The 71,647-nt window shown below is 38.0% G+C and overlaps 4 protein-coding genes, 1 long non-coding RNA gene and 1 pseudogene across 7 annotated transcripts; 1 reads left to right on the forward strand and 5 right to left on the reverse strand.

Moving 5' to 3' along the window:
* Positions 1 to 8,645: 8,645 nt before the first annotated feature.
* LOC147282987 (uncharacterized) lies at positions 8,646 to 9,173 on the reverse strand. The gene is made up of 2 exons (XR_015123042.1): positions 9,128 to 9,173; positions 8,646 to 9,035 (listed from the first exon to the last, which is right to left on the reverse strand). It is a non-coding gene; the product is annotated as an uncharacterized LOC147282987 (long non-coding RNA).
* A 6,118-nt stretch (positions 9,174 to 15,291) lies between these two features.
* On the reverse strand, positions 15,292 to 23,960 carry APK3 (adenosine-5'-phosphosulfate (APS) kinase 3). 2 transcript variants are annotated; one of them, XM_086246876.1, is made up of 7 exons: positions 23,740 to 23,960; positions 22,690 to 22,837; positions 18,571 to 18,720; positions 17,165 to 17,283; positions 16,989 to 17,073; positions 16,026 to 16,072; positions 15,292 to 15,855 (listed from the first exon to the last, which is right to left on the reverse strand). In XM_086246876.1, exons 2-7 carry the CDS (start codon positions 22,811 to 22,813, stop codon positions 15,754 to 15,756), a joined length of 627 nt encoding a protein of 208 aa, XP_086103002.1. In that variant the 5' UTR covers positions 22,814 to 22,837; positions 23,740 to 23,960; the 3' UTR covers positions 15,292 to 15,753. The 2 variants fall into 2 exon arrangements, with proteins under 2 accessions (XP_086103002.1, XP_086103001.1); XM_086246875.1 differs by having other exon boundaries at positions 15,296 to 15,855; positions 22,690 to 22,840.
* Positions 23,961 to 34,076: 10,116 nt separating this feature from the next.
* Positions 34,077 to 37,543, reverse strand: LOC147282989 (uncharacterized). Its single transcript, XM_086249145.1, has 5 exons — positions 36,756 to 37,543; positions 35,987 to 36,058; positions 35,671 to 35,747; positions 35,100 to 35,253; positions 34,077 to 34,394 (listed from the first exon to the last, which is right to left on the reverse strand). Exons 1-5 carry the CDS (start codon positions 36,846 to 36,848, stop codon positions 34,266 to 34,268), a joined length of 525 nt encoding a protein of 174 aa, XP_086105271.1. The 5' UTR covers positions 36,849 to 37,543; the 3' UTR covers positions 34,077 to 34,265.
* Positions 37,544 to 37,595: 52 nt separating this feature from the next.
* LOC147282990 (uncharacterized) lies at positions 37,596 to 39,138 on the reverse strand (annotated as a pseudogene). Its single transcript, XR_015123071.1, has 2 exons — positions 38,313 to 39,138; positions 37,596 to 37,923 (listed from the first exon to the last, which is right to left on the reverse strand). The product of XR_015123071.1 is annotated as an uncharacterized LOC147282990 (transcript).
* Positions 39,139 to 50,846: 11,708 nt separating this feature from the next.
* On the forward strand, positions 50,847 to 51,296 carry LOC147282991 (uncharacterized). Its single transcript, XM_086248322.1, has one exon. The coding sequence runs from the start codon at positions 50,847 to 50,849 to the stop codon at positions 51,294 to 51,296; it is 450 nt and encodes a 149-aa protein (XP_086104448.1).
* A 1,678-nt stretch (positions 51,297 to 52,974) lies between these two features.
* On the reverse strand, positions 52,975 to 58,408 carry LOC147282992 (uncharacterized). Its single transcript, XM_086248323.1, has 11 exons — positions 58,036 to 58,408; positions 57,625 to 57,682; positions 55,847 to 56,720; positions 54,904 to 55,810; positions 54,559 to 54,807; positions 54,410 to 54,480; positions 54,192 to 54,320; positions 53,945 to 54,109; positions 53,775 to 53,861; positions 53,595 to 53,660; positions 52,975 to 53,503 (listed from the first exon to the last, which is right to left on the reverse strand). The coding sequence occupies exons 3-4, from the start codon at positions 56,225 to 56,227 to the stop codon at positions 55,343 to 55,345; spliced, it is 849 nt and encodes a 282-aa protein (XP_086104449.1). The 5' UTR covers positions 56,228 to 56,720; positions 57,625 to 57,682; positions 58,036 to 58,408; the 3' UTR covers positions 52,975 to 53,503; positions 53,595 to 53,660; positions 53,775 to 53,861; positions 53,945 to 54,109; positions 54,192 to 54,320; positions 54,410 to 54,480; positions 54,559 to 54,807; positions 54,904 to 55,342.
* Positions 58,409 to 71,647: the final 13,239 nt, after the last annotated feature.

Below are 71,647 nucleotides of genomic sequence, written 5' to 3' on the forward strand. Positions count from 1 at the left end.
GGTTGGGTATACTCGAGGATCTCAATCTTAGTGTAGATTGGTTATCGGAATTATAAATCGAGTTGCGAAGGATAGGGAATGCAAGGAAGGCATAATTTTTATCCGTCTAAATTTGGAATATTTATGTTGTATGAGTGGATAGACGCGATTAGATTAGGCCTAGGTTAATGGGTTTTTAGTATTGAGGAATTCATCTTTGGGCACTTTCGCTACTACAATTTCCTTTTGGAGTATGCCTAAAAGATTATATATAATTATCTTTCGAACCTTAAAACGCGTGGTCTGTTTTTGTTAGGTTGATGAAGCTTCATCTTTCGTTGATAGTGAGTGGACTTTATTTTTGCAAATATTTTTCTAAATTCATGAATTATTCGTGTGGTTATTGAATTTGTTTGAGAGATAATAGAAGTTGAATTGGATTTTTGATTTGGAAGTGTTTTCTTAAATTATGATTTTATTTTTTTGGTTATCATGAGTTTTGAATTAGAAATATTGATTTGAGTTACGAATTTTATGAAGTTACACGAGCAGTTTTAAATCGTCATACTAGTACCCCCCTTCAGCACAGGTATATAATTGCTCTGCACTCGCCTAGAGATGACTCGGCGGTGTATGACCAGTACAGGTACATAATTGCTCTGCACTCGCCTAGAGATGACTCGGCGGTGTATGACCAGCACAGGTGTATAATTGCTCTGCACTCGCCTAGAGATGACTCGGCGGTGTATGACCAGCACAGGTGTATAATTGCTCTGCACTCGCCTAGAGATGACTCGGCGGTGTATGACCAGCACAGGTGTATAATTGCTCTGCACTTGCCTAGAGATGACTCGGCGGTGTATGACCAGCACAGGTACATAATTGCTCTGCACTTGCCTAGAGATGACTCGGCGGTGTATGACCAGCACAGGTGTATAATTGCTCTGCACTGGCCTAGAGATAACTCGGCGGTGTATGACCAGCACAGGTGTATAATTGCTCTGCACTCGCCTAGAGATGACTCGGCGGTGTATGACCAGCACAGGTGTATATTTGCTCTGCACTTGCCTAGAGGTGACTCGGCAGTGTATGACCAGCAGTTTCCCGGGTACTAGTGTGGCGTGAGTTTTCAGTTGGGAAGTATTTTGAGAAAATATATTACACCAGTAAACGTTTTAAACGACAGTTTCATTAAGGCAATGTATTTTATTTTAGATATTTTAATAATTTTACAGCTTGAGAGTATAAATTGTTTTTCAGAGTTTGATTTACAGTTTTGAGATGGTTTAGAAAGGGATTTATGAAAATGTTTTAAAACTGGGGAATTCTAAAGGAAAAATCAAATTTAGAGTTTACGAAAAATTTACATGCTATTAAAACTTCTATGTCCACTCACTGAGATTTTTCTCTCACGTCTTATTTATTTTAAAAAAATTTCCCAGGTACGAGCGGTCGAGCCAAACACGTCGAGGCAGTTGCAATCATCTCCTTAGTCGGACCCGGTAGGCGCCATTTAATTTTTGTAAAAATTCCATGTAATAGAATAGCAGCTCTGATAACCACCCTACAAATTTTAAGTTGGATTTCTGTGAGATTGTTGGGTTTGAGACCCTATTTGGTTGTGGTAGAGGTGGTTGCTGTATAGAAGTGCTTTTTAACAGGTTTGAATTTCTGGGTTAGTCCATTTTCAGGGGAGGTTCTGCCGAATTTTCGGTAGGATTTTCCTTGAATTTGGATTCCCGCAGGACCTCTCCAGGTTTCAGGGTGGAATCCGGGGGCGGTCCTGTCATTTTGACTAGTGGCAGTGAACATAATTTCTTGTAATAAGTATGTCCTCTTTTGTATTATCTGTAATTTGGTTTATTACATTTTAGTCAATGTTAACTATAATCAAGGAGTAAAATTTCGACAAAAATTAGATAAAAACGACGAAAATTACTATCAAAATAAAGAAATTTTGAATGAAACTTTACCATATGTTTATTTAGCATATTATCTACTACATTGATAAAAAAACATTGAATAAACCAAATTATATAATAAGTTTCATGTGATATAAGATGAATATAATACGCACTAGAGACAAATACTGTTAAATAAAAATAAGTCACTAATTAATAATTACATAATATTTTATTATTTCATATATTACATAAAATTAGACAGGGTATTTTTTGGACTTAAAATATAAAAAAAACAACGGTAGAAAGCTTGCCTAAAAAAATACTTCCGTAAGAATCGAATATAGTTCAAAAAAGGAAGCCTCCAACGCCTTGACCATTAGGCCTTCCACTATGCACCGGTTTTTGTGACCCAAAAGCCCAAAATGGGTCACATTTGCTGAACAATCACTCACAGCGGGCCGGAAAAAGTGAGCCAAAATGAGGTGTAACCCAAATTGAAACCCACTTTTGGGTCACAGCTGTGAGCCAAAAATTGTGAGAGCCAAATGCTGGCTGGCCCACCCACGTGAAGGAAAGCTAGCTTTCTAGCTGCCTGCAGCTATACTGACACAAATACATTATCTGTCTGGGATAGTTATATACCAGGCGTTCTTGGAAATTGAGATGTACCAACGGTCCAAATGGCTTGACCGTTGGTGATGAGTGGCTAGCAAGAAACGGCCGTTGGGCCCTTTTTTTTTTTTTTTAACCCAAACCAAATTGCAGGGCCTAGATTAAAGGACCGTTAATTATCAACGGTCCAAAATGGTAGCCAATTAGTTTTGTTTAAACAAATAATTTAAAAATAAAAAAAAACACTCGAAATTTTTTTAAAAAATTTCAAAAAAATGTTTAAATTGTCCAAACCCTCCAACAGCTATATTCTCAAATGGGTGTATATATATCATACAAAACTCATAGTTTTTCATCACAAACTACAACTTTTTTTACCAAATTTGCACAAATTTTTTTTTCTTCGTCATGGCTCCTAGAGGAAATGCTTAGGGGGTAGCTGAAGATGAAGCCCTAGTGATGGCATACCTAGAGAGGTCTCCCGACGGTTGTCTTGGTGCCCAAAATAGAGCCGATGTGCTTTGGGAACAAATTTATCAAATTTTCAAGCGTAACATGGGGGGTGAAACCATTCGTAAGGTTGGCGGCGTTAAAGCACGATTCAAAGATATTGCGCATGATTGCAACAAATTTTATGCTTGTGTATTGGAGGCCGAGCGAATGCGCGCAAGCGGTGCAAATGATGCCAATGTGGTAAGTTTTTATGCATTTATATATTTGTATGATTATTTTTTGTTTTATCAAATTATCAAGCATGTATATATATTTGTATGATTATTATATGTTTTGTTTATAAATGAAGCATATTTATATAATGGTATTATTATTTTTTGTTTTGTTTATGTATTAAACATATTTATCTATTTGTATGATTATTTTTTGTTTTGTTTATAAATGTAGCATATTTATATAATGATATTATTATTTTTTGTTTTGTTTATCTATCAAGCATATTTATATATTTGTATGATATTTTTTTTGTTATGTTTATAAATGTAGCTATTTATATAATGGTTTTATTATTTATTATTTTGTTTATTTATCAAGCATATTTATATATTTTTATTTTATTATTGTAGTTTACGCAAGCACTTGAAGGTTTTTGAAACAAGACTGGATTCAAGTTTCCATGGGTGCACATTTGGGAACAAATAAAGGAAAGTGCAAAGTACGCTGCGGTTCATGCTCTTGTCCGGTTTAGTGATTCAGAGACCCCCGCCACCGACGATGCCAACACTCCCGCCGATGATGATCCTGAGGAGGCCGATCCAGTCATACCACTTGGCGAGGACGAAAACCCACCACCATTCCAACCAATAGGTTCATCGCGGCCAAGGCCACCAGGGAGAAACCATGCAAAACGGGCCAAGGCAGCCGAGCCCGTCCAAACTCATATGGTTGAGGCAGTAGATCATTATAATGAAAATTCAAGGGTTTTCATACAAACGAGACTTGACAGGGAGCGTGCAAGGAGTGAAAGAGACGCCGCAAGAGAAGCAAGAGAAAAGGTGAGGATCGAGAGGCAGTTAGAATGGGAAGAACAAAATATTATGGGCCAAGACCTCTCCAAAATGAATGAAGGGCAACGGATGTATTGGGAGCAAAAGATGGCTGAAGTCATTGCAAAGAGGCAAATGCGTGCTAACCACAGTTCGGATTACACTCCATCTGGATACTACCCGGATCTTTTCAACCTCAATCGGTCAAACCAGGGGTACCCGCCTAATAATTAGAATGAGACCTTGTATTATGTTTGCTTTTTAATTGTGTTTTTTATTTTGAATGTTAATCTTGTTTTAAATTATGTTTGCTATTTAATTGTATCCTTTAATTTGAATGTCAATCTTGTTTTAAGTCATGTTTGCTATTTATTTAAGTCATGTTTGCATTTCCACCCAACATTGGATTCTAACTTATTATGGTACAACTCCAATGGATGCATGCATACTCTACAGTAGATAAGACTAATGCATGTTATCATTACTGCATAACAGGCATACTGTTGAAAATGACTACTCAATCAAAGTACATCAAATGACTACACCATCATAAAGCAAATGAATGTGGACCATTCAATCCTGATCTTACATGCATGTGGTTTTAATATAAATACCACATAATCAACATGTTACACTCAATCTTATTTCAGGATCATTTTTCATTCCATAAACACTAAGATGAATCCTTTGTATGTGTATTCATCCTCCTCCTCGTCTTCGGACTCTGATGCTGAATGAGATAGGGAAGAGGATGGAAGGGAGATGGTGGGTCAGTTGATCATGTCAATGGGTCATACTGTCGTCGCCGGACGTCCAAGGCATGGCGGTACTTCTTCAAGTAGCCGGTACACACACCGGAATCGAGAAGCCTCCCACGAACGTCTCATGGACAACTACTTCATCCCTTCGCCAATCGAGGACACCGTGACTTTCCGCAGGCGATACCGCATGCACCAACCGCTATTCAATAGGATTCTCGAAGCGATTTGCCTCCAGGATGAGTATTTCCGTCTAAAAGTTGACGCTCTCGGTAGAGCGGGTTGAACACCTCACCAAAAGGTGACTGCGGCACTGCGGGTGATGGCATATGGCATATGGCATTCCGTATGATTTGGTCTCAGAGTCAATGACCATTAGCCAAACCACTATACGACGGTCATTCTTGAAGTTCGTGAGAGCCATCACTGACGTCTTCGGACCGGAGTATCTCCGGAGGCCTACCCCGACCGATTTGAGAAAACTTTTGCGAAATGGGAGCCGTAGAGGATTTCCAGGTATGATTGGTAGCTTGGATTGCATGCACTGGGTATGGCAAAATTGCCCAATGGCCGAGCAAGCTGTTTACCGTGGGCATTATCGTGTCCCAACAGTTATCCTTAAAGCCGTTACAGGGTACGACACGTGGATATGGCATGCAAATTTTGGTATACCTGGGTCGAATAATGATATCAATGTGCTGGACTGTTCGCATCTCTTTGATGATATGATTTCCGGCTGGAACCACATGGTGAAATTCACTGTGAATGGGATAGACTACACCATTCCATACTATCTTGCAGATGGGATCTACCCTCAATGGTCTACTCTTATTACTCCATTGCACAGTCCCGTTCTTCCCCACCACAAGTTGTTTGCCGCTCGACATGAGAGATACAGGAAGGATGTGGAGAGGGCATTTGGAATTTTAAAAGCCAGGTGGCAGATTATAAAACGACCTGCTCGTTATTGGCGTCCGATTAAGCTTGGGTATATCATGAAGGCGTGCATAATATTGCACAATATGATCGTGGAGGATGAGCACCCTGAGGATGACTGTAGGGATGACCCAATAGACCCAGAAGCAAGCACTAGAAGGGCAGAAGCTGAATATGAAGATGTAGAACCATGTCCGACCGGTGCCGCTCCATCATCATTACCTGAGATGAATATTTGTCGAAATTTGCTTAGGGACCGAAATGTCAACGAATCCCTAAAAACCAATTTGATTGAGCACATATGGATTCGAGAGGGGAACCCACCACTTGCCCCAACCCATTGAAATCGGAATCATGGTTCATCAATGTTGTTCTCATTATCGTATGTTAGGTTAATCTTCGTTGTTGATCCTGAAGTTTGTTATTTGTCTTTGTATTTGCCGTTTAAGTGTGTTTGTGTTTGTCGGTTGCAGTTTGTGAAATGAAATAAAGGCATTAATTTCTCTTAGCTGACATGACATGACACAACCATCACATGCTTGCAAAATAATTCACTGAACCAATGACAAGACTATACACTGACTCCACACTTCATCCCATGCACAACACTGTTGCTTCACATGTGAGATTCGAGTATCTGTGAATCCATCAGGGAATCCAATGGGCAAGTTATCATGCTTTTTTCCCTATAAATACCAAGGTTTAACTATAAGGCCAACACATCCACATAACTATCGTTTAGAAATGGCTTCCTCTTCCAAGCAAAGTGTCGGTGAGAGCTCCAAGCAAGGCGTCGGTGAGAGCTCCAAGCAAGGTGCCGGTGAGAGCTCCAAACAACAGTGCGATCAAAGCTTGTGTAAGTGCCTCCCTAACTGTGCTGCACCATTTTGCGATTATTGTTTAATGATGGAGCGTGCAAAAGAACCAGACTGGAGGTTCTGCAAGTGTTCGGATGATATTTTGGTCCCTTTGTATGAATTTTGCATGAGATTGGAGCTCAAGGATCTAGCCAACCACCCAAATCTTCGCCACCAATGGTTGAACCACCTGCCAGAGCCTAAACCACCCGTGCCATGCACCTGCGGGAAGAACCCTCCGGTTCAACCATGTGATGAGTGTGAAACCGAACAAAAGATCTCAGATTGGTATAATTACGGAGGTGTCAATTCTTCGTCATCGGACTCCGAATAAGAAGTTCGCTTCATTTTCTGTCATGTCGGATGCAGTTGTTGTTGTTGTTTTTTTTTTTCTTTAAATCATCGTATTGTTCTTGTTTTTTCTTTTAGTGATCGTGTTGTTCTTGTTTTTCCTTTAAATCATCGTGTTGTTTTTATTGTTTGTGGTTGTTGAAGTCCCGATGTTGTAAGGCTTATGTTGTCTAATTTATGAAATTTTCTTATTTTAAATATATTCAATATTGATCTTATTTTAAAGGTCTCATTAAAATAAGACCAATAGATTAGTTTTTATTATAATTTAAATTTTAAATTTTAAATTAAATATAAAATAATTAATATTAGTCATATTTTAAATATGTATAAAACACTGTGACCCAAAATGGATCACAGCACCACAGTGAGAATTGAGTCACAGCACTATTTGTGACCCAAAATGAGTTTTGGGTCACAAAAAATGGGTCTTACCATAGTGGAAGGCCTTAGATCAGTAATTGTTTTTGAAAGTGAGGTCCCAATAAATATATTTATAATAATACTAGTTAATAAACTGACATGAATACATTTATATTACATGATTATTATAATATTATTAAATAAAATTTTAAAACCCTAATATTCATAAGATGATCTCCCCTGGTTTTTTTTTTTTTCCTCTCTCTCTCTCTATCCCTCTCTTTCTCTCATCTCTCTTTCTCGGATCTGTCTCCGTCGCAATCTCTTCGGGGTCTCCTTTGCAATTTTCCAGAAAGCAGGCCGAATTTCTTCTCCTCTCTTGCCAAATTTCTTTTCAGGCGAAATTTTCAGAAATTTTCAAAAAATTTCTGTTGAAATTTGCAAAACTTTGTCCAAGATCAGTGCATATTGAGCTCGAAATTTCCACTCAAAATTTAACGAAAATTAATTGGTTTAGTGTTAAAATTTCAAAAAAAAAAAACAAACAAAATTTTCGGGAAATTTTACTCCTTCATTAGTCTATATTAGTATTTTAAAATAATTCATTGACCTATTTATAGTATAAAAATTTTTTATTGACTTATTTGTAAATACCATAAAAATAACACACAAGAAATTCCACAAGCTTTCCCTTCAACCTGCTACCAATCAAGAATCAAAATTTTGTAGTTTTAACATCCCAACAAAAAATTACTGCAACAATCTCCCGCAATAAAGCAAAAAAATTATTGCTACCCAGAAAATAAAGAAAGAGGGACAATCTATACTGAACTTTTTTCTTTCATGAAGCTGATACATATAATATGATAAATAATTCAAAATAAAGAAAATGGGTCTTTTCAAAAATCATATCTTATCTCCAGAAAACGCAAAAACACATCACAGAAATGGTGCTGCAGCGGCCAAGCATCGGTGCCGTACAGACCGTACCTCCACCTGAAGACCTCCCGCGACCCACCAGGAAGATCCGGCCCATGAAGCTATCGACCCACTTGGAGAAGCCTGTACCGCTGAGGCCGCCGGCGGTGAAGAGAGGAGAGAATAGAAGCTGGGTTGGGCTTCCAAATCTGATCTAGATCTTGAAATCAATTATGGGTGAGAGAGAGAGAGAGAGAGAGAGGGAGAGAGTTGGGGTGAGATGGAGATGAACAAAAACTCCTCCAATGGGTAGTAGCTAGGTTTAGTCTTCAGTTCAGTGTTGAGACACACCCAATCAACAAAAACAAAGTGGGGGGTTTTGCAGGAAAAAAAAAACAAAAAAGTTTGCAAAAAGACCACAAAAACATATCTGAGATCCCAGATTCTCAAGTCTCAACCAGCCCAAAGTAACAATCTTCAATTCATTAATTGCAAAACCATAATAGACAACATCTTAGTATCCAAGATCGAATTACAGCACAAACACAGATTCAATCGGAGTGTGAATTGGAGGTGTAGGTGGAGAAATCGGAGACATCAGTTTCTGGGTCGTCATCGTCATCGTCATCTTCAGAAGAGGAGGAGAGATAAGGAAGGCAGAGGAAGGAGAGGAAGCGACGGAGTTGAAGGAAGGGGAAGCAGAAGAGGAGATGCAAAGCTTGGTGACTGGTCAGTCTCTCAGGATTGCAGGCTATGTATTGGCATAGATTTGCTGAAAGATTTGCTACTCTCACCACCACATGGCTGTTCAACACCATCTCTCTCTTGATTTCTTTGTTTTTGTTTTTGGAATGGGATCTGAGAAATGAGAATATTAGAAAAACAATTTGTTTGTTTTGTTTCTCTATAATTAATACCTGGATTCTCTTGCCCAAAAAAAAAAAAAAAACCTGGATTCTCGAACGGTCAACGATTGGTTTTTTTTTTTTTTTTTTTTTTTTTTTTTTTTTTTTTTTTTTTTTTTCAATTATGATAAGTTGATAATCCTCATACAAGATAAGACCGAGCCGTGAAATGGGATTTGCCTAGTTGGTCGAAGACAATAATTATTGGAATTGACCTAGTTAGCCGAGGACAATAAACACACCCGAGTTTGAACTATTTCCCCTCCCTTGTAATAAAAAAATAAATAAGACCAAACCAAGAAGGACTAGAATCCACATCTAACAATTGGGTGTTAAAATATTGAGTGTTTGTTTTGTTTTCAAATGTCATCGCAATTTGCAGCTTAAATCATTTAAGTTTTCATCAACAACAACAACAACAAAACCCATTTTAATTAACAATTGGGAGTGATATTTCTACTCCAATTTTTTTTGAAATTTCTATCAAATGTCTCCTTTTATTCAATGTTATAGTATTTTAATCCTAAAACATATATTATTATTTGGGTTTTGTTGAACAAAAATTGTAAATAAATAATAATATTATTACCTAACATAATTTCACCCAAATTCATTTAAAGAATAAGGGTTTTATTATTTTGGGTACGACCCATTCAAGATGGAGTATATCTCTTAATTACAATCCTTTGACTTAAGGGAATACCCTTTGATTCCAATTGCAATGAAACCAACGGATCACTTTGTGAGTATTTGAATTTTTAATAGGTGAAAGACCTATTGAAACGGAATTTATTTGCGGCTGCGGTTGTACCCATATTTTAGGTTGCCTACGTACCCATTGCAGGATCAAACCACACGTAGTTCCAAGGTTTTGGGATTTAAATGAGTGAATGACTCATTTAAAAAATATGAGTAATTTGGGTAGGGTTTAGAGCCCTTGGATTTGATTTGAGAAATTAATTCAAGGATTTTTATGTGTAGAACTAATTTCTGAAGGATTTGGGCGGATTTGATTTGGTAATGATTGCACCTAAATTTTAGTATGTTGCCTACATACCCAAATGGGATCAAACCGAATGTAGTTCATTAAAGAATTTGACTTGATTGGCTTTGTGCCTTTTTGGAGTTGAATTTAGGATTTAGATTTGAGAAATTTGGTTTTGTACCAATTTAAGAGTTTGAATTTGGGATTTGGAGGAAAATGTGCCCATTAATATTTTTGTATAATTTATTTGTTAAATGACACATTTTTTATAATGGGCTAACATTAATTTGGCTATGTGCCTACTAATATCTTTGTATCAATTACTTATTAATTGACACACTCTTTATTTATTAATGGGCAAAAAGAATTTGAGAGAGATCCATTAGACTTTGTACCAACTAAATGTTAATTGGTAATTATTTATTAATGGGCATTGTAATTTTGGAGACAAGCCCAATTAACTTTAATTTGAATTCACACCAATAAAAGATTTGTCAATTGGTGGTTTATTTTGTTGATGGGCTGTTTCGGATAGACACATGGCTATTGAACTTTGATTGAAGACATTTGTCTTCCTACTGGGCTTTCTTTAGTAGGAACTGCTCTTGAGAAATGAGATTTCTTTGTGACTCATTTTGCCTTGAGAGTCCTAGGCAGCAAGTTTTTTGTTTGCTTCTTCCAAAAGAATAGTAATCCATTTGCATGGGTTCTATACTGTGACTTTGAAACCATACATTCTTCACAAAGAGAACAAGTGGCTGATTTTCTTTCTCCACCCAAAGGTAACGAGCCTTCCTTGTATGATTGCCTTCTCTTATTGTTTAATCATGTTCAATGGCAACCCAATGGCTTTCCTCAATCTTCCCTTCCGTCTTTTTGTGGGCTTGCCTTTCAATTCTTTTTTTTGTTGCCTCCGTTGAAGACCTTGCCTTCTCTTGGTCTCTAACTTGCAGCAATCTCAAATAGCAATCTTGTGTCCACGGGCCCGCAAAGTGAGATATTTTTTGTTTACTTTGCTCTTGTTGCTGGAAGTCTCCATTCATTTCTGTTTGACGTACAGAGAGCAAGAAGGCCAGTCATTGCTTTTTGCTTGGCTTTCTTGGCTTTATGCCGCTACAAAGATGACAAATGCCATTTATATTTTCCCTTGGCTTTATGTCATTTCTTTGTTTTCCTTGTCTAATGCAAAGGAAATATATCTCAGCCATGAGACTTGATTTCTTTGTTGACTGATGGTAGAAAAGGTGATTTTTCTTTGTGGGGTTCAGCATAGAATCATCAACTTGGAAAATTAATTTTGTGGGGTTCAAACCAGAACCCCCATCTCTTGAGAGATAATAGATTTATGGGGGGTTCTGTCTCTGAACCCCCATCTCTTGAGAGAGGATAGATTTATGGGGGGGGTTCTGACCTGAACCCCCATCTTAAAAGAAAGAATATTGCCAAGGGCCACTACCTTGAATTTGAACAGCAACGGTCTTGCAGTAATTCTCTCTTCTCTCTGCACTTTCTCCTTCAGCCTTTCGGTCTTCCCCCTCTTTTTTTCTCCTCCTTTTCTGAATCCCTTATGCTCTATTTATAGAGTCCATGAGAAGTCCAAGTGATGAGATCACATGGAGATGAGATAACTCTCTCCATTTAAATTTAAATTCATCAGATAAGAGATAATTAAGCTTTCAGATAAATCCACATTATCTCACTTTTCAATTTGTTTTCATTTGAAATTAATGTGGCACATGGTATATGGGGATCTTATCTCAACCTCAACCTTTGTATTTTTTTGAATTTTTTTTTACGGTTCAACAGGTTTATTTCATATTTAGTACCTAAATTTTGACCCTTGTTTTAATGTGGTACCTAAACTTTTATTTGTCCCAATTGAGTACCTAAACTTTTATTTTGTATCTAATAGGTATCAAAATAAATTTCTGTTAAAATTGTCAACAAAAGTTAGGGGCAATATAGTTAAAGTATATTTTAATTATTTTCTTTATATGTTTAAAATTATTATAAAAAAAACACAACAACCAAAAAAAATAAAAAATTATAATTAAAATATAAATTTTTTGAAGTGACTATATTGCCCCTAACTTTTGTTGACAATTTTAACAGAAATTTATTTTGGTACCTATTAGACACAAAATAAAAGTTTAGGTACTCAATTGGGACAAATAAAAATTTAGGTATCACATTAAGACAATGATCAAAGTTTAGGTACTACATATGAAAAAAACCCTTATTATTTTTCTAATATATTTTATATATGAAATGACTAAAATATCTAGAAAAATGAACATGTCGAGATTATAATAGAAAATAGGTCGTGGAGAATTTCTCGAAACTAAATAGATCGAGAGTAAAGAGGAGTGCAATTATGGCCTCCCTAAAAATTTGTTTTTAAGTTTATTTTTGTTTGTTCACTAAAATTTTCGTTTTGATTTTTGTTAATTAAGGAGATAAAAGAAAGCATGAGAAATTGTGAAACTTCTTTTTTGTTTGTTTGTATTTTTTTTTTGTCCGAAAGATGTAGAATGATTCATAAATTGAAAATTAAAAGGGTTTTTTTCATTTTTAGTACCTAAACTTTGATCATTGTCTCAATGTGGTACCTGAACTTTTATTTGTCCTAATTGAGTACTCAAATTTTTATTTTGTATCTAATAGGTACCCAAGTAAATTTCTGTTAAAATTGTTAACAGAAGTTTGGGATAATATAGTCATTTTAAAAAAGTTATATTTTAATTATTTTCTTTTATATATTTAAAAGTAAAAAAAAATTACAAAATTACAAAAAAAAAAAAAAAACAATGTAGCTTCTGCTACTACCACCCGCCCACCACTCTCCCTTCCATCTCTCCTCCATCGCCCTCCCCCCTGCTTTCTCTGCAAATTGTGGAAAAGTGAAAAAACAAAATCAAACCTCTCTCCTCCTTGGACAACCCAGCCTCCCCAACCTCTCTCCACCATCGGCAACCTCTCTCAACCTTCCCACCTTCCCTCTCACCACCATTTGCACTGGCCGGACGCCTTATCTTCCCACTCCCTTTTTTTTCTTTCTATCCTTCTATTTCTCTCCCCCTCTCATTCTGGATTTGCACCAGCCTCCCACCCCCCCCCTCTGCATCGGCTAACTCCGACACCATCAACGGCAACAACCCCCTCTTCCCCCTTTCTCTCTTCCCTCTTCGCCCTCTCTCTTTCCCCTTCTCCTTTCAAATCTGCAAATCCGATTCAAAAACAAAAAATCTAAACAAAAACCCCACAATCAGCAAACCAAAATAAAAAATAGAGAAGGGGAGGGGCAATGAAGGAGAAAGGAAAGGGAGACTGGTGGGTAGAAATGGCAGAGCCCTTAATTTATTTTGTAGCCATGCGGAATATGGCCACTACATCTTACATTCTTGCCGGAGGAGAGCACCTCTGCCGACACCACTACATGGAGTATATGGGGCCTCCCAACCTAAATGTGTGTGACAGACTGATAGCTTGGCAAAGAAATAGAACCCAACCCAAATGTGGTTAATGTCAAATTGTCAACAACAACAAATGCCAACCCAGCTGGTGGGCGGGTGGTAGCAGAAGGTGAGAAGGTGGAGAGAGATTAAATTTTTTTTTTTTTTTTTTAGGCTTAATTATCGATTTACCACCCAAAATTGTAACTCATTCTCACTTTACCACCTGAAAGTTTTTTTGTCTCAGATTACCACCTGTAACTTACATCCGTGTCCCATTTTACCTTGTTTCGTCAACAATTTTTTTTCCGTTAATGCTGACGTAGCGCGCTGGATGTGCGCCACGTGTCACATCTTTTTTGTATTTTTTGATTTTTTTTTTATTTTTCTATTTTTATAAACTTTGAAAATTAATTAAAAATAGCTCCGAACTTAGAAAAATACACGGAAAATTCCTACCGACTTGTCTTAACTAGTACTAATTTACTATGGGATCAAAATGCCAATTTTCCCTCTAAAAATTTCCAAAAAATTTGGAAAGTCCAAATTTATTTCTAGAAAATTAAAATACTCTAGACTCTTTGAAAATTCATAGAATAATCTCCCGAACTCCAAAAAATATGAGGTCTGCACCGTTAGTCTTCTAAAAACTAACAATACCTTTCTCGTGAACACTTGCTACCCAAAAGACCTCTCGATCTTAGAGAAAAATAAAATTCTCTATAAAATAAATTCTAGAAAAATTCTAAAATTTCTGTAAAGTCTCGAAATAATTCTCTAAAACAAGCTTTTGGTAATTTTTCAAAATATTTTTGAGAATTTGTTCAAGAGTTTACGAAAATTCTAGAATTTTTTCTAGAATTTATTTAATAGAGGAAAGTTTATTTTAATTTTTTAGAAATAAATTTGGACTTTCTAATTTTTTTGAAAATTTTTAGAGGGCAAATTGGTAATTTAACCTTATAGTAAATTAGTGCTAGTCAAGACGAGTCCGTAGGAATTTTTTTTGTATTTTTCTGAGTTCGGAGCTATTTTTAATTAATTTTCAAAGTTTATAAAAATAAAAAAATAAAAAAATGCGAAAAAAAAAAGATGTGACACGTGGCGCACATCTAGCGTGCCACGTCAGCATTAACGGCCAGATCGTCAGCATTAACGGAATTGTTGACGGAACAAGGTAAAATGGGACACGGATGTAAGTTACAGGTGGTAATCTAGGACAAAAAAACTTTCAGGTGGTAAAGTGGGAATGAGTTACAGTTTTGGGTGGTAAATCGATAATTAAGCTTTTTTTTTACTTTTAAACATATAAAAGAAAATAATTAAAATATAATTTTTTTGAAATGACTATATTGTCCCTAACTTCTGTTAACCATTTTAACAGAAATTTACTTGGGTATCTATTAGACACAAAATAAAAATTTAGGTACTCAATTAGGACAAATAAAAGTTCAGGTACCACATTGAGACAATGGTCAAAGTTTAGGTACTAAAAATGAAAAAAACCCAAATTAAAAACTACAAGTCATACACAATTTTAAATAGTTTTTTTTTTCCTATTTTTCTTTTAGGGCAAATAGGTCTGTAAAAATGGCACATACCCGATGGTCCGACCCTATTTTTAGATCTGTGGGCCAGCCCATCTGAGATCTCGTTCTGAATTCAAATACCCATCCCATACATAAAACCTTCAAAAAAATGCAAGCAGTAGCTGAAAGAATTCGCTTCATAGCTCAACATTAATGATTGACATCTAAACACATTGAAGATTGATCAAAAACCAAATCCAGAAACTTGGCAAGGGAAATTAATTCTGAATTCAGGTACAAAAGATGCCTATAAAACATGTCAGAAAAATTTCTAACATATAACTGTTTTTTTTTTTTTTTTTTTTTTTTTTTTTTTTTTTTTTTTCAAATTGAAAGAGTTTGTTTATAAGAAAAAAAAAAATTATAAGAATTAGCCACATAATGTTTTGCTAATTCAAAACTGTGGAACTCACAATCTTGACCCTATTGAACGTAAACAAAATATATATTTTTTGTTGCCACTAAACAAAATATATATTAACAAAAAATATGTACTCATTCCTAGCAATTAGTACCCCTAACCCACCAAAAGATTGCTAGGTGGTCTTAAAGCAGGGTTGATCCAACCAATCGTGTTTTGAGTGGAATCATTTAATTCGAAAGTATTGCATTGACAGAGATCAAGGGTAAGTTGAAGAATGTCAATCACTGAACTTGAAGAAATCCTTTCTCCTCCAGGTAGGACACTACTCGGCCTGCCATGGCTGCTGGCATGGGGCAAACTCCATCTGTCTGTTCTATTTCTATCTGACAAAATAAGGGAAATTGTTCAGTTTGATATGCATAAATAAGTTACACTAATGATTTTATGATGACTCAAAATTAAACAAATGTGTAATAGAAGATCCAGGCTGACATGGCCAGTACTCCATGCTGACATGGCTGGTACTAGTTTCTATATTCCACCAAATACATACCTCACAGTTCAACGGTCGTTCATATGGATCATCTATTCCAGTAAAACCTGCAATTAGATACAGCTACTTGAAAATTAGCCACAAAAAAAAAAAAAAAAAAAAAAAAAAAAAAATCACAACGGTTGCTAGAAAAGAACCAAAGAATGATAGATGGGAAGAATAAGAAAGTAGGAAATAACCTGGGAGACTAGGTTTATGGTTTTAACTTGGAATCATGCATTATGCATCAAAAAAATTTATGCTTTGTAATTATTTTGTACTAAAAGTAGGCTGAAACTTTAAGATGCCACTAAATTCAAAAGAGCTGCAAGTTCATATGATACAAGACCAATGAGCTAAACTATCTTCAGAAACCACAGATTTAAAAACCTGGGTGCTCATGAGACAAGTACACTAGATGAAGGTGCTATTGAGAAAGAATCAGCTGCATGTACATGTATTAATGCTCATTAAAACAATCAAGATTGACCATGATACAGCTTTTGTATCAAACAGGACAGGGAGTATAATAAGATGACATTGCATGCTCTAATTAAGGGCACAATCTTTACAAATTGTATTGGACTAGTTGGACGGCCAGATGAAAATAAGGCACAGTAACATTATAAGATCAGAAGTCAGAACTCACTCTAACCTTCCTGGACAATCATTTAAGTATTCTAAAGTTCCCTTTGCATGCACAATGCACAGCAGGAAAAACTAATCAATGAGAGCAAATGTTGCCCTCCTTGTAAGGAACCTGAGGATGGCCCTTCTTCTATTTCAACCTAGATTTTGAGACCTTCTCTTAGGTGATTTTCATGCAATAATTTGTACTGCAGTCACATGATACAATCCATACTTTGGGCTTCTTAATTTATCTTTTTTTCTTTTCAAATCTCTTTCCTTTCTGAAGTGGAGTATAGAAGAGTCAATCCATGTCAATGTAGAATGCTAGGAGTCAAAAATGTTTCAAAAGCATACCTTTAATCTTTCCAGAACGTGCAAGCTTGTAAAGGCCTTTTGCATCCCTTGACTCACATAATTCTAGGGGCATGTTCATGAAAACCTGTTAGCATGCAGGTACGATGAAAATCGATCTTCATAAATTACCCAATTTACCAGATTATAACAATAAGAACCACATTAAGGAGTCTTGCCTCAATAAAATTTGCATCTTGTAACATTGCACGGCAAGCATCCCGATCTTTCCTATAAGGAGATATCAGACTAGCAATACAGATCAATCCTGCATCTGCAAACAGTTTTGCTACCTCTCCTACATTAAAAACATAATAGCATTAACAGATTGCTGAGTAATGGAGACCTAACACTATGGTAAAGTTGAACATAGGTCAGCCTTCTAACTCTGATGACTTCCGTACATCCAAACTCACTCCATTATGATGATATAAACATTTACATTTTTAACTTAAACATTATATAATATTTGTTAATTGCATCAACAGTGGAGCAGAATCTTTCAAGGTCTTATTCTTCTTGCTTAAAACACACTGTTACAGTTGTAAGATCATGCATCTTGATCATTCTATAATTTATCTACATATTTGTAAAATTTGGGCAGCTACCAACAAGTCTAAGTTCAGAACTTGCTTCATAATGCCATATTTAGTAAACTTCTGCTTTCTTTATAGAATTCACCGATCTCCCATTTCTAATAAGCACTTGTTTTTAAAATTTGAGCAGCTACCTACAAGTATAAGTCCAGGACTTGCTTCAGAATGCCAGATTTAGTAATAAACTTCTGCTTTCTTATAGAATTCACTGATGTCTGATTTCTTATAATAAACACCTTTTGTTTACTTAAATTATTGGCAATATAAGAAAATAGAAGCCATATTCAATTCTGAGTCTTCTGACCACTATTTTTAACTCAAATTCTTCTTACATTTTACCAATACCCACCACGCAGCAGTTATTCTTGTAACTTTTTATGGATCCGCACAAAAAATCTTAAACAAAAAAGGAAAAGCTATGAAAATCTAATCCAAACTCATGGTGATCAAATTTATTGGTTCATCAGGACTCTGTCCAAAATAACAGTCAATATAAATGACAGACCAAATGAAAAAACACTCGACATAAATGAAAGCCACTAAACAAGAAGATCCAACTTCCATCATTTGGGTGAGTCATAAAACTCCCTTTAGCAATACATTCAAACACATATGAAAGTGTACTCATGCACACCACACACACCAAGCCACACACATACCACTTGTTCGCGCACACACAGACACAAAAACTGAAACCCCGATTCAATGAATTACGCATTGTTCGCGCACACACAGACTTAAAAACTGAAACCCTGATTCAATGAAATTACGCATGCCAGAATAGGCTTGGCCCACCAGAAAATAATGAAATAAAAAAAAAAAAAAACCTTAAGTTACATAAAATAAACATGCTCAAGGTGGACTACATCCGATGCAAGTTTAGATGTGTCTTCTAAAAAAATGCCAGTTTACATGTCTTATGCCTTATTTGAGATGGATTTTAATCTACGTTTCCATATCAAAAAAGTTTGTTATCAAGAGGCACATACCAACTCTGCGTATATTTTCAGCCCGGTCTTCTGGTTTGAAACTGAGATCCTTGTTTAGACCATGCCGAAGGTTATCCCCATCCAGGATATATGACAGCTTTCCCCTGGAGTGTAGTTCTCTACTTAGTGAGCATGCCAGTGTACTTTTCCCTGATTCCAATAAAGTGTTCAGAAAGGCATTTCGTAAATACATAGACTGGACCACATTTTGAATAATGCATATGTCTGTGTTAAAAACATTTTGGACATGGGGGCACCCCACTCATAGACGTTGTCTGTGCTTCAGAGTGTATAGTATAGCGGATCCTATGTCCATTTTAGTCACTGGATAAGTGTCCCCAGCTGGACTGGGAAGTGGGATCCTGCTAATGAGCCAACCCAGTTCATGCTGTAGACCAGAACTGCAATTACAATAGTCAATCTCAGAGAGAAGCCAACCACATAACAGTTAATCAGCTGAACCCAGACTTAGACTGGCTAGTCTCACACAATTTGGTTGGACTAGTAGACTCTCCAATGACTAGAATATAACTTTTGTTAAAATTTCTTTACTCTAGGGCATGTTTGGTCACATTTTTCTTTCCTGTTTCCTCTTTTTCAAAATATGAGAGACAGAATAGATGTGAGATGAAAGGTGAAGGAGAGAATAAAATGATTTTAAACTATAAATAATTTTAAATAATTTTTAGTTGTAATTTTATCTATCCTACTTTTTTTCTCCACTCTCATGTATCTCGTGCAGAAGTCAAGTTCAAAGGATGATAAATAAGCCTATCTGAGTACCAAGCAGTACATGACTGAATCTTTGTACTTTTCATGTAATTAATGCAATTTACACATGTATTTTAGGGATATCATTTGGACTCTCAAATTCATTGTCTTTGAGTTTCTCCATGTCACATGATAAATGTCTGAGGTTCATAAATTTGGTCTTTTAAATTTTCTCAAAATTAATTTAGGTCTTTCAATGATTCATGTACCATTGTTTCTTATAAACAAATGATTCATGTGCCAATGGCCCCTTTACAAATAGCTATTTTTTGAAGCATCAATAGTTAGTGAGCAATGAAAGAAATTAAAGCTCTTCTGATTTACCACTAGCGTGTGAAGCATAATTGTCTTGGAGTGAGTCCAAGACACCTTTGGTGTGATGCCAAAGGGTGGTGTGATGCCAGAAATTTCCAAAGCTCTCTCTTGGATGGGTCCAAGACACATTTGGTGTGATTCCAAAGTCCAGAGTGAGTGTGGATCTCTCTTCTCTTTGATTTTCTTAAATGAAAAAATAAACAAAACCATGACTGTGAAAGCCATTACTTGATTCTTAAAAGGGCTTCGAAATAAAAGGAAGATCGTGGGATCAAAGTGGACGTTCCCGATTTCCATAGTTACTCTTAATCCTACCAAGAGACATGTCAGATCCAGGGCATCCCACTCGCTCAAGTATCATTGCATCCACCAACTTTAGAGTGTATTTCAAGTTGGTCCACGTACAAAAAGATAATTCAAATTCATACATTAACTAACGAAAACTTACAATATAGCACATCCATCAAAATTTGTGTCCAAAAAAAGGTTAAATGCCATGTTGGACATAGTTAACGTGGCATTTTTAATGATACAGTGAGTGAATGGTGAGTGGGTAGGGGATCTGCGGGGTGTTCTCAAAGTTTTTGGTTTTTCTGTTTTATTTCTATTATTTATTTTAAGTTTTAATATATTTTTTATTGTTTTTGGCTACATGGCATAAATTTCTTGTTTATGTCATTAAAAATGTCACGTCAGCTATGGCTAGCATGTCATTTAACTTTTTTTTGGACAGAAATCTTAACAAATGTGCTATATTGTAATTTTTCGTTAGTTAATGTATGAATTTGAATTTTGTTCGTGGACCAACTTGAAATACCCTTTATAGTTGGTGGATGTATTTGTACTTGAACCTAAAATTTTTATTCCATCGGATTTTCACTGGCTGGTCATTTCTTTCAGCATCAAGATTATAGGTATGCTCATTCTATATACTTATGCATTTAGATGTTCAATCATTACAAAGCATATTGGTCTACTGGTCATACTACATAGTTCTAGTTTTGTACAAACTTTGAACTACACCTAAAAGACCATTTTCCACTTCATGTATCCTAGAAAAAATGCCCCCACTTCAGTCACTCCTTATGGATTAATCAATCCAAAATAACCAACAAAATTAAATGAACATTCCAAGACAATTTGATTTCTTATGTTGCCTCATTGTTGTCCTGTTACTTCTGTACTAAAATTCCATATATTCTTAATTTTAAATCTCTCAAAACCCTTTTTTTCTTTTACCATAAAGAATCCACCATGTTACTTTAAAAGTGTTGGTAATATAGGCTGTTTACAGCTTGTTAGATATAATTCAAGTGTTAGATTGGTTTAATTCAAGAGTGGTTGTGTTAGCTTAATTTTTGTGTGTTAGCATGCCTCCAAGCTGATTTCTACAGAATATTACTAAGAGAATTAATGCGTTGTTCTATAAACACCTATGTACTCTATTCAAGAGCTATGAAATACAATGATCTTTCTATTATTCTCTAAGCTTTAAGTTCGTCATGGTATCAGACCGTTGTGTTCATGAGACCCAAAAGGTGCCACCGTAACCCATAAACCCTCGCTCAAACATCTCTATCTCATCAGTTCAGCATCGTCCCTCTAACCTACCATTGCACCAGCTCATCACCTCCTCTGCAACATCGTTGTCCTCCATTTCTTCTCATGGGCCTAAACCAAAGAGATGCCACAACTCCACTGCCATCAGCCTTGTCACAGAAGCACCCACGAACAACTGTATGTTTATCCTTGTTGCACTAGCCCTATTGCACTGGTACCCAGCCATGCTACCCACTCTCGGTCTCAACTCTCTGTTCCCCTAAGTTAGTTATTTTTGTTTCCCGCAACCATATGTGTTTTACATTTTGTTCTTTTCTTGTTGTCTGTTGCTTTTCTAACTGGGTTTCTTATTTGTCCGACCTTTTTCTTTTTATTTGTCTTCTTAGTTATATTTTTCCAATGCATCTTTCATATGCTGTGTAATGTTTTAATTGTAGTGATGTGGTTCTATTATTCAAAATAAATAAATAAATAATGGCAAGCAGCTTCTATCAGGCTTTTATGATGCAGGTTCAAATGGAATCTTAGTTCTCATCTCGGGTTTCATCTCGATACTCGGTTTGATTTACTTCTGTCTGCTTTAAACTCTATTTGCAGCAAGCTAGGAGTGGTTGATATCAACTCTCCAGAATGAAGGGTAGGTTTGGTGACATAGGTTGTTTACAGCTTGTAAGATTGGCATAATTGAAGTGTCAAAGTGGCTAAATTCAAGGCTGATTGTATTATCTACTTCTGGTCTGTCAGCATGATTCAAACTGACTTCTAGAACATAATTCTAAGAGAACCTATGTCGTCATTTATGAGCATCTTCCTCTTATTCTCTAAACTTTATTTTCAAAAGAAAAGAATGCTGACTATCAGAACCATAGAGAATCTTCTCAAAGAACACCAAACACATGCACTTAAGCAATGAAGGACAACAGCAGCATATTGTTTTTTGACCACTGAGGCTTAATCCACGTTACTTAAAAGGAATACTTTGACTTTCAGCGACATGGTGGAGCATCTTTAGAGAAATCTCACAATACTTTAATTCCAAAATTATGTAAATAAAATCCATCTTATCACCATACTCTGGTACCATTGATGTAAGACATTACCAGGTGTTAATCCTGCCACCAAAGGGTCCGAAGATGGAGGTTTAAATATGATCTAAACTCCAGCATTTACAGAAGTTCTGTTCACACATGTTAAACCCACACACTTCCACTTAATAACGCGAAAGTATTTTACTATCATACCAAACAATGGCTTCATATCATATTAGCAAATTGCCACGCCAGGCAAAAAAGCAAAAAAAATCCAGCTACTTAACTGTGATGTTCTACAGATCTCTTAACAAAAAAGAAACGATAAGGTAGAAAGACAAGTAAGCTAACAAAAGAAACATTGATTCTCATGTGTAAGTGTAATTACTTCATACTGGTTCTATAACAAAAAGAAGTGATATGCAAGTCAGTTACAAAAGAGAACCTGATCCGCTGAGACCCGTAATCCATACAACACATCCCTTTTGGTTGAGTAGTTTCTGCCTTTCAACCTTCCCAACCGGGCATTCATGCCAAAATATATTTGTTGAATTGTTCAGAGTAGACATCAGATAATATTTTTCTGTTCCGTTCTACTGAAAATAATAAAATCATTGAAAAAAGAAAACAAGAAATGTACTAGTACATTCATTATTTACAACCAGGAAAAAAGAAAAAAGAAAATATCACTTACACATGTTTAAATTACAACTAAAAGAACCAAAAAAAAAAAAAAACAAAAAAACAAAAACAGGGGAAACTGGTCCTTGTAAATATTGGATGTAGTAATTATTCAGAAATTTTTTTTCTATTTTCAAAAGAAACTTGATGTAAGGAATGTCATAGTTCTTTGTTGGGTTGCTGCTTGCTACATAGTGAGTTTTGTGTTGTTTTTTATTTTTTATTTTTTATTTTTTTGTAAGAAACAAAATTTATTAATAGAGAATACAAAGTTGTGGACAAGTTGTCAACTACATACAACACAAAAGGCTTTTAATTTCCTATCAACCAGCCAACAAAAATACAAGAAACGATGATGAAAACTATTTCAGTGCTTCCCTCCAAACTGCTCTAGCCCAAATAATTTTCATGAATCCTTTTGCTTGGTCCAAACTGATGATCAAACTTTATTACCATTTTCTGTTTGTTCGGAATGATGCATACACTATCCATAGCTCATAGGGGCAACGTTAACAATGATAGCGATGACAACTTAATCAAAGCTCCTCCCTCAAAGCTCTCAATATGCAACTTTACTAGATTTCATTTGAACTATTACCCAGCAATCAAAAAAATGCACAAATAATTGGTTGCCCAAGAAAAACAAAAAAAACCCAATGTACCATTAACATTTTTCATTATTTGAAAACCCATATTGAAAAAAAACAAATGATCATGATCATGGTGCCATAATTGACAAACCCACATTGCCAAGCAGATTACAACAACAAATTTAGCAGAACCCATCAAACAAAAAGCAACCCAAAAGCCATACCTGACACCTATTTGGTTATTTGCTGGAGAATAAGACAGGCAAAGGGGGGTGTGGTGTTAAATTAGAGTGAAGGCCAAACCCAAAATAAAGGAGGAGAAGAACAAGGCATGGAGATATGGCCACCCTTCCTTGTATTGACTGGTATTCCCTGTTTTCAAGGCATCTTCTTTGGTTTTTATTTTGGCCCTTTTTTTGGGTCTGCGAATGAATCTGGACGCATCTCCCTCTTCCATTGCTACCACGTAGAAATGGGTCACTCGCACATTTATGTACCCACTGCTCAATAGTCGGACGAAGTGGGTCCCGCTCTTCGTTTGTCCATTGCTTTTGCTGACGTGGCATCACTATGCCTCTCAGTCATTGGACGTGGATCGGGATCAGTGGGTCCACTTTGGTGGTGCTGTTTTTCTTCTTTTTGTTTTGGTGGTGTAACATTCCGAGGTCAATTATGTCACATGTGAAGAGATAATTAAATTTATATTTAAAAAAAAAATTTTAAATAAAAATTGAGGGTGTTTTAAAATTTATAAAAAAATATTATTTTCATTCATAATAATTTATAAGAAAATTTTTTTAATTCATAATAAAATATTTTCTCGATTTGAAGGGTATTTCTTTTTTTAGGGTGTAGAGTAGGTTCGCCCAAAATATCGGAGTTAAAACCTAACATAAATCCGTCAAAGAAGAAAAATAAAAGAACTTAATTAAAAACCCTAAATCACTACCGGTCTTAGTTTAAAAAAGACTCATAAAATAGACTGAACTCTAAGTCTCCAATTTATCTATTGAGTGGTTATATTCCCACATTTTTGTTTTATTTTTTCATACATATTTTAATGAAATTAATAATAAAAAATTTATCCTTTTATAAAATGACTTCTAAGGACTTGACTAAATAAATATACTTTACCCACCTATTCTTCACTCACACACCTTCCTACAATGACTTAAACTTCATAAATCATAAAATCTTTTTCTCATTTTCTAATATCATTAATCCTTTGTGTACTGAACATAAAACCATACAATACAAGCTTAGAAGATATGATGACCGCAATCTAGGTTGTCAAAAGTCCCAATTCTTGATTTAAAACCATTAAAAAAAATTAGAAAGTAGGGTACAAAATAATCATACATTTTAATAGATGTATAGGCATCAATCAAATAGGATAATTGATTTTGAGTTTTGGTGAAGAACTAGGGTTTATAAAAGAAAGAAATTATGAAAAAAGATGGGTGCATGGGTGGGATGATAGTTAAGGGGGTGAGAAGAGTGTTTAGTGAGTGAATGTTTGAGTTGGTATATCAAAGGGTACTGTAGGAATAATGGGAGGTGAGAAAAGTGTTTTTATATGTTTAATGAGAGTGTAAAAATAAGGTGGGTGGGGAAATAGGAAATGGGGGTGGGAATATAATCACTCTTAACTATTTGATTTTTTTTTTTTTAGAGTGTCATGGGTCAACTTTCGCGCAGTAGATTAATTCCTTAAGATATATATAAGGCAGTCTAGAGATAATTGGTTAGTATGATAATATAGCATTAACTACTCTTTCAAGTCCACTACACAATGTGATCTCATAATCTGAACCATTAATTTATTATGTCCTCATTTAAATATCACAATGTGGTCAATCATCTTCCTTCTAATCTGCAATTTCATCTGCCCCCACCCACCCAAGCCCACACTGTGAGACCCCGTAGATTTTCTAAATTTTATTTGAAAATTTATTTTGAGATTTTTGGGAATTTATTTGAGAAATAAAGGTTTTGGGTTTATTCTAAATTTTGTTTTAAAATTAGTTTGACTTAAACGTTAACTTTTTATTTCCAAAATCTAGGTTGTCAAAAGTCCCAATTCTTGATTTAAAACCATTAAAAAAAAAAAAAAATTAGAAAGTAGGGTACAAAATAATCATACATTTTAGTAGATGTATAGGCATCATTCAAATAGGATAATTGATTTTGGGCATAAATTCAATTTAGACACATAACTATATATGTTATTTCAACGGGATCCACAAACTTTCAAATATTTCAAATATACACCTGATTTATTATGTAAATTGAAAAATGAAATTTCGTACATCAATTTATTGAGAGATCAGTTAAATATCAGCTTGGCTTTTGCTAACGGGGATTAATTGGCGACGTGACACCAACTTAGCATACATTTCCCGCCAAAATGAGCGACACATATCCACTTGACACGGGCCCACACACCCATCACCTCTTTCCCGCTCGTCGAACGCTCTCTTGACCATTTAGTCTTCCAAAAACATCACGTTTTCCCCCAAATTCGAATATAAATCCCTCACTTGTGTTCAACGAGCGAGAAAGAGATGATGAGTTTGTGGACCCGTGTCAGGGGTTAGGTGGACCCGTGTCGCTCATTTCCCGCGGGTCCACCTAACCCCTGACACGGGCCCACAAACTCTCTCTCTTTCTCTCTCTATTATTATTAAATTGTGGGTCCATGTTGCTCATTTGGCGGGAAATGTTTGCTGAGATAGCGCCATATCGCTAAGTAATCCCGGTCAGCAAAAGCCAAACTGTCAATTTAACTGATCTCTCAACGAATCAATGGACATAAATTCATTTTTCAATTTAGATAATAGATCGGGTGTATATTTGAAATATTTGAAAGTTCATGGACCCCGTTGAAATAGCAGATATAGTTATGTGTTTAAATTGAATTTATGCCTTGATTTTGAGTTTTGTTGAAGAACTAGGGTTTATAAAAGAAAGAAATTATGAAAAAAGATGGGTGCATGGGTGGGATGATAGTTAAAGGGGTGAGAAAAGTGTTTAGTGGGTGAATGTTTGAGTTGATATATCAAAGGGTACTGTAGGAATAATGGGAGGTGAGAAAAATGTTTTTATATGTTTAATGAGAGTGTAAAAATAAGGTAGAGGGGGAAATAGGACATGGGGGTGGGAATATAATCACTCTTAACTATTTGGTTTTTTTTTTTTTAGAGTGTCATGGGTCAGCTTTCGTGCACTAGACTAATCGCTTAAGATATATATAAGGTAGTCTAGAGCTAATTGGTTAGTATGATAATACAGCATTAACTACTCTTTCGAGTCCACTACACAATGTGATCTCATAATCTGAACCATTCATTTATTATGTCCTCATTCAAATATCACATTGTGGTCAATCATCTTCCTTCTCATCTGCAATTCCATCTGCCCCCACCCACCCAAGTCCACACTGTGAGACCCCGTAGATTTTCTAAATTTTATTTGGAAATTTATTTTGAGATTTTTGGGAATTTATTTGAGAAATAAAGATTTTGGGTTTATTCTAAATTTTGTTTTAAAATTAGTTTGACTTAAAGGTTAACTTTTTAGTTCCAAAATCTAGGTTGTCAAAAGTCCCAATTCTTGATTTAAAACCATTAAAAAAAAATTAGAAAGTAGGGTACAAAATAATCATACATTTTAATAGATGTATAGGCATCAATCAAATAAAATAATTGATTTTGGGCATAAATTCAATTTAGACACATAACTATATATGCTATTTCAACGGGGTCCACAAACTTTCAAATATTTTAAATATACACCTGATTTATTATGTAAATTGAAAAATGAAATTTCGTCCATCAATTTATTGAGAGATCAGTTAAATGTCAGCTTGGCTTTTGCTAATGGGGATTAATTGGCGACGTGACACTAACTCAGAATACATTTCCCGCCAAATGAGCGACACATATCCACTTGGCACGGGCCCATACACCCATCACCTCTTTCCCGCTCGTCGAACGCTCTCCTAACCATTTAGTTTTCCAAAAACATCACGTTTTCCCCCAAATTCGAATATAAATCTCTCACTTGTGTTCAACGAGCGAGAAAGAGATGATGAGTTTGTGGACCCGTGTCAGGGGTTAGGTGGACTCGTGTCGCTCATTTCCCGCGGGTCCACCTAACCCCTGACACGGGCCCACAAACTCTCTCTCTTTCTCTTTCTATTATTATTAAATTATGGGCCCGTGTCGCTTATTTGGCGGGAAATGTTTGCTGAGATAGCGCCACATCGCTAAGTAGTCACGGTCAGCAAAAGCCAAACTGTCAATTTAACTGATCTCTCAACGAATCAATGGACAAAATTTCATTTTTCAATTTAGATAATAGATCGGGTGTATATTTGAAATATTTGAAAGTTCATGGACCCCGTTGAAATAACATATATAGTTATGTGTCTAAATTGAATTTATGCCTTGATTTTGAGTTTTGGTGAAGAACTAGGGTTTATAAAAGAAAGACATAATGAAAAAAGATGGGTGCATGGGTGGGATGATAGTTAAAGGGGTGAGAAGAGTGTTTAGTGGGTGAATGTTTGAGTTGGTATATCAAAGGGTACTGCAGGAATAATGGGAGATGAGAAAAGTATTTTTATATGTTTAATGAGAGTGTAAAAATAAGGTGGGTGGGGAAATAGGACATGGGGGTGGGAATATAATCACTCTTAACTATTTTGTTTTTGTTTTTTTTAGAGTGTCTTGGGTCAGCTTTCGCACACTAGACTAATCGCTTAAGATATATATAAGGTAGTCTAGAACTAATTGGTTAGTATGATAATACAGCATTAACTACTCTTTCGAGTCCACTACACAATGTGATCTCATAATCTGAACCATTCATTTATTATGTCCTCATTTAAATATAACAATGTGGTCAATCATCTTCCTTCTCATCTGCAATTTCATCTGCCCCCACCTACCCAAGCCCACACTGTGAGACCCTGTAGATTTTCTAAATTTTATTTGGAAATTTATTTTGAGATTTTTGGGAATTTATTTGAGAAATAAAGGTTTTGGGTTTATTCTAAATTTTGTTTTAAAATTAGTTTGACTTAAAGGTTAACTTTTTATTTCCAAAATCTAGGTTGTCAAAAGTCCCAATTCTTGATTTAAAACCATTAAAAAAAAAAAATTAGAAAGTAGGGTACAAAATAATCATACATTTTAATAGATGTATAGGCATCATTCAAATAAAATAATTGATTTTGGGCATAAATTCAATTTAGACACATAACTATATATGTTATTTCAACGGGGTCCACAAACTTTCAAATATTTCAAATATACACCTGATTTATTATGTAAATTGAAAAATAAAATTTCGTCCATCAATTTATTGAGAGATCAGTTAAATGTCAGCTTGGCTTTTGATAACGGGGATTAATTGGCGACGTGGCACCAACTCAGAATACATTTCCCGCCAAATGAGTGACACATATCCACTTGACACGGGCCCACACACCCATCACCTCTTTTCCGCTTGTCGAACGCTCTCCTGACCATTTAGTCTTCCAAAAACATCACGTTTTTCCCCAAATTCGAATATAAATCTCTCACTTGTGTTCAATGAGCAAAAAAGAGATGATGAGTTTATGGACCCGTGTCAGGGGTTAGGTGGACCCGTGTCGCTCATTTCCCGCGGGTCCACCTAACCCCTGACACAGGCCCACAAACTCTTTCTCTCTCTCTCTCTCTATTATTATTAAATTGTGGGCCCGTGTCGCTCATTTGGCGGGAAATGTTTGCTGAGATAGCGCTACATCGCTAAGTAATCACGGTCAGCAAAAGCCAAACTGTCAATTTAACTGATCTCTCAACGAATCAATGGACAAAAATTCATTTTTCAATTTAGATAATAGATCGGGTGTATATTTGAAATATTTGAAAGTTCATGGACCCCGTTGAAATAACATATATAGTTATGTGTTTAAATTGAATTTATGCCTTGATTTTGAGTTTTGGTGAAGAACTAGGGTTTATAAAAGAAAGACATTATGAAAAAAGATGGGTGCATGGGTGGGATGATAGTTAAAGGGGTGAGAAGAGTGTTTAGTGGGTGAATGTTTGAGTTGGTATATCAAAGGGTACTGTAGGAATAATGGAAGATGAGAAAAGTATTTTTATATGTTTAATGAGAGTGTAAAAATAAGGTGGGTGGGGAAATAGGACATGGGGGTGGGAATATAATCACTCTTAACTATTTTGTTTTTGTTTTTTTTTAGAGTGTCTTGGGTCAGCTTTCGCGCACTAGACTAATCGCTTAAGATATATATAAGGTAGTCTAGAGCTAATTGGTTAGTATGATAATACGGCATTAACTACTCTTTCGAGTCCACTACACAATGTGATCTCATAATCTGAACCATTCATTTATTATGTCCTCATTTAAATATCACAATGTGGTCAATCATCTTCCTTCTCATCTGCAATTTCATCTGCCCCCACCTACCCAAGCCCACACTGTGAGACCCTGTAGATTTTCTAAATTTTATTTGGAAATTTATTTTGAGATTTTTGGGAATTTATTTGAGAAATAAAGGTTTTAGGTTTATTCTAAATTTTGTTTTAAAATTAGTTTGACTTAAAGGTTAACTTTTTATTTTATTGGGCTTTTGGTTTTGAACTTGGACTTGTTAGACAAGTCTCAAGCTTATAAGCTTGTAGACGCGAACCCTGTGTCAATGGGAGTGACGGTTTGAGAGATACAGACGTTTGAAGTTATGGGCATTTTTAAAAACCCAAAATTAGACATTTGATTTTCATTTATCTAATTTCTCTCTCCTCACTTCTCTCTCTCTCTCTCTCTCTCTCTCTCTCTCTCTCTCTCTCTCTCTCTGTCTCTCTCTCTCTCTGTCTCTCTCCTTTGCGCGTGACCACCAGGCGAGAGCCCAGCCTCTCCGGGCAATTTACCGACGGCCTAAGGCCACCAGCGTGGTCTATAGGTGCGTGCCGGTCATCCCTTCCCTAAGCTCCCCTTCGCCGGCCAGTCACCGTTGTGTGAAGAAACAGCCGAGAAAGCTCAGCCTACCGCTGGCTTGTTTTGTCAATTTTCGCCACCTCCAAGCTCCTATTACCAAATTGACTGGTGGGTTTTCTTCCTCTCCTCATGCGCTTTAAAACCCATTTGGTATTGCTTGTCAATTTTGAGGAATTTGTGAAGTTTGATTTTAAGGTTTTGAACCCATTTTGAGTTCCCTTTGATTTTGGTTTTAGGGGATGATTTTGAATGATTTTTAGACAATTCTCACCCCTATGAACCTTCAAATGTCGTTTAGAATTGAAAATTTTAAGAAATTATTGATTTATAGGTTGTGCCGCTGCCACCGTCGGCTCCGCCAGTTGTGGTGGTGGGTTAGTGTTGTTTGTCCCTTTGTTGCCCAATTAAACCTCCAGGTGACTCTCCAAGGTCAATTGGTAAGTTTTGGTTGTTGTTTGTGTTGCAAACCGGTTCAGGCAGCCACTATACGTGGCGGCTGACTCTTATTCCGGTCATTGAACGACCAAGTTATGAACCCTGTTTGATTATGTTAATTGTCTGGTCTTAACAAATACGTTGGCTCGGGAATTTGTAACCCGATGCCATTTCGGTTGTTGAACCTGAAACTCGAAACCTTAGTTTGGTATTTTACCGACGAGAGCATTTGTGTTCATTCCACTAAATTTAATCGATTTAGTTTTGAGTTAACGTTTGAGTAAATTCTAGACTTTCAGTTAATTCATAAGGATAGTTTGGTCATTTTATGTGACTCCCGAGGAACGGAATGGTTAGACGGTGAATTTCGTGTGGTGGTGGTGTGGTGTATGAGTTGACTAATGTTGCTCATAATCCAAGTGGGTGATTTCTGGTCTTGATCTTGTGGTTTCTGTTATTAGACCTTTGTTGTCTAATTGTATGATTTGGTGAATTGTTATTGTTCAATTAAATGATATAATAGTTGAACGGTACATAAGTTAATTGTGATGACACGTTTAGTTGTCGGTGATGTTTATTTGAGCTGTTTTATTATTGTGTTGTTATTGGTCATTAACTTGACATTTAATTTGTTAATAATCAAGATATGTTATGAATTTTATTATTATTATTAAAATTCTCTGTTGTTAAGGTGATAACTGATAAGGTTAATTTACCTGCTTGATAAGATGAAAATGAATTGGATAAGACACTTAATAACTAGATTAATAAAAGGGTTGTTTCGTGTACTTGTTAGTGAATTAAAATGAGTTAGGGTACACTCTAGAGATTTCACATAAGCTCTTGTTTGTTGAATGCATGTGACCCTATTGTATCTCATAATTAGATATTATAATTTGACTAAATAGTTACTCGGTAAAGACGATTAATGTCTGTTAGAGAACTATTGTTTATAGGTGTCTTTGTTGTGCCGTTTGAGTCGAGACACAAAGAATGTGCCAGGTTGGGCAGAGATATAATTTGGTACATATATGATTTTATTGAGAATGGTTTATGTTGATGATTAATTGATTTGCTGCTTAGATTGTATTAGAAATTGACATAGCATTGAGCATATATATAAATCATTATTGATATATTGATTACACTAATGATGTTTGAGTGTTTGGACCACTAACTTGAAACAAAGGGTCACATAGTGATGACCTTGAGTTTGATCCCCTAAATCCACTGGTGGGGTTTACTTAGCGAGCTGTGGCTCTCCAAGGACGGTTGTTGTAATTTACACAACCGCGTGGTTACTACTTCAATGAGTTAGCTAGCTAGGTTGTTGTGATCTGAGGATCAAAAGGTTAGGACGTCTCGCTACTCGTTCAGTTGTTGCTGACAGGGAAGTAGTTGATACATTTGATTATTGGTTAGTATGGGTCCATTATCATTTGAATAGATATACAGGTGTTGCCTTTACTCTCTAAACCAGGTACGCATGCTGTTAGGCCCCAAACTGGGGTCCTAGTAGAGGCACCCGCCCCAAGAACTTTAGAATGCGATATCATGCCTTAGCATCACTATTCCAAGTTTCTTAAAACGAGTTAAGTCTTTTATTTTATGGAAAATGGGTTGGATCAAAGAATAAAGTATACAGCGGAAATCATATAAACATACTTCGAAATATATTTAAACTAAGCCAACCTAGTAAAGTATTTAAAGTTTTACAAAATAACCCTTAGCACAACATGGTATCAGTAAAGACCATGTTTCTAAAACAAAACCCAAAACGGGATACCAATCAACTACTAGAAAGATGTTCTAAGTAATTACAAACTGGAATAAACAATAGATAATAAAACGGGTAGAAGACCGAGCAAAACAACATATTAAATTAACAAGAGGAATGAATCAACTTCTCATCCCTTTGAGACTTGTTTTCAACAAAAAGTTAGGAGGAATCAACTTCTCATCCAATCGCACTACAACTTCCACTTTGTTGGCTGGATAACTTGTACCTTCCTTTTTCTATAGTTGATCTAGGCTTGATTCGTGCGCAACCAATCCATTCCTAGGATTAGGTCATAGTTCTTCATCTCCAACGGGTACAAATCAGTTAGTAATATTTGTTTTTGTATTACTAGTTGACAAGCCTTATTGATTTGATTTATTACTTTCTTCTCTCCTAAGGGAATACTTAAGTCTAAGGGCACTACTAATGATTCAGTACACAATCTTAGACTTTTAGCAAAACTAACAGATACGAAAGAATGTGATGCACCAATATCAAACAAAAAATTTTAACTTAAGTGTTTGATAAGAGAAGTGTACCGTCCAAAACTACATTATCATTAGTTCCTTGCATTGCAAAAGCTCTTCCACCTCGGTTTTGTTAAGGCCTACCATTCCTTCTTTGTCTTCCTTGTTGTGGTGTTTGTTTAGGAGGTTGAGCTCTAAAAAGTTGATTAGTCTGAGCTGGTTGCTGCGGTCTCTAAGCAGTAGTCTGTCCATCAGCTCCTCGACGATGGCACTTAATAGATATATGCCCTTCTTCTACACAAGTGTACACTACAAGAAAAACGTTAATAGATATCAGTGAAAAACCGATATCTATTTAGGTATTCTACCGATATATTGAGTGCTGATATCTATTCTCCCCTATTAGATATCGGTTTTTCACCGATGTCTATAATATATTAGATATCCTATTTGTTTGATAATCTGATATCATATACAATCAACGATATCGGATATTAAACATTTCTGATATCTTAAAAACTGAATTCTGATATGTAAGATACTTATTATATCGTTATTTTTTTCCAAACTGATATAAACAATGTATTCAATATCGTTTTGGTAATGAAAATCTGATATAAAAATATATATAACATATCGTTTTCGTACTTAAAATTTGATATAAAAAGATATATAACATATCGTTTTTGTACTTAAAATCTGATATAAAAGTATACTTTAGATATCGGTTTTTTGTTTTTTAAATGATGTTGAAACTCTATTCCTTATCATTGCTTTTTTTCATAATCTGATATGTAATCCAAAGTAAACTTCTAATATGGATAAAAATTGATTGGCATGCATCCATGCAACAATTAGTAAACTTCTAAAGTAATCCAACTTCAATTCTTCCATTCATATAAATTAATCCAACATCCAAACTCAAGCGTAATCAAGTTAACAAAAATAGATTACAAATCCATATAAAAATATGGATAGCCCGGCCTCATCAATACATGTATATCCCAAAATCACTATTCTATCTCCATAAGCACCTTCACAAAATCTATCTCCTTAAGCACTATTCTAAACACTGCCTACATGCAGCTACCACATATATACCAATTGGTCTAAAGATAATTGAGGGTAATGAACTCTTCCCAATCCGTTCTTGTGTATAACCATTCCGCTTGTTCTTCGGGTTAGTCCACTACAAACATTAAAGACAAGTGCAAAATTAATATTAATAATATTCATGTCAATTTCAATATCTCAACATGCATGTAACTCAATTTCACCAAATCAAAAGAATGCAACAAAATCTGACCAATGTTATAAATAATCCTGCATATATGCCACTGTCACCAAAGTTGACATTAATTTATATATTCTGCCCTTGTACCTAAAGGAATCAATTAATGAAATAAAAAGGCCACTGTAGTTCGAAATCCCCAAACCAGAGCAGTTCCAAGAAAAGTGCACACACACACACATGCAGTACATAAGCAAACCACACAAGTTGACAAGAAAAGCAGTTCCAAGGCAGAGAAGTTTCAAACCCAACTAATGTGATGAATATATAACAAGGCATTTTATTAATTATTGGTTTGAAACACTTCAGTGGGAACTCTTACAAGGTTTTTTAAGTTTAAATCATATAGAATGAAAACAAGAAACAATAACTCCATGCTGGAAAGGACATAATCTAGTTTAATAAGTAATGGACACTTTTGTTTCTAGATATTATCTGTATAAAGAAAATAAAGCACAAAGCCCATGTACACACTAGATAATTACTAAGCTGATAGAACAATTTCCTTTGAATGAATATCCTATAATGAGATGTTTCACAATCTATAACATATGAGTTAAAACTTGTTCTAAGCCTCAAAATATATATGGTTCTTGCACCTACCTCCTCAAAAGCCCAATCATCAGCTTGATCATTACCCTCACAGCTCCTTGGAGACCAAATTAACCCTTCTATGATGTCAGTAAACTTGTTTATCTTATCTCCCAAAACAGCTAACTCTCTCCAATCCCTTTGTCCACTCATCATTTCATCCATTCTGCATAATCAAACTAACACCTTAAACCTAAAAAAAAAAAAAAACAAAAAACAAAAAACAAAAAAAAAAAAAGATAATAAGACCATTAACTATAAAGGTAGGCACTAGCCTCTAGTTTTTTTATTGTTAAAAAATTTACACTTTTGCAGTTTGAATTCTTATCACAAGAAAAGCCATGTACGGTTTGACAACTACATAGACAAAAAAAAAAAAAAAGGAAAGGTTTATATTTTAAAAAGCCAGCTCTTAGTTAGAAAAAGATTTTGATCTCATGAAAGGAGCTTTCCGACAAGAATTCATCTCTTTTGAATCAAGGAGATCAAGTGCTGAGGGAGGCATTATAACTGGAAAGACAAAAACCAAACAAGTAATTAAAAAACTATTTAATGTTATCATGTTCTGTGAAAGAATATATACATAGAGGATGACATGGATAGTATAAAATAACTAGTCAGGCAGAGAAACATACTTTTATCACCCTTTTCCAGATGTGGCTGCAAAGATCAAGATTAAGAGGAATTAGTACAAACAATCATGAGGCTAGCCAAAGAATAACATCAATTATAACTATATATATATATGTATATGTATATATTACATGAATATAACACTGAGTAATCCCAGAACTCAAATAAAGGGAGATATTTGTCCTCATTTTTGGAGGGCATAGGGGGTGCAAACTTTCAACTTAATTAGTGAAATTCAATATATATTCCAGGTTTGGAACTCAAACCTTGTCATTAAATGAGACTAGGAAACAACGATAACTCTGCTCGAAGGCTGAAATGCGGTAGTCTTCATAAGCCTGTGACATTAAAACACTCAGATTTATGAGCCAAAAAAAAAAAAGGAAAACAATCAGATTTGCAGCTTAAGTAAAGAAGAGTGGAAAATAAAAAGAAAGATTGTATATTTTATTCATCTCTTATATAGGATCCAGAAACCAGTTGAGGTGAAGATTAAATTTTGTTTCCAGTAGACATGGAAGCAATTGCCACATGGCCAAGGTCTAATAACCAGTCAACTAGTAGTAAACCATTCTAGTCATCTAAGAGTATATGAACAAGAAGTACAGTATATAGAGCATGAACTTATTACCAAATTGGGGACCCATGAGATTGAGAATTCTCATATGTCTACACTCTTTTATTACTACACAGGTATATCGGTAGATGATAAAGAATTTTATTCTCGTATGTCTACATTCTCTTATGTCTACACAAAGTTTTTCAAAGAATTTTATTAATTTTGAATTTGGAATAAATGATAAATCGGTATATCAATGGAGAACAAGTATTGGATATGATGAAATGGTGGTGGAAAGAATAAATTTGATTAGTGCACTAGAAAGAAGACAATGACAGACATTATATATATATATATATTTTAAGAGAACAATGAGAGACATTAGATGTAGCTCCAAAATAATGTCAAACCTTCATTCTTAAGTAAACAGCAGACCACAAATCAAGAATGGAGTTTAAGAAAGCACACACACTTACGGATACTTGGTCTCCAAAGGATCCCCGGCCAGTTCTGGATTTCTGATGAGGAGAAAGGACAGCTTTACTAATTACTACTAACCATATCTTCATAATGAATCTTTTTTTTTTTAAGTTTTATCAAGTAGCACAGATAACCACAGACATCAAAGTATGGACTGTTAAGACCACCCTGTATATACAGAATCACCAACAAATTTGAATTTCTCAATGAATTGCGCATGCTCTTAGAAACTTGGGATTTCTCAAGTTTTGATATAACTCTTTAATTTTTGAAAAATTGATAGAAGAAAATTTTGTCTACTTACTTCAATGGAGGAAGAACACTGCTCAAATGAACAACACATTTTTCAGGTCTACATGTCTATATTTTTGTTTAATGGAAATTTTTCACTTCCTCCTAAGCAATCCCATGTTGATGATGACGTGAAAGGGTTATTTGGGTACCTAAGCCCTACCTATGTGATTTCTGGTTATGTTTCAGAAGGAAGTGATGCTTATAGCTTTGGTGTGCGTTTACTTATATCCTTGATGGGACGAAAAGCTGTGGATAATTATCAGGTAGGAGAATATTATTACATATGTGAAAGGTCATACTGAAAATGAAGTAAAATGAACAATATATAACATGTCCTTAGTCTATGTGTTAGAAAAAGGTAAAGAACAATATTAAGATTGATTAAATGTAAAACAACTTTCCCATATATTCCATAGGTGATGCTTTGAAAATTCAAGTCTCCTCTCCCATCAAATTTTTTGTATATTTAAAGAGAGAGAGAAGGGGGGGGGGGAGAGAGAGGGAGAGAGAGAGAGAGAGAGAGAGAGAGAGAGCATCACACCTCTGGTTTTGCATCATTTTACACAATCACCAATGCACCATGAATTATGCAGCTGCCAGTTGGAGGGGCTCAGTCAGCAGTTTCTTCATTGATTGCAACTTCCATTTTCCCTTTGTGCAGCTCTGCGTTTTGCTTGAATTTGGCGTACATATTCTGCTACTACAACATGGAACTTTGGAGCAAGCTTACTTGATGACGAAACATTAAGGCCTGCCTTCTTCAAGGCCCTTGTGACATGCTTCTGAGCCTTTTGAAAGTGGACAGTACAAAGAGAAGGAACGGTGGATCTCAGTATTGGCTTCCCACAGGTTATAGGTCCTGCTTGAGCACTAGATACATAAAGCCAATCAATTAAAAATATTGTCAGTTCGAAAATCAACCTCTGCTACTCATTGATGGTAGAATATACACAACAAACAAAACAAGAACAAAAAGAGGAAAAAGTTGGACAACTAAGGAATGGTGATTATTTCCCCAGTCCATCACAAACACACAAACAGAAAAACACCTATCCAAGAACTAAGCTAAAACACAACTCCAGGTGAATTTGATAGAAGGCTAATACTAACATAAAACAAGGGAAAAAAAACCTAATCAAAGTTGAAATCAGTAGGGAAAACTACACTTTCAATTATTAGCATGCATACAAAATTCTATGCAAAAATATCAGTCTACTTAGTCAATTTTGTGACAAACACAGAAGCATTCTCACAAATACCTCTTGATAACATAATTACAAGCCTTGTAGAGCCTCTGCTTCGAATCCAAAAGAATATGGAGGTGACAAAAGCTTGTCAACGCCATTGCTTTCAACTTACACCCCACAGAAGCGCAGCGCCGTTTGTTTTTGGCATCAAATTCACTCGTCTGAGTAATCGCAGTACAAGCATTATGGTTGTTGTTGTTCATGATGATGTTGTTATTGTTCTCATCAGTGCCTTCAACAACAACCCCTGTGTCTCTGTCTTTCTTGTGCTCTTCTTGAAAGGGGCTGACACCGTAGTTCCAGTAATACTCCCGGTGCTGGACCTTGAGTTCCTTCATGAGAGCCCAGTAGTAGTGGTCTTTGTAGCATTTGGCGAGCTGCTTGAGGTGGTGGGAACGGCGGCGAAGGAGCTCTTGGCGTGTAAGGTGGGAGGCGCGGGAGAGGACGATGTCTTCTTGGGAGGGTGAGATAGGAGAGACTGTGGAGGTGGAAGGGTTGGCGTTTGAGGTTTGGGATACCAAAATAAATGGACAACAAAATATGGTTATTTATACACCTGAAAACAAAGTTCCTCCCAGAAAACAAATTTCTCCAGAAAACTAAACCCTGAACCCACTGGTGATTTATACAGAAGCCAAGATAAAAATCAGAATATCTCTCTCAAATAAAAGCAGTTCATCAATTCACTTCAGTCGGACAAATAACAAACAAATCGTTAAAAGCTTTCAGAAATAGACACAGACATCAAACATGCAGAGAGAGCTGAATTAAAGAAAGAGAGTGTAACATGTTTTATTAAACAAATAAACAAAATTAAGGTGTGACATTGACAGAGAGATACAAACCTGAAGAAAAACAAAGAGGGACTGGACGCGATATAGGCAGACTTGAGTGTGAGTGAGACTCAAGACTCAAGAGCCAGACAGAGGAGGCTGGACAGATGAGGAGCCAAACAAATCGTTAAAAGCTTTCAGAAACAGACACGGACACCTCGAAGCTGCTAGAAAACTCAGATCGCTAGCGAAGGGGTTGGATAGATTCTCCTTCATGATTGACTTTCCGGACTCAAGGAAGAAACCAAGATGATCAGTGTCGAGAGGACGATGATATCTTGGGTGGACGGTGTCGTAACTCGTCGGAGAAGGTGGATCGCCGTCGCAAAGTTGAATCTGTTCATCCTCAATTTCAACAAGCGAAGGGCAGAGAAAGAGAGAGGATGGGGAGATGAAGATTTGGGGGCCGACTGAGAATGAGAACGAGAGAGAAGGATCGAGTGAGAGAGACGGACCGAGTGAGTGTAAGCGAGGGTGAGAGAGAAGGAGATGTCTGCGGAGGGCGATGGGAATGTGTGTGTTTTGTGAGGGATATCGTGACTGGGGTTGGGAACCTAATTAGCCAAAAAATTTAAGTCGGGGAAAAAATTCTCCGTGTTTTTTTTAGGTGAAGTATAGATATCATGGTGTGGCTTACATATCGATTTTAAAAAATTCTTAATCAAAATTGCAAAATTTAGATATCGGAAATAAAAATTGGTGATATGTGAATGAGTTTAGATATCATCTAAAAAATTAACTGATACCTAAAACTCTACAATATCGGTTAATGTAAAAATTGATATTAAAGAAGTTATGTCTATTACAGTTTTTCTTGTAGTGGTAGTAGTTAATACGACGTCTGCTAGATCCTTCTTGGTTCTTGTTTCCTACATAATCGAAATTCCTTTTCTTCCCAGACTTCCTCTATATTGACCTTCCAGAGACTTTAAATTTCCTAAAGTTGTTCAAGAAATCCTGCTCCTGAGCATAGGTTGCATTCACCATAGCTGTGTAATCAAAGTAATCATGACTCACCAAATGAGTACGAATCCTATACTTCAATCCTTGTAAGAATCAAGAAATCTTCAGCTCCTTATCATTCATGATCGAAGGTGCAAACCTTCCCGACTCAGTAAACTTTGCCACGTACTTAGCAACTGGCATATTTCCTTGTTCCAAATCCAGAAATTCCTTAGCCCTTCTAATCCTCATAGACTTTGGAAAGTAACGGTTGTTGAAATAAAGATGAACGTCATCCCACACCATTGTCTCCACATCCTCCATTTGAGTGATGGTATTCCACCAAGCATCGGCTTCTCCATCTAAGACATGGGCAGCCAACCAAACTCTCAAATTAGGCGGTGCATAGATCGAATTGAGCTTCTTCAGAATATGCTGAAGCCAAGTTTCAGCCATATTCACTTCAGAACTACCATGAAACTTCATAGGCTTAGTCCGGAGAAAATTGTTCAAATACTCTTTCATTCTCTTCTCTTCCCTCTTAAAGAGTGTCGTATGAGGCTACATATACAGAAACGCTTGCATAAAGGCTGCAATTTTCTAAGGATCAAATTGATTGTTAGCATTATGGTGACCGAGAGGGTTGACGCGTCGGGACGACATCTTGCTTTACAGAACTGAAAAGAAATTACAGGTCTTTTAACTAGTGTTCAAGCGGAATCAAGAACTTGAACATAATTTCAATAAGGCTCACGAATAAAAGAGTTTTGGAGTTGGTATTTTCTTGAAAATGACCTTTTAGAAATTCATTTTAAAATTCATTTCGAAAAATCATTTCGTTTAAAGAATTTGCTCTGATACCACTTTAACTGTTAGGCCCCAAACTGGGGTCTTAGCAGAGGCACCCACCTCAAGAATCTTAGAATACGATACCATGCCTTAGCATCACTATTAGAAGTTTCTTAAGACAACCTTTTATTTTATAGAAAACGAATTGGATCAAAGAATAAACTATTTAACGGAAATCATATAAACATACTTCGCAATATATTTAAAATAAGTCAACCTAGTAGGGTATTTAAAGTTTTACAAAATAACCCTTAGCATAACATGACATCAGTAAAGATCATGTTTGTGAACAAAAACCAAAACGGGATACTAACCGACTACTAGAAATATGTTATGAATAATTACAAATTGGAATAAATAATAGGTAATAAAACGGGTAGAAGACCCAGCAAAACAACATGTTAAATATGAGGAAGACCTGAGGATGCCCAGTAAGATATACGATTGTCTCGCCCAACCAACTAGTCAAGATCATCAACCAGAACGTGATATGCAATTACAAGTGAAAGCAAAACAAACAACGTAGGAGGTAAGCATCACATTGAATCATAGCTTCCCCTCGGGGGATCCTGGTTGGGTTTGAAAATAGTAAGTAAAATACTTAATAAATATAGCTAGTGATAAAACAGTTCATAAAGTTTTACCAACAAACCAATATCAAAATTTAATCGTTGAAATCTACAAAATCTTTGATGATGAGCATGCAACTTATTTAAAACGTTTATGAGATCTCAAAATATCATTACCTGATGATCGATCACTAACGGCCAACTACACTTACAACATCCACACTTGGTAATGTAGCAAAAGTATCCTTTACCATGGTAGTACCTCCTCGAGCCTAGCTTCCCTTAAAGGACAAATCGACTGGCTCATTCGTACTTACCTCTTTCGGAAGTTTAGGGGATCGAAACCCAAGATCATCGTTTTTCGTGACCCTTTACTCTCAGATCATCATTAACAATAACAACAAATCCATGCAACAATGCATACAAAAATTGATGCAGATTTCACAAGCAATATATTTATTATCGTACATACATGCATAAAAACAGTCCCAATAGTCAGGGTTTGAGAATCCCTCTACCTTGTGTCTAAGCTTAATCTTTGTGTACTTCTACATCACCAATGTTCTTAAATCCTTCTCTGAGAAATTGGAAATCCAAATTCGACAGAATACGACTTTAGTCAAACGGTAAATTCGACAGAGTTTCGACATGACCATTCCTTTCGGTCTTGTGTTCCCATAAAATCTTAGAAACTAGTCTACTAAGACTAAGTCTCTGTATTTTTGGGACTTAGGGTTTCTACTTAAAGTCTAACAACATGACCAGGTCAACATGGGGGAGACTGGGGGATCAGTCCCAGTATCCTTAAGCCGGCAGAGCAACAGCAACCGATACTGACCTCGACATCAAGTGTTCGATTACTTTAATAGGGTGGCCTCAATTCATTATTAGATTGATTAATTAACAAGTAACATGTAAGTAAAGTAAATTGATCCACTTAAACTTTAGTTGCATGTTTCTTAGTAAAACTAATTTTTTTTAGTGATATCAATTCTATAATCCAATTTGATTTACTAATTAATTGATTATAATTAATCCATCTTTAATCAACTAATTATGTAATTAAATATAATTTAGACGTGATTAATTAATTTAATAAAACCAACGTCATTTCGGTACATACTTGTACCAATTTCGTCTAAATTGTACAAAAAATGTGCCCGGTTAGTAAGAAAGACATGGAGAAACACGTTCTCATGTTAGGGTTAGCGTTCTAGACCTATTAAACCACATTTGGTGTTAAGAACCACAAAGATTAAATACTTGGTTGTAGACCTCCTTAGCTTAATCTCGACAAATAGAATTGTTAAAGAAAAAAAATAAGGCCTAATAAGTAATTAATCTCAAAATAAAATAACTTAACCGAGCTCAAGAGTCTTACCCAAAGCCTTTACTAAGGCGAGCAAAAAATTTGGCAGAGTTTCCCCACAATTTGTCAAAATTATTTGCTTGAGATGTTCTTAGGTGCAAAATCCTTAAAGGCACCCAAGGAGACAACTCAAACAAATATTTTAAACTTAAGAGACTCCTAACAAGTGGTTTGTCTCAAGAAAACTTTGAATAAATCACAAAGCTTTTAGCTGAAGGTGTGGAGTGAAAGGGAGGGGGTGGTTCTCTATTTATAGGCTTGAAAAAGTGGGAAAAACTAAAAAATTTTCGTTGTGGAATAAGGGAAAAAATGAATCGAGTTAGCACTACCCATGGGTCGAGGCGCGGGTCACATGTGAGACCAAATGGGTAAACGGATCTGGGTCAAGAGGATTCGCACGCATGGGAAAGGAGTGACCGGTTCTAGGAAAAACGACACGTTATTTTCCTTGGACGGTCATGATATGTCGTACGGAAGTCGACAGACGAGATTTTGCTTACACCAAAGGATTCGTGTGAGTGCTTACACGCAATGCCATGTTCTGGAACATTGGATCATAGCGAGGAACAACCAGGATCGAGCCATGTTAGCGATCCGAGTGCAATTTCCAATTTTCAGATTTTTACTTATTTTTTTTATTTTTTTAACTTCAAAAATCCACCAAAAATATATTCGAGCTCCGAAAATCTCTCGAAAATTCCTATGGACTCGTGAGGCTGAGTACTCATTAACTATGGCCTTAAAACATTATTTTAATTTCTCAAATTTTTGTGAAAAATCCAACTTCTCCAAATAAAATTCTGAAAAATCAAATAATAATCTAAAACAATTAACCAACTTTGAAAATCTGTAATTCCTTCGTTCGTACTCCAATTTCAACTAACTAAACGTCGTTATTATCAGAAAAACGAGCTTTACGCCACCAAGGTCAAATCATAGTCACTTGGACTTTAGAAAAATTCGTCAACTCGAATAATAAAACCAAATTCTTTTTAAACAAACTAAAAACTTAAAAATACGGTAAGTTCTAGGGTCTTACACATGCATTGATGTGCATGACATATAACTCATATGGTATCATGATCATTAAAATGTGAATATAATTATGAGATGTTGATTAATAGTTAAATTATTGATTAGCTATTTGTTTGGGCCATAAATTGGCATTTACCATGGCAAGATGATCGGAAAAGAAAATGGGTAAAATAGAGAAGCCGGCCTACATCTTTTAATTGAGTTTTCGGCAAGGAGGCCTAGGTGAGGAATAAAATCAAATACTTGGCGGGCATTGTTGTCTTTGAACTAAGAAAGCTCAAAGGGGCTGCTATGGGGTCCCAAAATCACAAGTTGCAATAGAGAAAATATGTTTCTAGCATGGTTGTGTTGCTAGCGGGATGTGAGCAAAAATGACTAAAGCATGGGCTGCTGCATAAAGAACATGTAGGTGGTTGGTTTGCTTGGCATAAGTGAGATAATATGATGAGTTTTTATGGCTGAGTTTGTCTCTATATATCCAAAGGCCAGCAAATAATATATATATATATATATATTTGGTTAATCAAGTGGCTTTAGTGGAGAGATGGGCTTTGTTGTTGATTTGATATAGAGAGATCATTGAAGAAAAGGGGGCTGCAGTGATACCTGCGTGAAGTAAAGGAAAGAATGGCTGCAGTACGTGGTACTTCATGAATTGAGGAGAGAGGGAGGAATGGTTAACCTGGTAAGTGCCAAAGCCAATTGGAAAAGGTTACCCGTGTGTGTGGAATTCACATATATATATGTGTATGTACAATGCAAAAGAAAGATGGTAGTAAGAAAGTGACAATGGATGTATGTAAATTGATATATATATATATATAGGATTGGCTGGGTGAATTGATTGAAGAGAGAGATTGATTGACGTTTTGAGTTTATATGTATATATATATACTTTATATATAAAGCATGTCATTGAGTGATATTAATCACATTGCATGTATATATACATACAATTGAAAGAGTAAGTGGCGTGGCTTTTATGTATGCACTAATATATATTATACATATATATAATATACATACATATATATATATATTATTATATATATGTATGGTTAGATATTTAGCTTAAAAGTATATGTGTGTATATATATATATTATGCCTAGCCAAATACATATTTTTAAAGACCAAAAAGTGGTTTTATTTTTAAATGGGCCCAAACTATTTTTGAAAGAGAGACATGGAAGTTGGCCACCCAAAGCCTATAAATATTTTGTCCAGCCTCATTCTTCTTGTTTTATCCAGCCTCATTCTTCTTGTTTTGTCCGGCCTCCTTCTCCCTATTTTGTCCAGCCTCTCTCCTCTACTTTTCTACTAAAATTTCTTCTAGTCTATCCAAGCTACTTCCACCCACAAAATATCCTATGATTGGCCTGGATTGCTTTTTTTCCATTATTTCCATCCACCCAACTACTCTATCATTTTTTACACCCAAATACCATCTACATAGCCCGGGCAACTTTATTTCCCTATTTTTTATGATTTGATCGCCCAATCTCTTTTCATGATTATTTTGCCCAAATATCAACTATGTTGATCACCCAACCTTGTGAGCATGATGAAAGTGATCAATTAAAATCTATTCGGGCTACCCCGCCCTTGGTTTCAAAAGTGTTGTTCGCCCACTACATGAGGCCAGGAGAAAATGCCTACAAGAGGCTGGGCGAAAATATTTTGTGAAGTGGCTTCAAAGGCCTAGAGGAGGCCGAATTTTGGCGAGGGATCATGAAAGTGGCTCGACTTGTGTGGGTGAAAAGCCAAAATATTTTATTGAGTGGCTCAATCCATTATGTCGTATCAAATAAAAGAGTAATTCCGGCCTATTGAGAGGCCGGGTCATCTCTTTTTCATGTTTTTATAAGATAAGTTGGCCCAACTAAATGCAGTTTGCTAGGTCATGTATAATTTCAAGCAAAGAGAAATAATTTCGGCCTAGTTTGAGGCCGGGTTATGTATTCAAAATAACGAAATCGGTCCAATTGAAGATAAAATTGGGCTGGGCAGTTTTATTATTGGGTATAAAAATAAAAAGAGGTGGTTCCAGCCTAGTTTTGAGGCGGGGTCGTTTCATTTTATTTTAATTAAGTTTGGGTCTCAATATTTGGGCCGAATTTTTATTAAGCTTAAAACCTCAAAGAGTTTGATCGAGCTCGAAAGCTTCTTGATGAAATTTCTTAGCCAATAATGGCTCTGCCTAAGTCACATAAGGATTTCTCATCCACCAAGAAGTTCTACTTAAGCTAGAATTTCGTCCAAGTAAAGAGTTCAAATTTGGAAAGGATTCTCATCGACTATCAATGCTCAAGATCACGTGGTTATCAAAGAAGAATCCGGTCGAATCCTAATTTCAAGAGAGTTCAAATCCCATATGTACAAGGAGTCTAGGGGGAATTCTGGGCCAAGTAATGACCCATTGCTATCCTAACCCTTATATATAGATGCATTCAGAAGAGAGAAAAAGACATTCAACACACATCAATCAACTCACAAATTTCTCAAGCTTTCAAGAATCTTTCAAAGTTCTTTTGCTTTCGATTTTACTTAAGTTCTACCGTTCAAGGCGCTTTTAGGTTTTCAATAGTTCTAGTTCACTAGGTTTGTAGCTCTGCCATCATCTTTCCCAAAGGCTTGTGGTATCGATTTAGTTTTGTTCTTTACTTTTCATGCAACTTTGCTTGTCTTGATTTCAACTTTAATGCAATTTTTCTTTCATTCGCCCTCAATTTAATGCCTGCTATTTTCATTATTTCTTTGAATCTTGAAGTTAACTTGGTTGGTCAAGATAGTATTGAGTTTCATTATATTTTTGTTATCCATAGTTTCTTTGTTTTGCTTGGGCACTTGCACCACTTTGTACACGAGTTCGATCACGTAATTTTAAGGAGGCCAACTAGTGGGTCAGATTCCGATTCTGACTAGGCCTTTAAGAGCCTTGTCCCCGAGGCTAGAAAAGAACCTAGGCCAAGAGTGGTTCCTAGCTTGGCTGATCAATCGCTTGATAAGAATTAATTTAGGCGCAGTTACTCAACCCAATCAATATCACATTCCGATCGAGCCTAAACTTGGCTTGACGGTGGCATGCCCCGCACTTACACGAAAATGGACCAAAGTGTTGCTTCTGGCCAACCTTGGCTAAAAAAGAGTGAACATATTTTTGGCATGCCTAGTGGGACCTTATTTGTTGTCTTTGCTAACGTTGCATGGTTGATAATACTCGTGCGTTTCCAAATCGTGATCAGGAGAATCCTTACCTTAACCCGGTTCCTTATCGTGATCCAATGACGAAGAATCAAGCCAACCCAAGCAACCAACCCGCTGGCAAGGCGACCGGTGCTGTGAATCCAAGCAATCATCCCAACCTCGATTCTGGAAAGAGGCCTCAAGTTGGCCAACAAAGCGGGAACGATCACGTTCCGACTTTTGTGGACCAAAAGAATCAGGATGGATCGTATGGTGAAGTTACAATCGAAGATGTACCGGAGAAAATTGACCATCTACTCCAGCCGAATCCGGCTACTATAGAAGATGTCTAACAACTCATCGACTTGGTGAGGGAAGAAAGTCGGGTCACCCAGACTCATTTACAAACCGTGGCTATCTAGGTGAACACTACGTTAGACCGAATTGAACGGACTAACAATGTGATGGCCAACAACATTGCTAGTATGGGTACCCAAATCGGACAACACATTGTCCAAGCTCTTCAAGGGGGTCAGGGCTAGAATCCACCCGTGGCCAATCAAGTGCAAATCCCTGAACCCTATAGATCGCCACCTTTGGCAAACCAACCACGAGTTCATCTAGGTTTGGGGGGCAATGGTAACGGCCAGAATAATGGCCGGGCCCAAAACCAGGGGGGTAACCATCAAGCAGTCAACAACTTTGCTGGGGGCATTCAGGTCGGGCTCAGCCAAGCTCCAGTGGGAATTGATAGGAATATGATCGAGATGGTCGTCCAAGACATGTATGGACCTCTAGCTAGGAGAACAATCCGACCAGTATACCGAAGACCTTATCCTGATTTTGTGGACCAAACGGAATTCCCAAGAGGTTTTAGAGTTCCTGATTTCACTTTGTTCTCCGGTCAAGATTATCAATCATCTATTGAACATATAAGCCGATTCACAACCCAGTGTGCTGAAGTTGCAAACAATGATGATCTGAAACTTAAGATGTTTCCCAACTCACTCACTGGAGCTGCTTTTACCTGGTATGTTAGTTTGCCGGTCAACTCAGTTCCAAATTGGCAAACTATGGAGCGAATTTTTCATGAACAATTCTATCGCCACGAACCAGAAGTATTGATGGCTGATTTAGCCCGTTTTGTGCAAAATTCTGAAGAAGTAGATGGCTGATTTAACCAGGGTATATCTCTCGATTTAGGCTTGCAAAAGTAGATGCACTATCCCTTTGCCCGAGAGCGAATTTGTGAAGTTAACCCAGAATGGTTTGTCTTTGGAGCTTCGGAAGAAGTTTGAAGGGATGGAGTTCCGAGATCTTTATGATTTAGTCATGAGGGTGGATAGATATGAAGTTATTCTAAGGGAAGAACGCCAGAAAAAAATGGCAGCAAAGGTTGCATAGAACAAAAATAAGTCAAGTGTTCATATGGTGGAGATGGAAGAAGAGCTCGAGGAAGTGGAAGTTGAATCGGGCGAAGAATCAGCCGAGGTCAATGCGGCTGAGATTATGATTTCCAAGCCTCATGTATGCAAGGCCTTGGTGAAGGCGTCCAAAGATCAAAAAGTGCAACAAGTGAGTTTTTCTTCCAAGTACAAAGGATCCGCCACTAGAGCATTTACCTTTGATTTATCAAAGGGTGAACAAATATTTGATCAACTATTGGCCGAGAAGCTTATCAAGCTAACCAATGGCCAAGCAATATCACCGGCCAATGATCTAAAAGATCGAACCTACTGTAAGTGGCATAATGCGTGGACTCACTCGACCGCCAATTGTGTTGTCTTTCGGAATATTGTGCAGACTTGATTGACAAGGGAACCTTACGCTTCCCAGAGAAAGAAAAGGCCGTGATGAGAGTTGAGAAAGATCCTTTCCCCAAGATGCAGGTTAATATGGTCAACTTACATATTCCAGATTCTGATCGAGGAAGAGAGAAAAAGGTCAGAGAGGGAAAGCATAGACTAGCACAACCGCATGGGGGGCAAACTCAGAGGCAAGAGTATCAGCCGGTTGAAAAGATAACAACTCGGCCGGAAGAAAAATCGGCTCCAATAAAAGGAATCGTGCTTTGCAGTAGGTGCCAATGTGAAGTGGCGCTTGAAGCTTTCAGGGTAGAAAAGGGGGCGGAGGCCAAGGTTCCAAATGTGTCCTCGCCGACTCAAGATCGCAATGAAATTAAATCAATCATAGTTCAACCAAAAGACAAAGGGCAAGAAAAGATTGACCAAGATCATGAAATGAAGGAGTTGGTCGGGCATCACCCTAAAGACAAAGGCAAGGGTAAGATGATTGAAATGTCACTACCTAGAAATTATGGTCCTCATAGCCCTAGAAGAAGAATTGAGCCAGATAGTAAGGCTAAACGTCGCCTTGACTTTGATGATTATGTCGAGAAGAAACCAGTTGGTTTCCAACTTAGAGATAAAGGCAAAGGAAAATTGGAGGACATGGCTCCACCTAACGGCTACCCACTTCGTAGCCCAAGGAGAAAGCTTGTGCTGAGAGATGAACCAAGACGGAGTTATGAGAATAATTACCGTAGGCAGTACAAACGGCCTTACCAGAGGGCACTCCGATATGATGATGTGGCAGAAGATCTTTCCAAGCCATATGAAAGAAAGGAAAGAAGCCTTTGGGTATCAGTGGCCGACGGCCAAAAGCGAGACGTGTCTCATGTTACCATGCCGAAACCAGGCAAGAACACTTTTAAACCCACTCCGGCCGAGCCTAATGTATGATATAAGAAGGGAAAAGATGGAGTTATGATTCCATTGTCAAGAACCCAAACTCGGCGGGTTCAAAGGCAATACGCTTAATCATGTCGAGAAGAAGAAGCTTGGATTGAGCAAAGGGAAGCTCAACTTAGGAGAAATTCTGACCTAAGGGAGAAATTGAGAAGAGGAGAAGTCAAGCTCCTAAGGAATGATGGTTCAACCGAGGGTAATGCGACTGTGTTGCCTAAGGTCCAGAGGGTGGTCGAAGGGACCAAAATTTTGGTCATTCCAGATGAGAAAGAGGAAGTGATAAGTATGCTTGAAGCTCACTTGACTGGTGCATTCGAGACCAGAAAGAAAGAAGTCGTAATTAACAAAGTTGACATTGATCAACCTATGAATGAGGTTTCTAGAATTGCAATAGACCAACAAATGGGCGAAGCTTCTAAAGTTGAAACTGACCAATCTATGGTTGAACCATTTGAAAATGAAGTCAACCGAGAAACGATTTTAACTCCTGAGAAGGAGGTCAACCAAGTTAAGGTTGATTCCCTCATTCCCTCTGTGGTTATTCCATCGAGTTCTGATCCGCTGACAGAAGAGACCCTATCAAAGAGGAAGAAGAGAATGAGGCCGAACCCAACCAGGACATGGAATATGAAGGCGGAGAAGATGACTACTTGGAAGACGAGTACGATGAAAAATATGATGAAGAAGGGGCCAGAGAGGAAGAAAGTAATAACAAGGAAGGGGAGAAGAAGCCCCGAATGAAGATATCGTCTTCTGGGAAGATTACTTATGATTCCGAAACACAAGGGTCATAAGAATGTGGCATGATTATCACATTACATTTGGAATTCGAAGCAAGGCAAGAACAAGTGGCCCAATTGGAGGGTGATGTTATAGCTGAAGAAGAGGCTTGGGCAGAAATTGATGAGGAGGTAGCAAACTAAGAAGAGAATGATGATGAGCGGTTTGCATGCCTCAAAGAACATAATGACAACTTAGCAACCAACTGAGAACATGCCTTAGTCGACCAACAGAAGCAATGGCCAAGCAAGTAAGGGCATTATACATTCGTGCACACATTGAGGGAATGCCAATGAATAAGGTATTTGTGGATAATGGAGTTGCCGCTAATATTTTGCCTTTATCAACCTTAAAAAAGCTGAAGAAAATGCAACACGACCTGCGTCCAACAAAAGTGAGGATAAGCTCTTTTGTAGAGGATGATGAGGAGATTTTGGGAGCAATTTCTTTAGAAGTAGCGGTGGGGAAGAAAAGAAGAAACACTACTTTCCTTGTAGTTAATTCGAACTCCCAATACAACGTACTCCTTGGTCGAGATTGGATCAATGGTAGTTGGTGCATCCCATCTTCTTTGCACCAGTTACTAGTTCTTTGGAATGAGGACAATACACTTGACGTTATATCGGCCGATACACGGCCTTTCCCAGCTTTTGCCAACTTTGTTGATGCGGAGTTATATGAGGAATGAGTCACCTTCCAAACTTTGGTAGATGGAACCAAGACTACAAAGCCTTTGGAGATAACGGCCAATGAATTGGTTGGAATCGAGAAAGGGGAAGTCAAGATTGAAGATGAACGACCATCTTTGGTCGACTTGTTTGCAACAATATCCATATCCAATGACGGACAAAAATAAAGAAACTATTGATGAAGCGTTGGAGAGACGGTCAACGCACTTGGCCGAAGAAACGACCTGGATAGATGAGGATGAGAGCAATCTCATCGAGTGTTTAAGGGAAGGGCTTGAAGAGGGCCTCTTAGAGATCGAAGAATTGGACCCAGCGCCGGAAGCTTGATGACTCTAAGGCTGAAGTCCAAGACCTTTTGATCGAAGTAAACTTGGGAACGGCTGAAGAACATAGGCCGGTTTACATTAGCGGCTTGATGGAACCATTGCTAAGAGCCGAGATTGAGTCACTTATGAAGGAGTTCAAGGATTGCTTTGCGTGGAATTACACTGAGATGCCCGGACTCGATCGCCAGCTAGTGGAACATTGTCTTCCGATCAAAGAAGAATTTAAGCCATTCCAACAACCACCCCGACGAATGTCTAAAGAAGTAGAACTTAGGGTGAAAGAAGAAATAGAAAAGCTTGTAGAAGCCAAGTTCAATCGGCCAGCAATTTATGCAAAGTGGCTTTCTAACATTGTTCCTGTAATAAAAAAGAATGGCAAAATAAGAGTTTGTGTTGACTTTCGCAATTTGAATCTTGCAACTCCTAAAGATGAATATCCTATGCCTATGGCGGATCTCCTTGTTGATGGAGCAGCCAAACATGAAATTTTGTCATTTATGGATGGTTACTCAGGTTACAATAAAATATACATAGCAGAGGACGACATCCATCAGACAACATTTAGGTGCCCGGGAGCAACCGGGTTATTCAAATGGGTGGTAATGCCTTTTGGCTTTAAGAACGCTGGGGCAACTTACCAGCGGGCCATGAACGCTATTTTTCATGACATGATCGGAAAAATTCTTGAAGTATATATCGATGATGTGGTTGTTAAATCGACCACTCGACCGGGTCACCTTGGAGACTTAAGAAAAGCCTTTGAGAGAATGAGGATGCACAATCTTAAGATGAATCCTCAAAAATGCGTTTTCGGCGTGTCGGCTGGAAACTTCTTAGGTTTCCTTGTCCATCAAAGGGGAATCGAAACAGATAAGAATAAAACCAAAGCTATCATCGATGCACCACCACCCAAAAATAAGAAGGAGTTTCAAAGCTTCCTTGGCCAGATAAATTTTCTTAGGAGATTTATTTCAAACTCGGTGGGAAAAATAGAACCATTTTCCCCACTTTTTAAGCTTAAGGGAGGGGAAAAGTTTATATGGGAAGAGCAACAACAAAAGGCTTTTCAAGCAATCAAGGATTACTTGACCTGGCCACCCGTGTTGATACTGCCCAGAAGAGGTAGGCGACTCAAGTTCTACATTTCGGCCTCTGAAAACTCGATCGGAAGTTTTTTGGCCCAAAATAATGAGGAAAAGAAGGAACAAGCCATCTATTACTCGAGTCGAATTTTAACGGTGATTGAAAGAAAGTATTCGCCTATCGAAAAGTTGTGTTTGGCCTTGTATTTCACGGCCACAAAATTAAGGCACTACATGTTACTTTCCGTAGTGTATATCATTTCCAAGACAGATCTTATTAAATACATGTTGTCTCAGCCTATCATTAGAGGCCGGATTGGAAAATGGACATATCTCGAGCTCAGTCAACTCGAGCTCAATCTCTCTCTTTTTGTCCATCAACTCCTGCCGACGAAGACACCGTTCTTGTTTCTTCTTGTACTTCTCCACTAATTCACCTCGAACAATCTGAATTTGAGCGGGAAGTCGTCGTCCTGCCTCAAGGCGACTAAAAATACCTAAGTATCGGTCTAAAGCAGACCGGAAAGCAAGCATCATCTGCTCAATCATAGTTGCGGTGGTAGACTCCAATGCACCAGCCTCAGCCAACTGCCTAAGAGATGTGTGAAGGCTCGTTTGGTAAGCCTCGCCAATCATGGCCCTAGGCTCCCGATCGAACAGATCTTGGAATATGGCATAGAGGTCAGGAGACTGAACACCAGTGGAAGCAGGTGTGCTGGAAGAGGCCGTGGGAACAGAGGTGGCAGCAAGGAGATCATTGACCCCCTTCCAAATATCATCACTCGAACATGCAAAACCCTACACCAGAGGGGGATAAGTTAGAATATGTGCTAACCAAGTAAAAAAAAAAAAACTATAGTTGTAAGAACTTTGAGTTCGACAAACTTACATCATGAGGTTGAGCAGATAGGTCGGAATCGATGATGGTGGAGGCATCATTCTGACCCGCGGCCACCTGAAAGGTAAAAAGGTTTTTTTTTAGAAACGTTTTGAGCAAGCGAAATTGAAAGTTGATAAGAAAAGAAAAACAAAAGCTCACCACGCGGCCAATAGGAATAGAGGATCCTACCTCGGAATGACCTGAGTGAGGCAAAGATGCCATCATAGGTTGGTCGCCATCGGCCTGAAAGGGAGCATCTCGATCAATAGTATAGTCCTATAATACAATATCAAAAAAAAAATATAAGGTGACAGAGCATAAGTATGAACAAAGGATAAAAGTACAAATATAAGACTTACCTCTGTATGGCCGGGAGAGCTAGCAGTATCAGTACGTAACTGGTGCATCAACAGTTATGGTCTCGGTGTGAGTAGGGACATGGCCCGATGTGCTCGTCTCCTCAATCGGAGCCTCATAAGAGGTAGAACTTAAACGAGCAGAAACTGAATCACTGGGCTCGCTACCTATCAAGGATAGTCAAGGGATGAACTAGTTGAACCCAAAAGAATTGAGATGGACTTCAAAGAAATAGCTCAGTCAACTTACCCGCGGGTCAGGCGAGGTGATAAACTGAACCGGCAGGCTGTCGTCAGGAGCAGATTCCATCACTACGGTAGTGTCCGTTTGGCCATGTTTGTTGGTCGGAGGAGTGGTTGTGACAGAAGAACTCGGGCTCTAAAAAAAAAATAAAAAAAAAGGTTATACTTAAATAAATAAAGAACGGCCAACAAACAAGCATACGCCAACAAAGTCAAGAAACAAACCTGGCAGACGGATTTCTTGGGTTGTTTGGTAGGAGCTTGGTCGGACAATTCCTCTTGATCGCTCACTTGATCTGCAAAGAGAAGACCAACCAAGGTTAGGAAAGCTTGATACCATGAATAGTGGAAAAATCAATAGACAAGAGACTGACCCTGGGCGGGAGCTTTGCGTTTAGTTGCCGCCATTTTGAATCTTCCTTTGGGTGGCGGAAGGATTGGAATACCCTTGATCGGCCGAGTACCTAGAGCAAGCAAAAGATTTAAAAATATATATATATATGGGTAAGTTGGCCTACCTTGGACTTCTTGTGATTCATGGTTGGCCTGGCCGGAATGGATATCATCTGTGGCTCCTCTTACTTTATCCGCTCCAACCCCATTATTCCCCCTTCTAGTAGAACCTATAAGGACAAGAAAACGGTTAGAATTGTCAACTAGATATAAGGGAAGAATAAGGGAAGAATAAGGGAAAATAGAAAAGTGGGGAGAATGCATACCCAAAGTTTGGTCCTCATTGGTTGCCTTGGAGGGCTTGGATTTGGTTGTTTTCTTGTAGTTGGCCGACACCGAGCAAGAGGCAAATACAATATCGGCCTTATCTTTGGCCGGGCTACTAAACCATGATTTTGTGAAGTCTACCCACCAAGAGGTAAACTCGGACGACGCACTGAAGTCAACATCTCGAAACGGCACTTCAAAGTTATCCAAAAGGCCATTGTTGTTGGAAATCAATCGGTCCATCTATCCATCACTGAGTTCAGCTCGCCAAACCTCATATAAGTTTGGGGAATATATGTTTGGTAACGGAATGGCTTGTCTAAAGCCAAATTGGCGGCCCACGGCCGGGGTCCAATAGAGCTCACCTCCACACGTGTAATTGGGCGGACTACCAAGGACAAATCCATAGTATAGATCACGCCCAAGTAAAATGCTAGTCTAAAGATCCTTGTGCTCACTTTTTCTTCTATCATCATTATACAAAGAATTTAGTGCAAGTTTGAGGAAGGGTGGGTAGCTCCAATCTAAACAAGTGGAGAAGTTGGCCTGTGAGAATGTGGATAAGTTGTAAAAGTAAGTGAAATACTCTTCCACCGTCCGCTTCTTAGTGGGTGTGAGTGGAAGTATGCTCTCACCTAGCACTCGGTTGGGCGAAAACTTGGTACCAAATGGGCGGGCCTCCGGGAAGTACACTTGAAGCCATAATTGAAACAACCATAAGGGGCCCGAAGTGTGGTAATCCAAGGTGGTCTCACCATGTGTTATCTTTTGAAGGCCCCGGTATAGATGAGCCAAAATTAATGGACCAAGGGCGATCGGGTCATCACCAACTAGGATCTCGGCTAGAGGTTGGAATTCCTTGGTCATGGTGCAAGAGGCCGGACAAAATATGTACTTATACAACCACACATGAAGGAAAGCTACATGTTATTCCATAGAGACTTCTCTGGATGATTTAGCATTTTCCTTGATAAAACCCACAAAGCTCAAGGAATTGTCAAGAGTAAATGCACATGTGGTCGAAAGGTTTTTAGCATGAATAATTTTACCATGAGGCCGGAATCCCGCAATGGCGGCCAAATCAAGTAAAGTAGGAGAAAGCATGCCAAATTGAAGTCGCATAGTATTAGAATAGGCCGACCAAAAACATAGAGCGGCCCCAATCAAGGAACGGTCACAATGAAATTCACCTTTGTAACAAAGGGTCAAGGGGTCGTGGAGACCACGTTGATGCCATTGATCTCTAAGAATGGGTTCAAGCCGCTCATACCATGTATTCCATGACATATTGGGAGAGCTAGACTCACTAGGTGGGTTGGTCATGCTAGAGCCCTTAGGGGGCACCTTGGCCGGTTTGTCAACCTTAGAGGGAGTTGGCCAATTTTTGAAAGGTTTACATTTCTCCCAATTTTTCCATTCAATCGGGCCTCTAAGCCACAATGGGTCATCCTCCCGGTAACTCTTAAGTACCTCATTGACAGGACCGCCCCCGGATTTCCACCCTGAAATCCGGAGAGGTCCTGCGGAATCCAAAATCAAGGAAAAATCCTACCGAAAATTCGGCAGAACCTCCCCTGAAAATGGTCTAACCCAAAATTTTATAACCTGTAAAAAAAAACACTTCTAAATTTTTTTCAACTTCCCTACCACAACCAAGTTGGGTCTCCGACCCGACATAAAGTTTACAAAATTTATAAGGTTACAACCAAATATCAGAACCAAACTACGACTTAAGGCTTAAAGGAAATCCTACACTATACAATGAGAAGATAAAGCCCGCCTCGACGCAACAATTATGATTGGCCGCCGCTTCCACCTGGGGAAAACATTAAAACACAAAAGAAGACTCACGGTGAGAAAGGCTCAGTGAGTGGATGAACGAGTCAAAAGATAACAAGGTTAATAAAGTAGAACATTTTATTAATATTCTCAATTTCACAAACACAATAGATTTCCCCCATTTTAAAATATGCTTTGAACTGATAGAAAGAATGACTAAAAATATTTTATCTAATAAAGTTTCTAGAATTATCGTTGGCCATATAAGTACCCATTTGACGGGCTCCACATTGATACCGTACAAGACCGTCGCACCAAGTGGACCGTCTACTTAACATTCCACCCACACCGTCGTAACGCCGTCATGCGAGTGGATTTCGGTGTCCCTTGTACCGTCGCAACGCCGTCATACAAGTGGACACACGGTGGCTCTTGTACCGTCGAATCGCCGTCGTACAATAAGCCAAAGTGTCGTACGTGCGCTTAGATTGCCCTTCCACCCACACCGTCGCAACGCCGTCATGCGAGTGGATTTAAGGTGTCCCTTGTACCATCAAATCGCCGTCATACAAGTGGACTTATAGTGGCCCGTGTACCGTCGAATCGCCGTCGTACAACAAGCCAAAATGTCGTACATGCACGTAGACTACCCTCAAAGGGCGAGGCATCCCGACACACGGCCCAAAGCCTATATGTGTGCCGTGATGGGTCCCAAAGACCTACTTAATAACAGGTGGATACTTGGACTGGCATTTAAACAGTTTGTTTAATTATTTGATAACCCTTAGATCAAAATAACAAATAATCTAATCCCTCTAGACTTTATTAATGCAAAACAGACCTTTCTCAATTCATTATTTCATTATTTAACTCAAAATTTCAAAAGTAATATAAAAACCATAAAACCCATAAACTTTGCAAGCAAAAGAAAATCCACTCACAATATTGGAGCCTAGTGTCGATCTCCGGATGAATCACCTCAAGTCTCGGGAGCGTCGCCTAGAACAACCAAGAATACGAAGCATAAATTAGACTTGTTACCGAACGGAAATTAGAGTGTGGGAGTGAACTTAAGTGTTCTTCTCTTGACTTCATTGGTCTCGTTTCAATTCACCCACTTATAACAGGAATTAAGAATCCTAAGGATTTAAAATTGTCCAACTTCTTAAGTTTTCTAATTCTAATAATCAAAATAACATTTCCTAGGGGCACAAATTGTCCATAACTACATTAATATCGTCAAATTTTCGAAATTCTCAAGGGGAACCCGAAATGGGACCTAATTCCCCAATTTCAATTCTCCAAATTACTCAAAATAAAGCACCAAAACACTGGGAATTGACAGCCCATACCTCAAGGAGGAATACCCACTTAAACCCTCGAAATTCGGTGGTGAAATCTGGCCGGAATTTGGAAGACAAGGCCAGCGGGTCTGGGGGTTTCTTGGGCTATTTTCGCGCGTGCAAGGGAATGGGCTGACTGAAGGAGCAGCTGAGGAAGATGGCCGGCATCAGTGGAGTGGGTCGGTGGCCGGAGTTGGGGGCTTTCAGGTCGGGCTGTGTGCAGAGAGAAGGGCGGCAGCTGGGGTTTGTTTCTGAGTGGGTACTGTACACGCGGAGCGGCTGGTTGCTGGAAGACTTCGATGGCGTCGGCGCCGGTGGAGAGAGGGTCGCCGGAGGCAGAGGCCGGTAAGGGGTGGCTGCGATGGTGAGAAGCAATGGCTGAGGTATGCGCAGGGGAGGGTGCGAAGAGAGAGAGGGAGAGAGAGAGAGTGAGTGAAAATCAGAAATGAGAGAATTGGGCTGATTTTTAAATTGTAGTATTTGGGCTTGAAATTACCAAATTGCCCCTTTCTAGAACATTCTCCATCTTTCCTACTAAAATTCCCAAATTGAACTTACGCGTTTAGAAACTCGAGTTCTAATTCACCCTCTCGAACTTAAAGGCCACAAATTGAATTAAAACACTCCTCTAAATACTAGAATTTCCTTCCAAAAATTTTTAATAAGGCCTGCCCATAAGATATATATTTTTTATTTATTTATTTGCAAGCAAAAGAGATAAGACTTGGGTTCGGATCGTTACACTCATTTATGTTGGTTGGTAAGGAAGTGACAAAGTAAGGGCCAAGAAAGCATTTACCGAAATTAGGAGCGATTGGAGCATAGAAGGCATCCATATAAGTCTTGCATTCATCAACAACTTTGTGGAGCTTTCTTGAGAATTCCTCCGAATCAAGAGAAGAATTTGGTGAAGCCATGATGATTGGCTACAAAGAAAGTACCAAGAAAATATCAAGAATACGCGGGAAAGTTTTAAACTTTGACAACAAAGTTTCTAAAAAAAAAAAAATGCCACCAAAATACATGAAATTGAAGAGAACAAGGTGGGAAAGTGAGACCAAAGATTCTCGAAGAAATCACCAAGAATTGCTCCCAATCAAGTCAAATCCAAAGCAAATTAAACCTATTATGAGGTTTTTCGAGGAAAAATTAGAAACTTTTTCTAGGAAGATGAAGAAGAAATGTAATTTTTAAATTACTTTAGTAAAGGTGATGATGTCACAAGAGGGCTTCTCCACCAATTGTTAATTGCCACACTATGTACCTACAAGAAGGAGAAATTCAAGAGAAGTGAAAATTTGAAATTCAAATACTTTGCAAACTTTGTGGCTTTCATAGCCAAAACCACAAACCTTGGGGGGGCAAATGTTTGGGCCATAAATTGGCATTTACCATGGCAAGATGATCGGAAAAGAGAATGGGTAAAATAGAGAAGTCGGCCTACATCTTTTAATTGAGTTTTCGGCAAGGAGGCTTAGGTGAGGAATAAAATCAAACACTTGGCGGGCGTTGTTGTCTTTGAACTAAGAAAGCTCAAAGGGGCTGCTATGGGGTCCCAAAATCACAAGTTGTAATAGAGAAAATATGTTTCTAGCATGGTTGTGTTGCTAGGGGGATGTGAGCAAAAATGACTAAAGCATGGGCTGCTGCATAAAGAACATGTAGGTGGTTGGTTTGCTTGGCGTAAGTGAGATAATATGATGAGTTTTTATGGCTGAGTTTGTCTCAATATATTCAAGGCCAGCAAATAATATATATATATATATATATTTGGTTAATCAAGTGGCTTTAGTGGAGATGGGCTTTGTTGTTGATTTGATATAAAGAAATCATTGAAGAAAAGAGGGCTGCAGTGATACCTGCGTGAAGTAAAGGAAAGAATGGCTGCAGTATGTGGTACTTCATGTTTTGAGGAGAGAGGGAGGAATGGTTAACCTGGTAAGTGCCAAAGCCAATTGGAAAAGGTTACCCGTGTGTGTGGAATTCACATATATATATATATGTGTATGTACAATGCAAAAGAAAGATGGCAGCAAGAAAGTGACAATGGATGTATGTAAATTGATATATATATATATATATATAGGATTGGCTGGGTGAATTGATTGAAGAGAGAGATTGATTGACGTTTTGAGTTTATATGTATATATATATATATATACTTTATATATAAAGCATGCCATTGAGTGACATTATTAATCACATTGCATGTATATATACATACAATTGAAAGAGTAAGTGGCGTGGCTTTTATGTATGCACTAATATATATTATACATATATATAATATACATACATATATATTATTATATATATGTATGGTTAGATATTTAGCTTAAAAGTATATGTGTGTGTATATATATATTATGCCTAGCCAAATACATATTTTTAAAGACCAAAAGTTGGTTTTATTTTTAAATGGGCCCAAACTATTTTTGAAAGAGAGACATGGAAGTTGGCCACCCAAAGCCTATAAATATTTTGTCCAGCCTCATTCTTCTTGTTTTATCCAGCCTCATTCTTCTTGTTTTGTCCGGCCTCCTTCTCCCTATTTTCTCCAGCCTCTCTCCTCTCCTTTTCTACTAAAATTTCTTCTAGGCTATCCAGGCTACTTCCACCTACAAAATATCCTATGATTGGTCTGGATTGCTTTTTTCCCATTATTTCCATCCACCCAACTACTCTATCATTTTTTACACCCAAATACCATCTACATAGCCCGGTCAACTTTATTTCCCTATTTTTTATGATTTAATCGCCCAATCTCTTTTCATGATTATTTTGCCCAAATATCAACTATGTTGATCACCCAACCTTGTGAGCATGATGAAAGTGATCAATTAAAATCTATTCGGGCTACCCCGCCCTTGGTTTCAAAAGTGTTGTTCGCCCACTACATGAGGCTAGGAGAAAATGCCTACAAGAGGCTGGGCGAAAATATTTTGTGAAGTGGCTTCAAAGGCCTAGAGGAGGCCGGATTTTGGCGAGGGATCATGAAAGTGGCTCGACTTGTGTGGGTGAAAAGCCAAAATATTTTATTGAGTGGCTCAATCCATTATGTCGTATCGAATAAAAGAGTAATTCCGGCCTATTGAGAGGCCGGGTCATCTCTTTCTCATGTTTTTATAAGATGAGTTGGCCCAACTAAATGCAGTTTGCTAGGCCATGTATAATTTCAAGCAAAGAGAAATAATTTCGGCCTAGTTTGAGGCCGGGTTATGTATTCAAAATAACGAAATCGGTCCAATCGAAGATAAAAATGGGCTGGGCAGTTTTATTATTGGGTATAAAAATAAAAAGAGGTGGTTCCAGCCTAGTTTTGAGGCTGGGTCGTTTCATTTTATTTTAATTTTTTTTAATTAAGTTTGGGTCTCAATATTTGGGCCGAATTTTTATTAAGCTTAAAACCTTAAAGAGTTTGATCGAGCTCGAAAGCTTCTTGATGAAATTTCTTAGCCAATAATGGCTCTACCCAAGTCACATAAGGATTTCTCATCCACCAAGAAGTTCTACTTAAGCTAGAATTCTGTCCAAGTAAAGACTTCAAATTTGGAAAGGATTCTCATCGACCATCAATGCTCAAGATCACGTGGTTATCAAAGAAGAATCTGGTCGAATCCTAATTTCAAGAGAGTTCAAATCCCATATGTACAAGGAGTCTAGGGGGAATTCCAGGCCAAGTAATGGCCCATTGATCCTAACCCGTATATATAAACGCATTCATAAGAGAGAAAAAGACATTCAACACACATCAATCAACTCACAAATTTCTCAAGCTTTCAAGAATCTCTCAAAGTTCTTTTGCTTTCGATTTTACTTAGGTTCTAGCGTTCAAGGCGCTTTTAGGTTTTCAATAGTTCTAGTTCACTAGGTTTGTAGCTCTGCCATCATCTTTCCCAAAGGCTTGTGGTATCGATTTAGTTTTGTTCTTTACTTTTCATGCAACTTTGCTTGTCTTGATTTCAACTTTAATGCAATTTTTCTTTCATTCGCCCTCAATCTAATGCCTACTATTTTCATTATTTCTTTGAATCTTGAAGTTAACTTGGTTGGTCAAGATAGTATTGAGTTTTATTATATTTTTGTTATCCATAGTTTCTTTGTTTTGCTTGGACACTTGCACCACTTTGTGCACGAGTTCGATCACGTAATTTTAAGGAGGCCAACTAGTGGGTCGGATTCTGTAACGACCCGACCCAAAGTTGACTTTTAAAACTAAGAGACTTTCGTCTTTGACCTTGGGTCCGTTTGATAGATCTCGAGCCTACGAGTTCGTAGACACGCGGCACGCGTCAATCAGAGCTACAGTTTGAAAGATACGAGCATTTGAAGGGAAGGGCAATTTTGTAATTTGGTAGGATTGGGTTTTAAATACCCAAAATCCAGAAATTTCTGGACATTCTCTCTCCTCTCTCCCCGATCCTCTCCCTCTCCCACGTGTCTCTCCCTCTCTCACTCTCGCCGATCTGCCACCGGCGCGTGGCGGCGCGTCCGGCGGCGGATGGGCTGGGTTTTCGGCCCACCAGCATCGCCGCCCTCTCCTCTCTCTACCCTTGGCCTCCGTTCAACCCAGAAAAGCCCCGAAAACCCGAAACCCAGCCTAGACCCGATTTGAGCCTCGCCGTCGATCTGACTGTTCCGGCGAGATTTGGGTGGCCGGACCCACTGGGTCTTGTTCGCCTCACCACGGTGAGTTCAGCCGTGGTGTCCTCCTGCTCCGATGATGCTCCACGACGGAGCAATGAGCTCGGGAAGCCAAGTCGGCCGCCAGCTTCCGCCGCCGTTTTCGGCCATTTCCGGTGAGATTTGGCCGTCGGTCAAGTTGTCAAAAATGATCCTCGAGGTATGGGCCTTCTTTCCCCCTTGTTATTGCGTGTCAATTTTGAGAATCTAAAGATTTGAAATTTTAGGGCTTGTACCCATTTCGGGTTTGCCTTGATTTGAGCCCACTTGAATGATTTCTGAGTTGTTTTTCATCCAATTGAAGTGCCTAGGTTGAATTTGGGTTGATTTTTAGTTGAAAAATCAGTTTCTTAGATTATGCCGCCGCAGCCACCGCTACCTCCGCCACTTGTGGCGGCGGGTCAGCGGCCGTATGTCTCTTTTTGCCCACATTGAACTTCTAGGAGATCATTGGAGGTTGTTTGGTGAGTTCTGTGAAATTTCTGTGTTGTATAAGCCGGGCAGCCACCGTGTGTGGTGGCGGCCGCCCGTTTTGGACGATTAAACGACCAATTGTGAATTATGTATATTTTTAAGTTGGTTGTCTGGTCTTAACAGGTACACGGGCTCGGGAAATCTCATTTCCGATGCCGTTATGCTGCCGGATTTGGTATCCGAGCAATGGCACTGTGAAGGGTATTTCGGTCTTTTACGTAGTTGAATTGTAAATGATACTTATCGGATTTTAATGTAGAGTACTATTATTGAATGGTCTGTTTTATGTGTTTGTTGCTTTATGTTAGGAAGGCTAAGGGTAGGATTTGAATCATGAGAATGAATTGATGCGGATCTGAGGTTAAGGAACTAATTTGGAATTTTAGAGTTTGTCCTGAGGATAATGGCTGAATTAGGAAAGAAATGTTTATTGTAGAAGTAAATAAATGATGATTAGGCGACTATTATACCGATTTGATCGAATCGAGTATTGAGAAAGTATTGGTATGATTTTGAGTGACAAACAAGTGGAGGGTCGTGAGTAGGAATCAGTCTCGGAAAGGTTTCGGGGTAGTTCGGAGTAAACAATGAGTGGATTTTGGTTATGATTGATTATTTATACAATGTTGTTTAAGACGTTGTGATTTGAGGAGAGACACCTCCTTTTGATGAGTGGGTTTGATAAGGAGAATTTAGAAAAGAATATTTAAAGGCTGCTGTGTAAATGCACGTGTTGACCGGTCGAGCCTGCCTGTGTAAAATGCACGGGATTGTGGCCAGGATACGAGCCTGCTCGTATGGAGAGACCCCTCCGTACGAGATTGTGGCCAGGATACGAGCCTGCTCGTTCGGAGAGACCCCTCCGTACGAGATTGTGGCCAGGATACGAGCCTGCTCGTATGGAGAGACCCCTCCGTACGAGATTGTGGCCAGGATACGAGCCTGCTCGTTCGGAGAGACCCCTCCGTACGAGATTGTGGCCAGGATACGAGCCTGCTCGTATGGAGAGACCCCTCCGTACGAGATTGTGGCCAGGATACGAGCCTGCTCGTTCGGAAAGACCTCTCCGTACGAGATTGTGGCCAGGATACGAGCCTGCTCGTATGGAGAGACCCCTCCGTACGAGATTGTGGCCAGGATACGAGCCTGCTCGTTCGGAGAGACCCCTCTGTACGAGATTGTGGCTAGGATACGAGTCTGCTCTTACAGAATGACCTCTATGTGCGAGATTATGGCTAGGATTTGAGCCTGCCCGAGTGCGGGATTGTGGCCAGGACATTTTCTACAGTACAGGTACGAGAATGATGTGAGTTTTAAGAATAAGTGTTTTGAAATATCAGATTTCAAGGATAAATTCAGTTCAGAGTTTGATTTACGGTTGAGGGGATGTAAAAATGGTTTTGAAAGAAGAGATTTTTGAAAGTAGTTATAAAGCTGGAGGATTTCCATGAAACGAAGTGTGTGAAATTAGATAGATGGTTGTTTGGTTGCTTGTATTGCATTTGTTTGCTAGGACTTAGTAAAGTCTAGGCTTGAATCGTGAGGACGGAAATGATAGTGTCTATGCGTTGAGGATATTAATTAGAATGTGAATGATTGAGGTTGAGGTTAATGGTTAATGATTAGGCAATTGATTGGTTGGAATGATTATTAATACTATTGGTGGGATTTTGATGTGAATTTGAGGAATTTGGTTCATCTTGTTGCTTGGATGATTGGTGATGGAACTATTATGCAATTGAATAATTATGGATTTTATTGTGGATTATTTATTGAGCATGGAATTGAAGAAATTATTGAGGACAATTATTATTATGTAATTTCACTCATACGAGCTTTAGTGAGCTTACCGGTTTTGTTGTATAACTCGGTACACCATGGATGCGGTGTAGGATTTGTGTTTTTCAGGATAAGCAGGTTGAGGAAGCAGTGGGGAGAAAACGAGACAGTGGGACCCAGAGAGATTTATTTAATTGTTCTTACTAAGTGGTTTGTTGAAATGTTTTTGATAGAATTATATTTACTTATGTTGTTGAGTATGGCTCAAAAGTAAGAGAAAGCAGATTTAACAGATCGATGTTCAGTATTTTCATGGGCTCGAGGTTGTGGGGCGTTTCAAGTGGTATCAGAGCAAGACCCGGCCGGAAGTGTGTGGATTGCAAGACCCAGGGACCAAGACCCTGAGTGGGCGGCTGCGCGAGGCAGTGGCGAGCCACCAGGTGAGGAGAAGTGAGTGATCCCACACTGCCCGGGTGAGGATTGGTAATGTTACAAAAGGTTTGAGAAACCACTTTGAGAAATAAAATGATTTTCGAGTGATTTTCGAAATGTATTTTATTTGAGCCATGAAAATATTTGAGAAAGTTTTGAGAAATAGCCCCTGCACTGTCATTGTCTCTCTGCTCCTCAGCAAGTTCAGGAAAGTTGGAAGTTTGAGACTTAGTATGAGGTTTGAAGATAGAAAAGTTGGAAGGTTTAGTAAGTTTATTAATAAGAGGTCAGAGGGTCAATCAGAGTGGCGCAGCGGAAGCATTGTGAGACTTAAACAAATCACGTTGACACGTGGTCAATAGAGGGATCAGCGAGGTTGATAGGAGGTACGAGTTTGGGCATCACTTGTCTGTTACGATATATGCTAAATTTCGAGGACGAAATTTTTGTAAGGGGGGAAGGTTGTAACGACCCGACCCAAAGTTGACTTTTAAAACTAAGAGACTTTCGTCTTTGACCTTGGGTCCGTTTGATAGATCTCGAGCCTACGAGTTCGTAGACACGCGGCACGCGTCAATCGGAGCTACAGTTTGAAAGATACGAGCATTTGAAGGGAAGGGCAATTTTGTAATTTGGTAGGATTGGGTTTTAAATACCCAAAATCCAGAAATTTCTGGACATTCTCTCTCCTCTCTCCCCGATCCTCTCCCTCTCCCACGTGTCTCTCCCTCTCTCACTCTCGCCGATCTGCCACCGGCGCGTGGCGGCGCGTCCGGCGGCGGATGGGCTGGGTTTTCGGCCCACCAGCATCGCCGCCCTCTCCTCTCTCTACCCTTGGCCTCCGTTCAACCCAGAAAAGCCCCGAAAACCCGAAACCCAGCCTAGACCCGATTTGAGCCTCGCCGTCGATCTGACTGTTCCGGCGAGATTTGGGTGGCCGGACCCACTGGGTCTTGTTCGCCTCACCACGGTGAGTTCAGCCGTGGTGTCCTCCTGCTCCGATGATGCTCCACGACGGAGCAATGAGCTCGGGAAGCCAAGTCGGCCGCCAGCTTCCGCCGCCGTTTTCGGCCATTTCCGGTGAGATTTGGCCGTCGGTCAAGTTGTCAAAAATGATCCTCGAGGTATGGGCCTTCTTTCCCCCTTGTTATTGCGTGTCAATTTTGAGAATCTAAAGATTTGAAATTTTAGGGCTTGTACCCATTTCGGGTTTGCCTTGATTTGAGCCCACTTGAATGATTTCTGAGTTGTTTTTCATCCAATTGAAGTGCCTAGGTTGAATTTGGGTTGATTTTTAGTTGAAAAATCAGTTTCTTAGATTATGCCGCCGCAGCCACCGCTACCTCCGCCACTTGTGGCGGCGGGTCAGCGGCCGTATGTCTCTTTTTGCCCACATTGAACTTCTAGGAGATCATTGGAGGTTGTTTGGTGAGTTCTGTGAAATTTCTGTGTTGTATAAGCCGGGCAGCCACCGTGTGTGGTGGCGGCCGCCCGTTTTGGACGATTAAACGACCAATTGTGAATTATGTATATTTTTAAGTTGGTTGTCTGGTCTTAACAGGTACACGGGCTCGGGAAATCTCATTTCCGATGCCGTTATGCTGCCGGATTTGGTATCCGAGCAATGGCACTGTGAAGGGTATTTCAGTCTTTTACGTAGTTGAATTGTAAATGATACTTATCGGATTTTAATGTAGAGTACTATTATTGAATGGTCTGTTTTATGTGTTTGTTGCTTTATGTTAGGAAGGCTAAGGGTAGGATTTGAATCATGAGAATGAATTGATGCGGATCTGAGGTTAAGGAACTAATTTGGAATTTTAGAGTTTGTCCTGAGGATAATGGCTGAATTAGGAAAGAAATGTTTATTGTAGAAGTAAATAAATGATGATTAGGCGACTATTATACCGATTTGATCGAATCGAGTATTGAGAAAGTATTGGTATTATTTGAGTGACAAACAAGTGGAGGGTCGTGAGTAGGAATCAGTCTCGGAAAGGTTTCGGGGTAGTTCGGAGTAAACAATGAGTGGATTTTGGTTATGATTGATTATTTATACAATGTTGTTTAAGACGTTGTGATTTGAGGAGAGACACCTCCTTTTGATGAGTGGGTTTGATAAGGAGAATTTAGAAAAGAATATTTAAAGGCTGCTGTGTAAATGCACGTGTTGACCGGTCGAGCCTGCCTGTGTAAAATGCACGGGATTGTGGCCAGGATACGAGCCTGCTCGTATGGAGAGACCCCTCCGTACGAGATTGTGGCCAGGATACGAGCCTGCTCGTTCGGAGAGACCCCTCCGTACGAGATTGTGGCCAGGATACGAGCCTGCTCGTATGGAGAGACCCCTCCGTACGAGATTGTGGCCAGGATACGAGCCTGCTCGTATGGAGAGACCCCTCCGTACGAGATTGTGGCCAGGATACGAGCCTGCTCGTTCGGAGAGACCCCTCTGTACGAGATTGTGGCTAGGATACGAGTCTGCTCTTACAGAATGACCTCTATGTGCGAGATTATGGCTAGGATTTGAGCCTGCCCGAGTGCGGGATTGTGGCCAGGACATTTTCTACAGTACAGGTACGAGAATGATGTGAGTTTTAAGAATAAGTGTTTTGAAATATCAGATTTCAAGGATAAATTCAGTTCAGAGTTTGATTTACGGTTGAGGGGATGTAAAAATGGTTTTGAAAGAAGAGATTTTTGAAAGTAGTTATAAAGCTGGAGGATTTCCATGAAACGAAGTGTGTGAAATTAGATAGATGGTTGTTTGGTTGCTTGTATTGCATTTGTTTGCTAGGACTTAGTAAAGTCTAGGCTTGAATCGTGAGGACGGAAATGATAGTGTCTATGCGTTGAGGATATTAATTAGAATGTGAATGATTGAGGTTGAGGTTAATGGTTAATGATTAGGCAATTGATTGGTTGGAATGATTATTAATACTATTGGTGGGATTTTGATGTGAATTTGAGGAATTTGGTTCATCTTGTTGCTTGGATGATTGGTGATGGAACTATTATGCAATTGAATAATTATGGATTTTATTGTGGATTATTTATTGAGCATGGAATTGAAGAAATTATTGAGGACAATTATTATTATGTAATTTCACTCATACGAGCTTTAGTGAGCTTACCGGTTTTGTTGTATAACTCGGTACACCATGGATGCGGTGTAGGATTTGTGTTTTTCAGGATAAGCAGGTTGAGGAAGCAGTGGGGAGAAAACGAGACAGTGGGACCCAGAGAGATTTATTTAATTGTTCTTACTAAGTGGTTTGTTGAAATGTTTTTGATAGAATTATATTTACTTATGTTGTTGAGTATGGCTCAAAAGTAAGAGAAAGCAGATTTAACAGATCGATGTTCAGTATTTTCATGGGCTCGAGGTTGTGGGGCGTTTCAGATTCCGATTCCGACTAGGCCTTTAAGAGCCTTGTCCCCGAGGCTAGAAAGAATCTAGGCCAAGAGTGGTTCCTAGCTTGGCCGATCAATCGCTTGATAAGAATTAATTTAGGCGCAGTTACTCAACCCAATCAATATCACATTCCGATCGAGCCTAAACTTGGCTTGACGGTGGCACGCCCCGCACTTACACGAAAACGGACCAAAGTGTTTCTTCTGGCCAACCTTGGCTAAAAAAGAGTGAACACTATTAAACTGTATGGTGGATACGTGATTTGTAATGAGCTTGAAATGTCATTACTTGTTTATTGTTGATGATGATGGTGATGTTTTACCACTAATTGAGTGTGGTTGTTTATCAGCTTTAATATTACTTCATGCTGAATTATGATGGTTGTTGTTACTATTTATGTGTGTGATAACTTGGATATTGATTACATGATTGGTATTGTAGGGTATTTTATATACCATACTATTAAGTGATGTTGTTTGTTTCTGTTTGCTTGTGGGCTGATTCACCCATACAGGCTTTATAGCTTACCAGGTTTGTTCTTTAACTCGGTGCACCATTCAACGGTGCAATGGTTTGTTTTGCAGAGTAGTTGAACTGTGGAAGTAGTGTGGAGGAGATGTGGCAATGGGCAATCTAGAAGTTGATTTCTCTTTTGTTTTTATGTAAAGAGTATCTTTGTATTTACTACAGCTCATTAACATTCGAAATTGTTTGTAGAGATTACGATTAATTTATGTAATCTTGGGGGTGGGTTTAATCTAAAGTATTTGGTTTCTTTTTACCCTGCTGCATAGTTTATCTCTGATCCAACTCAGTATTTTGTTTTAAATCTAAGCTTTACATTGATTGTTTGGTTCTAAAAATGGGTTATCAGAGCTTGGTAAAATCTTTCTAGAGTTGAATGGTCAATGTGGCACTGTCAAATCTTCTAGGCCGTGGTTTGGGGCGTCACACACACCATTTTCTGAATATGTTTCAACATTTAGATCTCATCTTCTTTCTTCCTATCTTTTTTTTTTGTTTCATATCCCACCTCTCTTCTTCGAGTAGGGGTGGGCCGAGCTAGGGCTGGGCGGGTCGTGGCAGGGCTGGGCGGGTCGTGGCGGGGCTGAGGCAGGGCGTGGCGGGGCTGGACGGGGCAGGGTTGGGTTGGGCAGGCCGAGGAGGAAGATAGAGAAGAGAGAGGAAGAGAGAGGGAGGAGTACGTCGACCACCGACGACGAGGGCAATGGCGAGGTGGTAGAAGACAGAGTTGGGGGCTGGGATGAATTTGGACATTCTTACTCCTGGGTTTTGTTAACAGATTGGATGAAAATTGGATTGGGTACTTAATAGACACAAAATAAAAGTTTAGGTACCTAATTAGGTTAAATAAAAGTTCAGGTATCAAGATGAGACAGGTTAAAATTTAGGTACTAAATTTGGAAAAATAATAAATAAAAAACTCTTATTTATTATTTTTACAAAATTAGGAAACACACTTCTAAGTGTTCCTGAATTTATTTGACTAGACTTTTGTTGTTGCTTAATTGAAGTTAGACCTTGATAAAATCTTTCTCACAACTAAATAAAATCTTCATAAAATCTTTATTTGTTTTTTAAAAAAGTATGAATTCAACAGAATGAAGACAATCATTGAGTTCTTTACAATATCGTAATTATTTGGCTTGACAACGCAAGGTATCTCGAGGAAAGTGACCAATGGTTGATAATGTTCGTGATCAACGAATTGAGGCGGCCACCAATAATAGAGATCAATCACCCCTAATATTTTTGATACGTAACTAATATTTATACACTTTTTTGGGTTCTTATTTAAAATAAGTTCATATATTGTTTACATGATTAAGTATCATTTTTTTTAGTATTCTTTAATTATAATCATTTAAGGATGAAAAAACAAAAGTAGAATTAAAAGTATATAATACTTAAGTGTAACAAATTGGATAGAATTACAAGTTGGCAATGAAGGCCCGAGTTCAAGAGTTTCGTCAAATCATGAAAATGAAGGTCAACTATTTCCTACAATGCGTGTGAACCAAATAACACATATACCACGTTAAAATATGAAAATCAATTTAATTGAACAGGTGGGGGATGAAGGCCCAAACACAAGAGTTTTATCCAATTCCAGCAACAACAATAAGTAAGCTTCTAGAAGACTTTTGACTCATATAAGACGGATGATACATTTGGGTACGTTGCGAATGACGGACAGGGATAATCTAAATTCTGCTCCTAAGGGTGAGATAATTGAATATTTATTTCTTACATCGTTTTTAGTTTGAACTACAATCTTTCACTTAAAATTAAAAGTGAATTATTTTAAAGTAGAAGTGCCTAATGAAGCAACGAATCGTAATGCAGGACAAGGCAGCAATAGTGTACCTCGAGTTCAACGTAGGCCAAGAGAGAGGATAAATCATAATTGTGCTAGAGATTATTGTGAGAGCATGGGAGTCCCATGATGCTAATTACCTATACCAATTAACCACATGTTCAAAGTGCCTTGCGCGATTATTTCATAATGAGATCTCTAGTATGTGTTATTGCAATGGAAAAGTTGTCTTGCCCTGCATAATCCAGGTATGGATCTCTCTTCACAATTATAGCTAAATATTATCAGCCATGTAAGAAATGTGCAAAGTAATTACGTATCCAACAAAAGACGAGGTTAGCCAATGAAATATTATCAGCCATGTTTAAGCAAGAAGCCTAAATACGAGATTAGCCAATAAAATCATATTTCTTGATTTTCAGATGTTAATTTAGAATCAATATTTATTTTTGTTAACTTTCTTAATGTTGTTGTGGTTTTTGTGTATAGGTTTATTAGAA

This window comes from Dryas octopetala, chromosome 6, assembly GCF_963921425.1.
Source record: "Dryas octopetala chromosome 6, drDryOcto1.1, whole genome shotgun sequence".
NCBI lineage: Eukaryota > Viridiplantae > Streptophyta > Magnoliopsida > Rosales > Rosaceae > Dryas > Dryas octopetala.

Coding starts and splice junctions, on each gene's coding strand:
- APK3 (XM_086246876.1), bottom strand. CDS start 22,813: ATGTCTACTCTGAACAATTCAACAAATATATTTTGGCATGAATGCCCG. Junction 17,074..17,164: donor AAGATGCAAATTTTATTGAG/GCAAGACTCCTT, acceptor GCATGCTAACAG/GTTTTCATGAACATGCCCCT. Junction 16,073..16,988: donor ACGTTCTGGAAAGATTAAAG/GTATGCTTTTGA, acceptor ATCTAATTGCAG/GTTTTACTGGAATAGATGAT.
- LOC147282991 (XM_086248322.1), top strand. CDS start 50,847: ATGGCCAAGCAAGTAAGGGCATTATACATTCGTGCACACATTGAGGGA.
- LOC147282989 (XM_086249145.1), bottom strand. CDS start 36,848: ATGAAGATATGGTTAGTAGTAATTAGTAAAGCTGTCCTTTCTCCTCAT. Junction 36,059..36,755: donor CCTTTGGAGACCAAGTATCC/GTAAGTGTGTGT, acceptor TTAATGTCACAG/GCTTATGAAGACTACCGCAT. Junction 34,395..35,099: donor ATGATTGGGCTTTTGAGGAG/GTAGGTGCAAGA, acceptor TAATGTTTGTAG/TGGACTAACCCGAAGAACAA.
- LOC147282992 (XM_086248323.1), bottom strand. CDS start 56,227: ATGACCAACCCACCTAGTGAGTCTAGCTCTCCCAATATGTCATGGAAT. Junction 55,811..55,846: donor ATGCTAAATCATCCAGAGAA/GTCTCTATGGAA, acceptor TTCCTTCATGTG/TGGTTGTATAAGTACATATT.